Source organism: Physella acuta, unplaced genomic scaffold, assembly GCF_028476545.2.
Source record: "Physella acuta isolate Inbredline_101_S28 unplaced genomic scaffold, ASM2847654v3 ptg000616l, whole genome shotgun sequence".
Taxonomy (NCBI): Eukaryota; Metazoa; Mollusca; class Gastropoda; family Physidae; genus Physella; species Physella acuta.
Genome location: NW_026732135.1, coordinates 779,023 through 850,000, shown reverse-complemented (window position 1 = coordinate 850,000; position 70,978 = coordinate 779,023). Strand labels below are relative to the sequence as shown.

The 70,978-nt window shown below is 36.4% G+C and overlaps 3 protein-coding genes across 3 annotated transcripts; 1 reads left to right on the top strand and 2 right to left on the bottom strand.

The window, feature by feature from the left end:
* The first annotated feature begins 15,576 nt into the window (after nt 1–15,576).
* LOC131947935 (beta-1,3-galactosyl-O-glycosyl-glycoprotein beta-1,6-N-acetylglucosaminyltransferase-like) lies at nt 15,577–21,799 on the top strand. Its single transcript, XM_059309343.1, has 6 exons — nt 15,577–15,683; nt 17,261–18,075; nt 19,035–19,118; nt 20,260–20,399; nt 20,826–20,933; nt 21,612–21,799. Exons 2-6 carry the CDS (start codon nt 17,288–17,290, stop codon nt 21,692–21,694), a joined length of 1,203 nt encoding a protein of 400 aa, XP_059165326.1. The 5' UTR covers nt 15,577–15,683; nt 17,261–17,287; the 3' UTR covers nt 21,695–21,799.
* A 3,354-nt stretch (nt 21,800–25,153) lies between these two features.
* LOC131947923 (acetylcholine receptor subunit delta-like) lies at nt 25,154–42,699 on the bottom strand. Its single transcript, XM_059309324.1, has 4 exons — nt 42,636–42,699; nt 28,561–28,664; nt 27,677–27,907; nt 25,154–25,939 (listed from the first exon to the last, which is right to left on the bottom strand). The coding sequence occupies exons 1-4, from the start codon at nt 42,697–42,699 to the stop codon at nt 25,154–25,156; spliced, it is 1,185 nt and encodes a 394-aa protein (XP_059165307.1).
* Nucleotides 42,700–43,286: 587 nt separating this feature from the next.
* On the bottom strand, nt 43,287–69,614 carry LOC131947922 (serine/threonine-protein phosphatase 6 regulatory ankyrin repeat subunit B-like). The gene is made up of 8 exons (XM_059309323.1): nt 69,341–69,614; nt 67,807–67,910; nt 49,155–51,879; nt 48,848–49,005; nt 46,864–46,983; nt 45,456–45,591; nt 45,116–45,287; nt 43,287–44,935 (listed from the first exon to the last, which is right to left on the bottom strand). The coding sequence occupies exons 1-8, from the start codon at nt 69,612–69,614 to the stop codon at nt 44,716–44,718; spliced, it is 3,909 nt and encodes a 1,302-aa protein (XP_059165306.1). The 3' UTR covers nt 43,287–44,715.
* Between the last annotated feature and the right edge of the window lie 1,364 nt (nt 69,615–70,978).

Genomic DNA, 70,978 nt, shown 5'->3' with positions numbered 1-70,978 from the left:
GAAAGACCAATATCTAGACAGGCCAAGACGTTTACAGATCAAGCAAATGATCAACCGATTTACCAGCTACAAGAAAGACCAATATCTAGACAGGCCAAGACGTTGACAGATCAAGCAAATGATCAACCGATTTACCAGCTACAAGAAAGACCAATATCTAGACAGGCCAAGACGTTGACAGATCAAGCAAATGATCAACCGATTTACCAGCTACAAGAAAGACCAATATCTAGACAGGCCAAGACGTTGACAGATCAAGTAAATGATCAACCGATTTACCAGCTACAAGAAAGACCAATATCTAGACAGGCCAAGACGTGGACAGTTCCAGCAAATGATCAATCAGCTGACCAGCCACAAGAAAGACCAACATCTAGACAGGTCAAGACGTTGACAGTTCCAGCAAATGATCAACCAGTTGACCAGCCACAAGAAAGACCAACATCTAGACAGGTCAAGACGTGGACAGTTCCAGCAAATGATCAACCAGCTGACCAGCCACAAGAAAGACCAACATCTAGACAGGTCAAGACGTTGACAGTTCCAGCAAATGATCAACCAGTTGACCAGCCACAAGGAAGACCAACATCTAGACAGGTCAAGACGTGGACAGTTCCAGCAAATGATCAACCAGCTGACCAGCCACAAGGAAGACCAACATCTAGACAGGTCAAGACGTTGACAGTTCCAGCAAATGATCAACCATCTGACCAGCCACAAGTAAGACCATCATCTAGAAAGGTCAAGACGTTGACAGTTCCAGCAAATGATCAACCGATTCACAAGCTACAAGAAAGACCATTATCTAGGCAGGTCAAGACGTTGACAAATGCAGCAAATAACCAACCAGCTGACCAACCACAAGGAAGACCTATATTTAGACAGGCCATATCAAATATACAACCAACAGACAAGCTAGAATACTTTCTAGCAATAAATCCAGGAAAGGAAATTAAAAAGCAACCTAATTACCAATTATTTAAAAAGCTTAATGATCTACGAGTTAAGGATAAATCTAAATTAATGAACTTCGAGCATTCATCCCACATCAAACGACAACGACCCGCAATTACGGTATCGCAGCAGAGAATTAGACTCGATCATCATTTAAGACAACCACCCAGACAGGTAAATGATGTACTACATATAAAACCAAAACATCAGGTATCGGCCCATTCAAATCTTCAGTCGACAGACCAGTTGGAAGCTCTAGCAGAAATTAGACCAGCTCAACAGTCAACTGAACAATCAAACGTTAAAAAAACAGACTATTTAGAAGATTGACCACCGGATACGCACGAAAATCCACAATAACTGATAAAAAGTTTAACAAATTAGCAAAAAATAAATAGGCCAGCAATCTGACTTGTAAATCCCTTAAGAGTCAATCAATGCTCAACTCTCTTTTTTGGCTCAAGGTCGAACAGCACTGTAGTTACACGCTATTGAACAGTTGCTTCGTAAACAATGTGATCCATGAGTCGGGATATATATATGTGTGTGTGTGTGTGTGTGCGTTTATGGGTTTAAATGTCATTGCAAATAAAAGCCGTTGTCAAAACAAGCTTGGTTTCTATTGCCTACTAATCGTCCATGTGTTACGATCCGGGGGGTGGAATGGGGCGTAAAATAAAGACAATCTGGACAATTGTTCATGGCGTTGTCGGTCGATGATAGGCTCTGTTGACCTTCCTTGATTACGAAAATCAGAGTTATCGATTTATCGATTTCTCACAAAGCAATCAAAGGGCGCGTTTTGAAGGTGTACAATCGGGTCTTACTTACATATTACTTCTCGGAAAAAGAGTTTCAGTTGAAAAAAAATGACAAAAGAAAAAAATCACCTAAAGCTATTTTCCTTCCGGATGAAAATCTTACAGTATGGTTTTATTTTCCTACTTGTTTCAAAATTCAACAAAACGTTTTAATTTTAACTCTAACAAAGAAAAATTATGTAAAATATAAATTGAAACAGACACGATTTGTAAAATATCTTTTGCAAGTATCAAAACCGTATTCAAACATTTTCCTTGACATAACCATACAAATAAACTATTTTTTTCAAAAGACTAAAGCTTTTGTCTAATTTTTTTATGTTTGTTTATTTTTTTTATTTTTAGAAATAGTGACTATTAATAAATTGTCAAAAGCTATCAAGGGAATATGTGAAGAGTTCAATATAAAAACAACAGATAGAAAACAATTATTTATTAACGAAGTGTAACACCTGTCTTCTTTGATATCTTTCTACGTAGATTTAATACACCAGGCTGCTTGAGGTAGAACCTACGCTGAGTAGACTAATTCAAACATACAAAACAAACGTCTAAAGTTAACAATGATCTTTAACCGATAAATTATTTGCTAGAGATATCATATCAAACTATAAATGAAAGAAATGTGACTCGCCAAGCGCTTGAGTAGATCTCCGAGGGAAGGCGAAAGAGAGGGCACCCAAGAAAGACATAGAGATGGAACGTTCTTGAAGAACTGAAGACAGCACGGATGTCTTGTGAGACTGCAAAACCAACAACCGGGGACAGGAGAAAATGGAAGGATTTGGCTGATGCAGTGGCGTCGCTAGGTCGAGTGTCACCCGGTGCGGCATTTCGTGGTGTCATTCCCTCCCCCCCCCTAAGAAAAAAAGTATATATATATATATATATATATATATATATATATATATATATATATATATATATATATATATATATATATATATATATATATATATATATACCTACATAAGCATTTAATTTACACATACCCGTACATGTATGTTTATAAGCTTTAATTACTGCAGAGGTAATAGTAACAACGTTTATCTTTAGTATGTTAATAATAAAGTTGGATGTAGGATTGTTTTCTCTATATTTTGCACGTTTACGTCATGATGTCACCCCAACCTCTTGTAATAATTGTCGATTTGCACTTAAAAGACAATTAAACTTTAATAATTATTAATGGAACTGGCAAAAAACAACAACATGTCGTCTGTAAATTTTTCAATTTTTTTGCCATGGTGTCACCCCTCTAAATGCGGTCCGTACCCTCCGCCCCTCCCTCGCTACGCCTCTGAGGCCCTATGCTCCACAAGTAGTGAAGAGGGCTAAGTCAAGTAAGTAGTAAAAGAGATAATTATAGTTTAAACTTTTTCGACAATTCGTTACATTTAACTACTGCTATTGGATTAAAAAAACTTTTATTAAGTATTTTAATCTGCCGAAAAACTCACTGTAGTTGCACTACTGAATACATTTACAACATTGCATTTAATTCTGCTACTGAATGTTGTTCGCATGCTAATTATAGTTCCGTTGAAGAAATAGTTCCGCTCTAATTAAACTGATCGAGTTTTCGCAAAAAATTGTGTTAAAGACCCGGCATGGCCGAATGGTTAACGGTTCGATCTTTTTCTTCTTCGTTCTTAATTTTAGTGTTGGAAGGGATCCCCTCCAACACAATTAAGTATACGTATCAACTGGTTATGCGCCATTGAGGCCGTGGACTCCTTACGGTTCGATCAATAACCCTAAAGTCTCTAGTTCGGATTCCGGGCTCAAGTTCGTTAGACTACACAGAGTCTATGGTATTATGTTTTTGCAATCATGTACGATGAATTTTGTTAACAGTAATGCACAAATGAATGCGTATTCGCTGCCACGGAGGGTAAAGCTTATTGATGTTACGGTACTTCTGAGTACCCTGGTCGTGTTTTATACCCGGGCCAAACAACAACTTACTTTAGCTGACAACGTTTCTGATAAGTTAGTGTTAATGTATCTGTGTTATCATTTGTAATAAAGTTTACCAAATCAGGTTATATACTTTATTGTGACGTAGTATTTGTTTCAATAACTGTTTGGGCGAGTTTATTTTTAGAGATTTCTATAATTAACCAGCTAACATTTATACTAAAGTATAGTATAATTTCCACCCAGTGGATACGAACGAAATGACTGCAAAGGAAGTAAAGCTGTTCCGAAATGAAATTCTAATAGCATAATCAGAAACAGATTTGAATATTCTATTAAATGCATCAAAGGGAATTAACAAATGATTTATTGTATTGTGACTGAAATAACATTATTCCCCTTTTACTGTTTTATTTGTGTTAAGGAAGGTCTTTTTCTATAGTAACATTTTTTCAGCATGTACTTGCTTTAGCTTCTTGTTGCATAAACACAGACACGGAAGCATATAACGAGATGTATACAGTGGCGGAACTAGAAAAAAAGGGCCACCCCGCAAAAAATTTTTTTTAGGCCCCCCCCCCCATATATATATATATATATATATATATATATACATATATATATATATATATATATATATATATATATATATGCAATCACATAATACGAACATAGGATACTCATTGCTGAAAAACATCAATAAAAACAATTTTCAACATCATGTCATGTGTGTATGTCAGGGGTCGGCAACCTGCGGCTCGCATGCGGATCTTTTGATATCAAGATGCGGCTCTCCAGCTCCTTGAACAAATACTAATAATCTTAATAAAAAGAAAAAAATTATTTGAAATAAAACAAATGTTAGTGGCTCTTTAAAAACAGGGAAATTTTGAAAATTGTAACTTTTGGCTCTTCTGCTTCAAAAGGTTGCCGACCCCTGTTGTAAGTGCATTAGCGCAGGGGTCGGCAACCTTTTGAAGCGGAAGAGCTAAAAGTTACAATTTTCAAAATTTCCATGGTTTTAAAGAGCCACTAACATTTTTTTTTATTTCAAATATTTTATTTTTTACTAAGATTATTAGTATTTGTTCAAGGAGCTGGAGAGCCGCATCTTGATATCAAAAGAGCCGCATGCGGCTCGCGAGCCGCAGGTTGCCGACCCCTGCATTAGCGTGATTTGTTTTTTTTTTTTTTTTTTTTTTTTTTAAATATCTTTATTTTCAAATAGAAATCATTACATCAACATATACAAATGTGTGTGTGCTTGACATAGTGTGTATTTCACATAGTTCAAACATTAATAAAAATTGTCATTACATGAACAAAATGGTGAACATTATTAAAAAAAAGGATCAACAATTCAAATGAAGATAACCAGAATTAAAGAAATACAAACATGGTTTTTTTTTTCCATAATAGTCTTAAGTGTTTTTTCAGTTTTGTTGAGAATTTTTTGCAATATAAACAGCGTGAGGAATTAATAGAAAATATTAACAATATGTAAATAAAAGGTAGAAAGCGATAAACAGATGCATAGTAGATTCTAATTGGATACCAAATGGGTTGAGGGTGGTGTTATCTTTTTTTCTTTTTTTGGAAAGAAGATTATTCCCCTTTAGGCCAAACTTAGCGGAGGCGGCAAGCCGTGTTTTACTTACTACGTCATGAAAAGACATGTGACACTGCAGTGGGGAGAGAAGTGTAACAGTTGTTCGAGGCTGTATTTTGACACGTTCTATTTTGAAGCAAAGTATAAGAGGAACAGTTCAAGGCCAGTTTTGACACGTCTTAGATACGGCGCTATACGTGGGTCTGCTATAGAACTAGCAGAAACAAAATTGCAGATCAAGGTCAAATTTGACATACTTTAGGCCTAGTAGGGCAGTGGTCTCAAACCAAGGCCATATTTGACACTTTTTGATGAATTTTAAATGAGGGCAAAGACTATACCGGTGCTGTGGGAAAAAGAAGACCTGAAAATATCTGTCCATAATGTCACCTAAACATAATTATTTTAATAGTGCATTTTATATTGTCTGCTGTCCGTCGAAATTTTATGTGTATTGACTGAGTCTTGATCTAAGTCTCGATTTAAAGATTTCATTGATAGCTTTGTCTGTATATTTAAATCCGTCATACTTAATCTTATTTCGTAAATACCAGACTAGCGATCTAAAGACGGCCGTCGCAATCAGTTTGTCGTCGTCATATGTTGCGTCTCCAGTCTTGTTGATTTCGTTAAATGTAATAGCTTTGTTTACAGTGATTGTTTGCTTTGTTTTCAAAATGGTCATTAGTGTTTGTTTTGCTAATCGAATTGTACTGCATTCTAAAAAATGTGTTTTTCTGTCTCGTGTATGTTTTGTTTGCAGGTCTGGCATGTAATTTTAAAGTTGTTGCGTGGGATTGGGGTTGTGTTAAATATTAACCTATAGCTAATCTCTCTTTCTTTGGGTGTTATTTGCTTCTTATGTAAGTTTCTGAAGGTGTCGCTTATATCTATTGTATTGTACTCTCTAGCCCATTTAATCCTATGGTATAGAGGGGTTGCTTGTTTCTCGATTAGGATGTCGTATATTTTTTTGGACTTTTCTCCAATGATGTTGCTGTTTCCTTTAGATATTTTTAATATTTCTCTGTAGAAGTTCCCTATATCATTCCCTCCATAATGTGGTGTTGTGATATTAACTTTGAGGATATTCTTTATTTTAAGCCCTTATAGTATTGAGCCAATGGGTGGTTGTGTGGCTCTATCCTAATTCTGTCTAAGTGTTTTAACCTAAAGGCATTGATTTTTGTATGTATATCGTGTAGCCCTATGCCTCTATTTAGCTTGCTTTGTATCAAAGTTTTGTTGCTAATGTTTCTAATTGTGTTTTTAAAGATGAATTCCCTAATTTGCTTGTTCGTTGTTTTAATGAATCTGTTAGGTATCACAGAATTTGTTGCTATGAATATTATTTTAGGTATGACATATCTGTTCACTAAGGCGGCTCTGGCGAAGATCGTTGTGTTAATATTTTTGTATTTTTTAAGGCATGATTGGATTTTTTCGGTCACCTTTAGCCAGGTAGCATTGTCTTTAATATTGATATCGCCTGTATAAGTTATTCCGTAAATTTTTAGTTTGTCCACCACTGCGATGTCTGTATTGTAGTCGTCTTTGTCTACCCATTGTCCTGCCCCCATAACCTTCGATTTGTCCGTGTTGATTTTTCCGCCACTGGCTTTACCAAAGTCAATAAATCTTTCCGTTACTGTCTTTATGGCTTTCTCAGATTGAAGTAGAAAAGTCGTGTCATCGGCGTAGGCCAATATCTTTTTATCAGCCATGTTTGGTAGTTTTAGTCCTTTTATAGTGATGTCCTGTCTAAGATTTTCTAAGAGGGGTTCTAAACTAAGGATGTATAAAATAGGGGACAGTGGACAACCTTGTCTAACTGATTTTTGGATGTGTATGGCAGTAGAAATGTTATTGTTTATAAGTAAGTGGCTGTGTGCTTTGTTATAGAGTGTTTTTATCCACATGCTGAAGTAATTGCCTAGATTGTAGGCTTCTATTGTTTTGAATAGCCATGTATGTGCTACCCTATCAAATGCTTTCTGTTGGTCTATACTAAGTAACGCTAGCTTGGAGTTTTTTTGTGTGCTGTAATGTAGGATGTCTCGTATTAAGTGTGTGTGGTTCTGTATGTTTCTCCCCTGTACGCTACACTGCTGGTCTGAGTTAATTAGTTTGGGTATGACAGTTTCCAGCTTGATTACCAAGATTTTGGTCAGTATCTTATAGTCACTATTTAGTAATGATATTGGTCGGTAGCTGGTTATTATTGTTTTGTCTGTGTCGGGTTTTGGGATCAGAGTTATGTATGTTCTGTTGAAGTCGGTTCCGCAGTCTCACCTTTTATGCATGTCGCTGTAAGCTGCCTGTAAAATGGGGACGAGGTCGGTTACAAAAGTCCTATAAAACTCGTTTGTCAGGCCATCTGGGCCAGGGGCTTTGTTTAATTTTAGTCCATTGATTGCTTTGAGTATGTCTTCTTTAGTAATGGGAGTGTCTATTTTCTTTCGGTCTTCGTCGTCTGCCTTTATGATATGTTCTAAATATTTGTCTTGGGTGTCGGCGTTGACCTCTTCTGATTCAAAGAGTTGTTGATAAAATGTTGTAAAACTTTGTTTGATGGCTTCGGGGTCGGTTGTCACCGTGCCGTCGCTGGTTGTAATGCTGTGGATGTGTTTGTTGTTGGCATGTATTTGCTCGAGTATTATATTGTAGTGGGATGGTTCTTCACTCCCTAAAGTATCTATTCTACTGCGAATGAGGGCGCCTTTGTATTTATGTGCATGCAGTGTGTTTAGTTCTCTCTCTATTGCATCTATTTTATCTCGAGTGCTATTGCAACTAATTAGTGTGTCTAATTGGCTTTCTAGGTATTCTTCTTGTTGTTTCCTTGCAATGTTGATTTCCCTAGCTATTTTAATAGTGAGTTTTGTTATTACATGTTTAAATTCTTCCCAGTGTTCTAATGCGTATGCTTTTGGAATAGTTTGTGTGTAGTGTGCGGCCATGTCTTTTATCGCTGCAGTGTATCTGTCGTTTTCTAATAGAGTGTTGTTAAATTTCCAGTATGCCGATTTATTTTTTACATTGGGTGTGGTATTTATCTGTACTAATGTTGCTTTATGGTCGGTAAATCGAAGTGTTTGAGCTATGTGTTTTATCTTGGTCACCTGTGTGTCTTCATGCACGTATATCCTGTCTAGCCTTGATGAACTATGGTGTGTTGTACTAAAGTAGGTTGTTTCTGTATCATTGTTAGGTTTGTTGGTATGTGCGTCTTTTAAATTTTTGGTGTATATTATGTTCTCCAGTATTTCAATTTGTTCTTCGTCTGTCTTTATTCTGCGGATTTTATTTTCTTGTTGTCCCGTCATGTCGGCCATATTAAGAACCATGTTAAAATCTCCTGCTAGCATTATTTTATCATCTTTGTATTCTGTGGTTATTGTTTTCTGTAAGTTTCTGTAGAAGTGTTTCTGCTCTTGTTTTCATATTTTCTAGTTTGTATTTGTTGTTTGTGCAAAGTATGCTGGTTCCCCTACTGTGCTGCCCTGTACTATGTATTGATTGTTTAATTCCCAGTTTATTGCAAAATGTCTTTGCTTGTTCTAATGTGTTAAAATTTGTCTCTTGCAATAGCAAGATGTCGATATTATGTTTATGAATGAAATGAATGAGAGCCGGGGTTTTACCGCCGGTTCCCCTAATGTTTAAAGTTACAATTGTGTGTAGACCCATGGTTGGTTCTGATCATTTTATTTGGCCTGTAGTTGTTGATCTTGCTGTATGTCGAGTCCTTCAAATTGTTCATTGTCACTTTCCATCTCATTTTCATTATCTGACATATCCGTTGAACTGTGTGTTGTGTTGAAAATATCCGGTTCTTATGTTGGGAGGGGAACATCCATTATTGCAGAATGTAAGCTGTCCTTGCTGTCAGCGTCGTACTCTAGCCTTACTAGCTCTTCTCTGTCGCTGTCTGGGAGTTCTCTATCCTCTGGTGATTTAACTTTTTCTATTGTGGCCTTCAGTTGCCTAGCTTGATCTGTTCCTCTTTTGACTAGGTCGCTGTAAGATGGTTGGGATAGTGGTGTATTATTAAATATTGAAGGCGATTCTTCACCATCCACCATTTGTATGGAACCCATGTGTTTACTTCCTGTGTCTCTTGGTGTACTCCTCTCTTCCTTATCACCAACACCATCTTCTCTTTTCCTCTTCAGACGCTGATCTCTTCGTGCCGTGTTAGCGCTGATCTCCTTGCCCTTTCTTTCTCTAAGTTCTGTGATGTCGTCTTCGTCCCAACTTTCCAAACTTCTCTTGTCGTTTTGTAGTCGTTGTCTTTGAGCTGCCTTTTCTTGTTCTCCCCAAGGCTGTATTACTTTATACCTCCCGTCTTTCTTTTGGATCCCGTCCATGAACCGAGCGTAGAGTTGGTTACACATGGTGGGATAGTGCCTATCTGTTTTACAGTTGGGGCACAACATCCTCCTTTCAGAGAGGTGGATTACTGCCACCTGTGCCGCCCCTTCAGCATCTTTAAACCTTATAAAGTGTGGTATTTTTTCTTTGTCCATTTTGGGTTTAATTATGAATTTATAGTTGTTCCCTCGGTCCTCAGTCTTGATGTTTGGGGTGGTCCCCTCTTCACATAGGCCCTGAAGGGCTGTTTCCAGTTCAGCCTTACTAATGTGAGGGGGAACTCATCTCAGTGTACCTTTAACACAGTTCTTTTTGTCGACGTGAGTGACGCTCACTCTAATTAGCCTCTGCGTCCTTTCATTGGCCAATGTCTTGGGCTCGTAAAATTCGGTTAACATAAGACTCTCATAAATTTTCCTAGAACTCAGAGTGGCGTACCAGACATTTACCTCTCCATAATTATATACTCTTTTGAATTCGGTCTCCTGGCAGCCTATTATTTTGGAAAATTGAGTTAGAAACTCGGCATTTCTAATTGTGGTCAGCCATCGGCCTTGAAGGATTGTAATTTCTACCGTATTGGGTTCATGGAAGAAGGCTTTGAATCCCGGTATGCATACGTCAAAGAATAAGCCATCTTCATCCATTCTTTGTTTTTGTGTTTTGGCCCCACCAGGACCAAAATACACTCAACAAGTTTCAATTGTTTTTATTTAGTATGAAATTTTACTTACAAATGAAGTCCACAGGCAGAAATAAAAACACGCAGACTAAATTAAGATAACAAGGGTATCTCGATTCAATCAATGTCATTAAAATCCAAATTTTGATAATAAGAAAACACAAAATTGTCACAAATAACACATTAAAAATGGAAATATACGGAGCACTATTTTCAAACACATGCCACGGCGGATTTGCTTTAAAATCATAACTCCGCAAATTTGCCAGTATTTTGTGAAAATCAGTTTTAATTATTTTTGATAGTAGCCCTTTTATCATCCGGTCGGTCAAAATAATATAAAATATGAAAGCTTTGTATAAGTAATGGTGTCTCGTGTTATGTTTATTTTTATGTTTTTTCTTGTAGTTATATTATTAATGTTTAAAATATTATTGATTTAATACATTTCAATACATTTCCCCTTTTATAAAATATCATTCTTTAGTAATTACTTATAAAAAATAATAATATAAGAAATGTTATTGCTTTTTAATTTGTTTAGTACAAATCTATTAAAAGGAGCTTATGATCACCCCTATTTGACTATTTTTTTAAAAAGGGAAATAAGTCATGGAAGTTGTTTGAACATTTGCTTATCTTTGATAAGTTTAATTGTAGGAGAAAGACTCGGCTTGCAAAGTTGTTTAAAAACAAAGGGAAAAAGAAGAAACAAGAGCGTGGGGTGGTGTCTATAGAATAAAGATAATCCAACCGCAGCTACGGTTATTTTTTACAAAACAACCATCAAGTCAAAAATGAAAGAAAATTTACTTTTTTTAACTATAAAAAATTTATTATGGTCGGCTCTGGGCCCCTAAATGGCGTGCCCCCCCCCCCCGCGTTGCGGGGTCTGGCGGCACTGTAGTTCCGCCCCTGGATGTATAAACTTCATGTAGAAGTAGTCATTACCAAGGCACAATGGAAAAAAAGACCAGTTACACATACATACATTCATACGGTCAAACGTTCATACGTTCATACACACATTTGCATACATCCATTTATAATGTTGATCTACAAAATTATGTTCTTGTATATAAACACATAGTCTGTGTTATAATTAGCTGTCCTCTTTCGATATGAACTACTGTATTTCATCTCTCAAGTCATAAAAGCCAAAGTGAGATCCATGAATGGATTTGGTTCCGTTACCTCAAGATTAGACTATCACTGACATGTGATTTGATACCATTTTCCTCGTATTCCATTATCACACAAACACTATTAACTTTGCTCTTTCTAGTAAAACTCAAAAGGATGATACGTACACACGATTCAATAAACCAACAAAAAAGGTATGATAAAGAGTGAAATGTGAGTCGATTAAGAACATATATATATATATATATATATATATATATATATATATATATATATATATATATATATATATGTGTGTGTGTGTGTATGTGTGTGTGTGTGTTGGTGTCTGCATGAAAAGCCATACGCATAGAATATTATATATGTATATTTTTTTATATAATACACACACACACGCACGCACTCACAAACACACATATATATGTATATATATATATATATATATATATATATATATATATATATATATATATATATATATATATATATATACGCAATACACAGGACAGTAGGCATAACGAATACATTAGTCAAATCAGACACTTTTATTGAAACATGAAACGTCAAGCTTAGCATACACACGGCGAAGTATCGGGCACGGCTACCAAACAACGAACCATATGTTTCCCTTTACTCTTTATAAAACACGTTTAATCAATATTGCTCTAACAACTTTACTAATATCTAGGTGATTATTATTGCCTTTAAAGCTTTATACCTCACACCAGGGGCGTAGCGAGGGGGGGGGGCGGTGGTGCGGACCGCACCGGGTGACACCATTTAGGGGGGTGACACCAAGGCAAAAAATAGCAAAATATATAGAGAAAAACTGGAGGGGGGGGGGGGTGCAAATCGAAAGTTTGAGGGGGGGGGTGCAAATCGAAAACTTGAGGGGGGTGGGGTGCAAATCAAAAGTTTGAGGGGGGAGGGGTGCAAATCGAAAGCTTGAGGGGGGGGGGGGGTGCAAATCGAAAACTTGAGGGGGGTGCAAATCGAAAGCTTGAGGGGGGGGGGTGCAAATCGAAAGCTTGAGGGGGGGGTGCAAATCGAAAATTTGAAAGTTTGTCCCTGGGAAGGGTCTCTATGCCTCTTGGGGGGTGACACCATTAAGTGCCGCACCGGGTGACACCCGACCTCGCTACGCCACTGCCTCACACACATTTTTTCCCCATGAAATTCACTAAACATTTTAGTTACCCATAGTCTCCTGGTACTTGTGACAAGCTGTCTCTTCTATCAGATTTTATTGTCTCACAAACTATTGTATCACGTCGGTAAAAGCTAGCTACTTCCCTTGATTTCACTCTGTAGCAAGGCGGATAACTCTTGATTTATAGAGTGCTAGGTTGGTTGTCCCTATATTTGAAAGTGTTGTAAAATAATCTAGCGGACAGACAGACGGACAGTCGGACAGACGGACGGACGGGGGGGGGGGGGGGGGACGGGGGACAGACGGACAGATGGACGGACGTACAGACCGAGAGACGGACAGACCGACAGATGGACAGACGGACAGAGCGACAGACGGACAGACCGACAGAAGGACAAACCGACAGACAGACAGAGGGACAGACGGACAGATGGACGGACGTACAGACCGAGAGACGGACAGACCGACAGATGGATAGACGGACAGAGCGACAGACGGACAGACGGACAGACGGATAGACGTACAGAGAACAGAGGAACAGAAGGACAGACGGACTGACGGACAAACAGACAGACCGACAGACCGACAGACCGAAAAACCGACAGACCGACAGAAGGATAGACCGACAAATGGACAGTCGGACGGACAGAACGACAGACGGACAGTCGGATAGAAGTACGGACAAATAGAGGAACAGAAGGACAGACGGACTGACGGACAGACGGACAGACGGACAGACGGACAGACGGACAGACGGACAGACGGACAGACGGACAGACAGACATTCAGACAACCTGATTTTGGTTTAGTCATCGAATGCCGTGTGCCATCCTGTCCCTTTTGCAGGGTGCTCTTTACAAATGAGTTATGTAAAAAAAAACTATATAAAACATAAAACAGATTTATTTTAAACGGTAATTAAATGTTCAGAGCAATGTTTATATTTGCTTGTAGAACCTCAGAGCAGTTTAGTGAACTCATGGACGGTGTCTCTAGGCCCAGGTAAAAGGAACATACAGGTGAGTAATCGTAGTCACTTCACCACATCGTACCGTGTGGTGATATGGTTTTAGCTTAGTTAGAGCTATAGAAGAACCAAACATACTATTGAGAGGGCGTTAGGCAGTTTGAAGAAGCTGATGTCTACTGGGGGGGGGGGGGGGAGTTAGACAATGCTTGACGATGGAAGGGGTGGTAAAATTAAGAACAAGCTTAAAGTTATCAATGGGCTACCTCTAACTAATGATTAAATAACATTCTTTGAAACCAGTCTTTCCTTATTTCGTATTGCATGTTAAAAAACAACCCTACTATATATATATATATATATATATATATATATATATATATATATATATATATATATATATATGAATATATATATATATATATATATATATATATATATATATATATATATATATATAAAAAATAAATAAATATATATATATATATATATATATATATATATATATATATATATATATATATCTATATATATATATCTATCTATATATATATCTATCTATATATATATATGGACCCTATCTATATAGGCCCTATATATACATATATTATGATAGCGAGAGAGAGAGAGAGAGAGAGAGAGAGAGATAGGGAGGGGGGGCAGTGATAGGAAAATGGAGATATTTCACATAGTCTATTACGACTATCTTTACTGTTAAAAAATCAAACGCATGTTCAGGAGATTAGCTTAATCGTCTAGATAACAATGTCAAACATGGAGCTAACTAAAGATAACACTATATCTACTCCCCCCACCCGCCCCCAATTTTTAATTGTTATTCACTTTTAATTTGAAAAAAAAATCAACTGTTGAATTTAATGTACAGCCATTCCGAAATCTCTAAGGTAAGGGAGGTAAGCCACACATGTTTATGTCACCCAACTCTTCGAGTTATGTGCACTTGAATGTCATTCAAGCTGTCAATATATAGAAAGGGCAATAACACATCAGTGGAATTTTATGACTTTTTTGTGTCGAGTTACACTGTATAAAGTTAAACATGTTATCTTAAGATTAAGGCGATATCTAAGTTTAGCCAGGTATATTGGACAATTTACCGACCAAATTAAACGGTTAGGTTTTAAATAATCTATCCAAAAAATGTTGACTATACAGATCAAGATCTGAGAAAAAAGATGAACTCTACTTCATCTACTTTATGGGCTAAAAAGGTAATTTTTAAAGCCCGTATATAATGGAATTGTTTTTTTTTTAAAGGAATCAGCTTCTCATGATAATGGTAATTTCTTAAATGCTATTAATTTAAACGCTTCTGTCTAAAGGGTTTTTAATTTTTTTTTAAAACGTCAACTTAATCTACAAATCTACATTTTAATCGTAATCTTAACGTTGATAATCGCAAGCTGCGTCAGTTTATGGTCTATCAAAGTTTAATTAATTTTTTTTAACACAATTCTAAAATATTGAATGAGATCGGTTTACGTTAGGTAGGCCCCTATTTTATCAACTTTCAATTTATTAAAAAAAAAGTTTTTTTTTTCAAAACGTAAAAGAACGACTCCAATTCAGTTTCTAACATTACTTTAAAAAAAATATGCATACGTGTGACGTCACACTATCTGAACAGTACCTTCCTCTCCTCCTCGCCCCCCCCCCCTTCTCCCCCCTGTGAGTGACGTCATTTATGATATAAAAGTACCTCTAAATATTTTAACAAAAAGAATTCAGAGGAATGGCTAATAATCTTTATTATTTACATGCTTATTATAAATGGCTTAATGCGATAATTGATTAATTAAGCTTAATAATACGATAACATTACCTAATCAAGGGAGCGAAATCGTGTTGGTGTTTTTTTCTTTTATTTCTTTACGAGAGCTGTGTTACACAAGAGTTAAGGAACTTGATTGAAGTGGTGTGACATTGGGCCTGTAGCTTTTGGGCCGATCATATTAGCACTTACATGATCTTCACCCGTAGTCATTTAATCATTACATTAACTGTCTCAGCGCAGCATGTCTATTTAAGTTTCGTCAACTCTGGTAAGTATTTGGCTTTACCTTGAATAGGCTACTACGTGAATTTCCGTTTACGTATTTTCTAATACATGCGTATTTATCATGAATGACGCTTAAAATGGATTTTAACAAAAAGAGATTTTTATAATAAAAGTGAAGTTTCCCTTTTAAACCTGACGGTATTCGGGGCAAGTGAAGTAGAGTTCACTTGTTTCTGTGACCTCGGCATATGAAGAGATAGTGTGGTCAACACTATGCCCAGCCGCCTTTACTTTCCCTAACGTGAGTTAGGTACCCATTAGAGTTGGGTAGACTCAGGAACGGTCTATTGACTTGAACCCGGATTCGAACACGAGACTTACGGGTTAGCAGTACAGCTCTCTAGGCCACTCCGTCCCTGATTTTTAGAATGTTGATGAGACATTATTCAACATAAAACCAACCCCTAAGTCGACCCCAAACCAGAATTTTTAGCGCAATTTCCATACGGACAATTGCGATTATTAACTCGTCAAGGATGGATGTGTGTCCGATGTGTGTCCGCAGCTTTAAGTCTCCTCCTCAACGAAGCATTATCGAGGACTAGTTCCAAAGCAAATATGTTAAGCAAGTTCCGAGGATGATTGTGGGTCAAAAAAATTCCCGGAATTCCTTCCTGGATTTCCCGGAAAAGCCAAAAAACCTCGAAAAAATGCAGTTTTTGGCACATATCTCGGCAACCAGACCACTTAGCGACTTGAAACATTTACCAATCGATTTCTGCTATAATTTAGAACAATATTGCCGAAGAAAGTTTTCAAAAATATTTTTTCATTCGGTCACAAAAATTAATTAAGGAAATTGCGCTTAAATTGTCACTAGACTTTTTATTAACTTGTTTTTTCATATTTGTCTGGCAACAGGTGGGATATGTTAAGGGTTAAGTTGTGTTTAGTATTGTGAAAATAGTATTAGCGCTACGGCTTGTGTTAGGTTTATGTCGATAGAAGGGTTCGTTGAAGTTTTGGGTTAGGGATAGGGCTTGCGTCAGTTTTAGCAAGTATTGTTTGTTGGTAATTTACTATTAGCATAATTACCAACCCTTTTAAAAAAAATAAGCTTCCATTATTCAATTATTTACGAAAAAATACGTTAAAAGAAAAACAAAAACAACATTGAAAATTACTTTTATAATCTCACGACTTTCTAATCTATTTACTACAGGAGTAGTTAGCATTTTTTAAATTCCATAGCTGCAGCGACTAATTCCGGCGCCCGCGGGAACTATCAAATTCGCACCACCCCAATATTCTTATGTAGTTATTCACGTTGTTGAAAAAGCGCCCCACCCCACACTATTTGAAAAGGTTAGTGTTCCTTGAAAATTTTTATTTTAACATCACAAAATTAACGTGGAAAATAGGTAAATAAGTCCATAAAGCCAAGTATATTATTTAACTTCAACTGTGTATGATTCAGTAATATAGCCATTACTGAGTTTTTAAATTTTTTTTTCTACACCGTTAGCCTACCCCGAGAGTCAGCCCACCCGAAACTCCGTAGCTACGCCTGTTTATAATGTTCAACATTTGAAAACCTTAGTATTTTTCTTTTTACCACAGGGGAATTTAGAAGAAGATTGTAAAAAAATGCACTTGATTTGCTCCAAGAATTCCATCACCAAGTGTCTAGTAGCATGTTGTATTGTGACACTATCCCTCTTGTGCACGTACAATTGGCTCATGCCACTAATAAAAAATCCCCCAAGAAACGCATCCTTCGAGGAGGTTCTGTTTACATCTGACCGTAGATCGTGGTCACGGCAACACGTCACCCAACTTCTCCAACAATCAGCAAACACAGTCAAAGTCTCATCCTTCGACTGCTCGAGATTACTCAACAACGACACAGAATATCTGAACCAAGTTGCGCAAACGAAAGTCAACACAACTTCGGGAATTACCGATGAGTCTTATTTAAACATAACAACAAACTGTGAACATTTTTATCGTCGCCGTGGTTTTATAACGTCTTCGCTGACTTCGGAAGAAGAAGAGTTCCCAATAGCGTACGCGTTGATTGTATACAAAGATACTGAAATGGTGGAGCGGCTTCTTAGAGCTATATACAGACCACAGAACTATTACTGTATACACGTGGATGCTAATTCACCAAGAATGTTTTATTTGGCTGTCTCAGCAATTGCCAAGTGCTTTACTAATGTTTTTCTAACGACAAAGAGACTCTCAGTCAAATGGGGGACCTTCTCAGTGCTGGAACCCGAGTTAGTTTGTATGAGAGAGCTCTTCAGCTACAAGAAATGGAAATATTTTATTAATCTGACAGGGCAGGAGTTTCCTTTGAAAACAAATTATGAGTTAGTCAAGATTTTGAAGTCGTTCAACGGAGCGAATAGCATTAACGGAACAGTAAAATAGTAAGTTTTAAGATTTTTGTTAGTCATGGTCATCATTATCATCAGAACAATAGTAAAATAGTAGATACAAAAATTTAAAACTCGAAAGGGTGCTTACAGGATTAATGTTACAGTAAAACAGTCTTCTTCGTTCTTAATTATATTTATGACGAAGGATTTAAACAAGTCCAACTTCGTGTATGAACTCGACTGTGGTCTCCAGATCAGCGGGTGCCCCATATAGTTTTTTCTAGAGTGGGGTGTATAGGGGCCAGTAATTGGATCGCGTCTGGTTGTACAAGGAGCATTCCTGAAGGACATGCTCTGTATTCTCCGGGGCCATGCCACAAGGGCAAGTTTCGCCAAACCCAACTTTATGTTGTCTTTAACATATCTTTAACATATCTTAATTAAAATATAGCCGGGTCTCAATAGTCGCTGTACAGTGTATATCATTTTAGTTGTGGACTAATTACTTTTATTCTTTTTAAATTTATGTTGGCATATATGTACGATGGTATACACTAAGCTAGGTGTCGGCCTTTGACAACTGTGTGTATTAAACATGGTGATCGGAAACATGCGCAACGGCACAAAAATCCGCAACAGAAAGCCTAGCAAAAAAGTGCTTAAGGGCATTTTTGTTTTCTTAAATCTAGCAATTATAGAGATTAATTAAAAGTGGCCACACACATTGAAGCATAATAAAACATATTTCCACGAAATTCGACAATATTAAATTATATTAGTATCATTAGTTTCAATTTGCGCATTTTTCTGTTTGCGCACTTTTCCGATTGCGCATTTTTCCGATTGCGCATTAAACATAAGCTGGCTTACATGTCCAGTGGTATTTCAGTAGATATGTAATAGGCTGACCTGTATATGGATGATGGTTTGACTAGTAAACATCCAATTTACTACTTCTCGGTAATTATGAATGATAATGTTAATTAATTATGCATATGAATCGATGACAGTGCACGGCCAAGGCGTTGGAGAAAGAAATTGCCGCCTTTAGGGTTGCGGGTTGTAAAGGGATCAGTTCACATAGTCGCTAACAGGTTAGTGGAGTGGTGGAGTGGTGGAGGGGCGGAGGGGTTGAGTGGTGGAGTGGTGGAGTGGTGGAGTGGTTAAATGGTTAAATGGTTCAATGGTTAGTGGAGTGGTGGAGTGGTGGATTGGTGGAGTAGTGGAGTGGTGGAGTGGTGGAGTGGTTAAATGGTTAAATGGTTCAATGGTTAGTGGAGTGGTGGAGTGGTGGATTGGTGGAGTAGTGGAGTGGTGGAGTGCTTAAATGATTATTCTTAGTGTATGAGTGGCTAACAGGAGTGGAGTGGTAAAATGGTTAGTAGAGTGGAGAAGTGTTTGAATGGTCAGTGAAGTGGTGGAGTGGTTAAATGGTTAGAGAAGTGGTGGAGTAGTTAAATGGTTAGTGGAGTGGTGGAGTGGTTAAATGGTTAGTGGAGGTGTGGAGTGGTTAAATGGTTAGTGGAGTGGTGGAGTGGTTAAATGGTTAGTGGAGTGGTGGAGTGGTTAAATGGTTAGTGGAGTGGTGGAGTGGTTAAATGGTTAGTGGAGTGGTGGAGTGGTTAAATGGTTAGTGGAAGTGGTGGAGTGGTTAAATGGTTAGTGGAGTGGTGGAGTGGTTAAATGGTTAGTGGAGTGGTGTGTGTGTGTGTGGGGGGGGGGGGTTAAATGGTTAGTGGAGTGGTGGAGTGTTTAAATGGTTAGTCGAGAGGTGGACTGGTGGAGTGATATAGTGGTTTAGTGGTGGAGTGGTTAAGTGGTTAAGTGGTTAAGTGGTTAAGTGGTTAAGTGGTTAGTGGTTAGTGGTTAAGTGGTTAGTGGAATGGTAGAGTAATGGAGTGGTAGAGTGGTGGAGTGGTGAAGTTTTTTAAACATTTGGTATAATTAAATTGATATTAATTAAGATAACTACAATTTAAAAAAGTCTTTTCAAAATGATAGGCTATCACAAAAAATCAATATACACACGATGTTTAAAAATCATTTAAAAAATTGTGACTTCGCTCATATTGACCTTCTTACACTCTCCCCTAGTTTCTCATCGTCAATCGTCATATAGCCCTCAGGAGTGGGAAAAGTCATTTATGGATCCCCCCCCCCCCTACCCCATCCCCTGCTATACCGTTACTATTGTCAAACCGATTAATAAGCTATTACCATTCCTTATGGTTGCAGGGATTATGTAGACTTTGTACTTCACAACGAGACTGCTCAAATATTTCTCTACTGGACAAAAGGCACGGAAATTCCTGACGAGACTTTCTTTTCTTCACTCAATTACAATCCACAGCTTGGGTTACAGGGCACGTACAAAGGTACGTAATCCAGGAAAATAAAAGTCACCTTATTCTGTCAGAGTTATCTGTTTTAAGTTTTTTTAGAAACATGTACACATCATTTAAAAAAAAAAAAACAACTACATAATATCTTTAAATCTTTTACAAATTAAAAAAAATGTATTGATACATAAATTCATAGGAGGCCAGTATTAGCTCCTAATTTACAAAAATGCTTTGACGTGCATTTATAAAGTCCCGTAATCCAGTAAAATAAAAATTCAACTTTTTAAAGCAGAGTTACCTACCTTTTTATAAAGAAAAACATAACACTAAACACCACTAACCTTCTTTCTAAGAAATAAAAATCTGTTTGGCAAATAAACTCATCAGGGGATTGGATGCCAGGATTATTATGTCTAAACGTGCTAAAAAATCTGAGATTTTGTTTTTTGTTTGCTGAAGGTGACCCCGATGACGTTCATGAGTTTGTGGCCAGGTACAAGATCTGGGACAACACACCGGAACTGTGTGCAGGGAGATTTACACGGGACATTTGTATCCTGTCTACAGGTAGTTCAACCTTATGTCCCGCTGGTATTATAGGCCTACATGGGTGGGATAAGTTCCAGGGGGTCTCACAGGAACGGTGCGGTTCTAGGCCTTTTAGTAAGTAGAGTTCCCTTTCAAACCTGACGGTCTATGGTGCAAGTGAAGTATAGTTCACTTGTTTCTGTGACCTCGGCATATGAAGAGATACTGTGGTCAGCACTATACCCTAACGTGAGTTAGGTACCCATCGTAAGTGTATGTTGGGATGACTCAGGGACGGTATACTGACTTGAACCCGGATTCGAACTAGGCCACTCCATCCCATTAGTGCTTTGATTTAAAAAAAAATGTCGCGTGAATTTCCATCAAGCTAAGGATGATCATCTGATATCGAAGGAATAAAATGCACCGTGAAAATTTTAATCTGGGATTTGGGGCTGCAAGAATTAAAACAAATAACACCTCACTGCATGTATTGATAGAAATAGTTATATACATAGGCCTACATGTACATTTGAAGGTAGATGTACACGCTCATGTACATGCTCATATTAAATATTCATATTCATACTGTTGTCTATACACATGTATATATGCATGCCAATGCAATTACAAAATTCCAATACAGATACACGTACGAAATACACACACATATACACAAACGTAGACCATCTAACCTGTTTTTTCAACAATGTACAGGTGATCTACCGAGACTGGCTCAAGCCAAAGAACTTTTCGCCAACAAGACTTGCCATTGGCTGCTTGGAGGAGAAGATTTATAACGATACGCGTGACGAATACCTGGGTGTCAAAGTTTTTGAAACGCAGTTTTACAGTAATTTGAATTTTGTGAGGGATCAGATCAATCCAAGTTCTACAGTAACTTGAATTTTCCGAATGGTCAAATCACTCTCGGTTTTACAGTAACTTGAATTTTGTGAGGGTTAAAATCACTCAGTTTTACAGTAACTTACATTTTTTGAGGGGTCAAAATAGTCTCCGTTTTACAGTAACTTACATTTTGTGAAGGATCAAATTACTCTCAGTTTTATAGTAGCTTACATTTTGTGCAGGATGAAATCACTCCTGGTTTTAGAGTAAAACAACATATGTGAGGAATCAGATAATTCCATGGAAGTGATGTAGAAGTTGTTCGATTGCAATAGCAAATATGCGTTGTAAAATCATGGGCAGGTAACTCCATCACATGAAATATGGAGTCTCTTCCCCTGCAGGAAACCACGTAAACAGTTCATCACTACACGGTATACGGCATTACCGTATACGTGTTGGTAAATCTTTATTGACTAGTAACAGCAATACAAGACTGGTAAAGTATACAGTGTTTCTTTCAATTTTTTTTCTCGCAGGTGGGTGAAGGGGGGGGGGGGGCGGACTAAATATTACGGGAACGGGAGGTCACTGATAAAAGTATATATTTCCTAGATACGTTCTATTCCATTCAGGGGATTGGCGGTGCTAAATGTGTCTCGGGGGAGGGGGGGGTGAGGTCACAGATATGCCTGAAAGAAACAGTGCCGGTATAGTATGGCTAATTTTGCCTCGGGTGTAGGAAAATTATGACGTGTACCAGGACATTGCGTTTGGCTGCTACCCCGAAGGTCACGAGTTCGGATCTCGGTTCAGACTTGTGACTGTACGACGTCCCTGAGTCAACTCAGCTCCGACGGATACCTGACTTACGTTGGGGGACAGTAAAACGGCTTGGCATAGTGTTCACCCCACTATCCCTTCATAGGTCGAGGTCAAGAAACATATGAACTATACTTCATCTGCCCTTAGTCTAAAGAGGAACTTTACTATCAAGACATGAGACGAAGAGATCACGGAGAACCTCTTTTTGTAGTTCTATCCAAGCTAGTGTCAGTAATACTTGATTGACGTAAGCTCAAGCTATTTTAGTGCCTCTCCTAATTATAATACCCAATTACTTCACCTACTTGAACCTCTTTGTTGTTGGTGCCTTGTACACTGTCACTGTGCAATCCTCGCGCAGTGAGTTATGTCAGTCACATGATCATATCCCAGTTTGTACATGTTTGTCTACGTGGATATAAGGTGTGTGAGAACGTGTTCAGTCCAAATTTTCTACAAGGTTAGTGTAGGTTAGTACTTTAGATCCATAGCCACTTTATCTTAGTTTCGTTTTCTAGTTCATGGTGGTATTTAGTGTAACACTCACTCAATGGATATGCTTATTACCCACTGAGGTGCTGTGTTTAAAAGGGCTGACCCTGAGAAAAAGCACACAGTGAAACGACGCTGGTGTTGTCAAGTACTGGCTTTATTGACATTAACATCAAGCCATAAACGGCGATGTAGAACAGTAGAGAACAGTAGAACACAGAAAAACAGTGTAGAACACAGCAAAAAAAAACTGTAGCCCTAAAACAAAAGTAAACAATAGGTTACATCACTGGAAATACCACGTGTAGGCTACACAATTACACGAATGTAATAAAATATGTTACGGCCAATACACAATACTGCCAACAAGTACCAATAAGTAGTACAATAATAAATACATAAATAAATACTTAACCTAACTATGTGCAACATGCAGTACCAGCAGGAATACACAAATAAGTATTCTAATAATAAAAATAATTTATATTACCACATTACCTTCATTAGGTCTACATTGTCATGATCTACTTATAGGCAACATCACCCTCCGTGTCCACAGCAGCCTTGGGTCTGTCATACACGGCTACAGGCACGAACTACCCATAATCCCATGTCACATGACATGGGACACAGGTAAAAATCTCTCACCGAAGAGCATGCAAAAAAATGACATCAACAGTTGCGGTCCCACAGGGGACGCAACCCAATAAATTACAACTTATTATTTACCCCCTTGGCTGGTAACAATGATATGTGTTTGTGTAGACAGTTACAAACTCTTTAAAGTATTAACGAGCCTTTGTTTTATTTAGACTTGTAATTTGTAACCCGTTTGTGGTTGTTCGTCTTATGTGTTGTGCGACGCGCTGGATTACCAGTAAAGGGGTGGTAACACTGAATGTTCAATACAATAGCAGTTGCTATGGATACGCGAAAAATATAAATGAAAACAAATGATTGATTATTTAAAATGTGAAAAAAAACGACTCTTGCTAATCAATATCAAAATAGTTAAACAGTGAGGCCATTAAGATTGTAATTAAATAATGAACACATTAGTACCAGCTAAACATGGCTATAGAGCAGTAGTTCTTTACCTACGCATCATCGAACCCCAGGGGTTCGGTGAGTAAGTCTCAAAGGTTCAGTGGAGGTCAAGACACACAACCGAATCATATTCACGATAAGATTTTGTCAGTGCTGACGATAGAACTTCAGGAAGGGGTCGGTGAATGCTTATATGAATCTGGAGGGGTTCGGTACCTCAAAAAAAGTTAAGAACCACTGCTATTGAATAATGGGTTAAAATGGATTTTGTTGACGCTAAATTAAGATAAAGAGCTTTAGTTACGTGTGTGTGTAAGTGATAGTAGATGGGCGTATTGAGGAGGGGAGGCGTTTGTGGTTTGTGGATGTGGTTGTGTGGGAAATGTATTTATTTCTTTTGTGTTTGTAATTGTTTTTATCTTATACATGATGTGTATGTGCTTATATGTGTTTGTGTGGGTAGAGGTGAAGTAATATGTGGTGAAGTAGTATGTTGGTGTGTGCGTGAGTTTGTATGCTGATGTGTGTTTGTGTGTGTCTATGTGTGTCTAAGCTTGTATGTTGTATGTATGCTTGTATATGTATGTGTGAATGCTTATGAGTGTTTGTGTCATTATGTTTATGTGAATAGGGGTGAAGGAGTGTGTGTGTGTGTTTGTGTATGTGCTTGTATGTTGTGTGTGAGCTTGTATGCTGTTGTGTGCTATGTGTGTTTGTGTTTATGTTTATGTATGTGGTTGAGAATAGGTGTGTGTGTGTGCTTGTGTGTGTGGGCTTTTCTGTTACCTTTGTGTGTATTTTAAGTGAGAAAGTAGGTGCGTGTGCTTGTGTTTGTTCATCTGTTTGTGTGTTTGTGAGTGTGAGTGAAATTTGGTGCATGTCATTGTGCGTGTGTTGTGTGCTTCTGTATCTATGGTTTTTGTGTTTATGTGTATTTAAAACAGACAGAAAGAAAAGATAGAATAATAGTGCCTGTATTGTATTAGTTTGAATTTATGTATGTATGTGATACCAAACCTTCGACAAAAACGTCGCCTAAATCTCACTCACACCAGTACAAACGTGTATATAGCAACATCAACCAAAACAAACACCACGAAAAAGTACACATCCAAAGTCTCATGAGGCTCTCGAGCACCACAATTTAAAACCGCCGTCTGCTTCCCACATCGTTTGGAACTTGATCCACTTTTATAAGACGCCTCTGACATTTTCTCCAAGCTATTCACAGATCTAGACAACAATGGATTCGCTTCATTCATCACTGAATTCGTATACTGTTTCCTATTAATTTGTTTATTTCTCTTCTTTTTATACACGTTTAAAACGAATATCGTTGCCATGGCGATTAGAGCTATTTTCACCATAACAGCCGTGATAAGCTGCATGATGCGGGGTAGTTTCCCCATGCTTCGGGGTACGAACTCGACTAGGAAGTTGACGAAGACGGTCATGGAGAGGAAGATGGAGATGACGTAAGAGATTTTCTCGCCCGACTCAGCAGGGATGCAGAAGACGAGGTCGGTCATGGTGGAGATGAGGATGACGGGGACGAGGAGGGAGGCGACGTAGAAGATGCTGCGGCGCTCCATGGAGAACCAGCACTCAGTGTAGTTGTAGTTGGGGGTCTGGAATATAGGGGGGTCGGTGTAGTTGGGGGTCTGGAATATAGGGGGGTCGGTGTAGTTGTAGTTGGGGGTCTGGAATATAGGGGGGTCAGTGTAGTTGGGGGTCTGGAATATAGGGGGGTCGGTGTAGTTGGGGGTCTTGAATATAGGGGGGTCGGTGTAGTTGGGCGTGTGGAATATAGGGGGGTCGGTGTAGTTGGGGGTCTGGAATATAGGGGGAGGGGTCAGCGTAGTTGGGGGTCTGGAATATAGGGGGGCGGTCAGTGTAGTTGGGGGTCTGGAATATAGGGGGGTTGATGTATGGGGATCTGGAATATAGGGGGGTCGGTGTAGTTGGGGGTCTGGAATATAAGGGGGTCGGTGTAGTTGTAGTTGGGGGTCTGGAATATAGGGGGGTCGGTGTAGTTGGGGGTCTGGAATATAGGGGGGGGGGGGGGTAGATGTGTGGGGGTCTGGAATATTAAGGCGGTCGGTGTATGGGGGTCTGGAATATAGGGGGGTCGGTGTAGTTGTAGTTGGGGGTTTGGAATATAGGGGGGTCGGTGTAGTTGTAGTTGGGGGTCTGTAATATAGGGGGGTCGGTGTAGTTGGGGGTCTGGAATATAGGGGGGTCGGTGTAGTTGGGGGTCTGGAATATAGGGGGGTCGGTGTAGTTGGGGGTCTGGAATATAGTGGGGTTGATGTAGTTGTAGCAGGGGTCTAGAATATTGGGGGGTCGGTGTAGTTGTAGTTGGGGGTCTGAAATATAGTTGTTAGGTGTATAGAGGTCTGAAATATAGGGGTTAGGTGTAGTTGTAGTGGGGGTCTGGAATATAGGGGAGTTGATGTATGGGGTCTGGAATATAGGGGGTTGGATTTATGGGGGTCTGGAATTTAGAGGGGTCGATGTAGTTGTAGTTGGGGGTCTTGAATAAAGGGGGGGGGTAGGTTATGGGGGTCTGGAATATAGGGGGTTAGATGAAGTTGGGGATCTGAAATAAAGGGGGTTCATGTAGTTGGGGGTCTGGAAAATAGGGGGGGGGGTTGATGTATGGGGATCTGGAATATAGGGGGTGGATGTAGTTGTAGTTGGGGGTCTAGAATATAGGGGGGTGGATGTATGAGGGTCTGAAATATGGGGGGGGGGTATTTGTAGTTGGGGGTCTGGAATATAGGGGCGTTGATGTATTGGGGTCTGGAATATAGGGGGCGGATTATGGTGGTCTGGACAATAGGGGGTAGATGTATGTGGGTCTGGAATATAGGGAGGGGGTAGGTGTATGTGAGGTCTGGAATATAGGGAGGGGGTAGGTGTATGTGAGGTCTGGAATATAGGGAGGGGGTAGGTGTATGTGGGGTCTGGAATATAGTGGTAGGCGGGATCGATGTAGTTGTATTTGGGGGTCTGGAATATAAGGGGGTAGCTTATGGGAGTCTGGAATATAGGGGTGAGGGGATCAGTGTAATTGTAATTGGGGGTCTGGGATATAGGGGGTAGATGTAGTGGGGGGTCTGGAATATAGGGGGGAGGTGTAGTTGTGGGTCTGGAATTTGGAGAGGGGTAGTTGTAGGAATATAGAGGTAGATGTATGGATGGTCTGGAATATACGGTGGTAGATGTAGGGGAGTATGGAATAAAGAGATGCATATTTATTTGGGGATGTATAATATAGTGGTGTAGTTGTAGTTAGGGGTCTGCAATATAGGGGTAGATGTATGGGGGTCTGGAGTATAGAGGTGTGGTTATAGTGGGGTGTGCAATATAGGTGCACACCTTACTCAACCATCAGAACCAACAAACACTGCACACCTTACCTCAACCATCAGAACCAACAAACACTGCACACCTTACCTCAACCATCAGAACCATCAAACACTGCACCCCTTACCTCAACAACTTAGTCAACAAACACTGCACAACTTACCTCCACCATCAGAACCAACAAACACTGCACCACTTACCTCAACCACCAAACAACCAAACCCCAGGAGCCGCCATTCCGCGCTGGTGTGGAAGAACTTTTCAAGCTGGTGGTAGACATCTTCGCCGACCAGCGGGTTGATGCCGTAGTCCATCAAGACGAAGGGTATGGTGCAGTTGTGGACATCGAAAGGATAACGGTCCAGGTTCAAATAACAGCTGGTCGACATTTTGTCCGGATTGTTGATCAAAAACTGCCCGGATGATTTCACCTTAAGGATAATTACGTTTAGTTTTCAATGGGTTTGTAAATATTTAATTCTACATTTTGAATTGCAATACAGGCGAATTCAAAGAAATAAAAATGTTGAGATTATGTGTTGAGTAGATTTAATCAAATCACGGTTAGGCTAATTGTTGACAAATGAGACAAGGATGTGCTATACACTTGCATCGACATTCTATCAAACATTCTATCGAACATTCTAAAATATAAAACATTTATTTTCGACAGATATATTTTGACTCGTATTATTTTCTGGAAGGCACTAAATTTAATAATTGACAAACCTACTACAAAATTCTAATTTTTACTTAATAAATGGATTAACACTATATGTACATGTATATATATATATATATATATATATATATATATATATATATATATATATATATATATATATATATATATATATATATATATATATATATATGTATATATATATATATATATATATATATATATATATATATATATATATATATATATATATATATATATATATACATATATATATACATATATATATATATATATATATACATATATATATACATATATATATATATATATATATATATATATATATATATATATATATATATATATAATGTAAATTAAATAACTAATATATGTACTCACAAAAGCCTTATTTGGGAAACTTAAAAGGCCATTCTCTGAACCTTTAGGTGTAATGATTGATGGCACCCATATACTGGATATATCCAGCTCAAACGTGCTCAAACCTAAAGATAAAAACAATAATTGTTGCTATAAAACTAATTAAATACAGCTAAATTCATTGCTAACATATTTAATAAATAAACCGGGAGTGATCTCCCCTAAACTTTCTTGAATAGCCTAATATATAATAGCCCATGTGCGCACTTCTCTCTCTCTCTCTGTCCGCAAAATATTTTCGCCGGATATCACGTCAGAATCTGCAGCGATATATGAAAAACTTGATTCGGACTTTTATTGAAAATAATATGGTAGATGTTTTAAATGTATAACCAAAATTTTATTTAAAGAAGAAAAAAAAATTAAGGCGTATTCGAATGTAGAAAAACAGTTATAATTATGCAACAGGAAAAGCGTTTATAGTTGTGAAAAAGAAAGCATAAAACTGTGACGTCACTAATGTCTATACACTAACTAATGACGTCATCTGCCGTGTTTAGAATAAAAAAAATGAACTATTTCATTCAAAATATTATTTAGATCTACGTACTCTATAAAATTTATAACATACAATTTTGCTCGGGCTAAACTTAAAAAAAAAATTCTATTAGGATTCTAGATCTAAATATTCTAGATCTAGATATTCTAGATCATCTAGATCTAGAGATTCTAGAGCATCTAGATCTAGAGATTCTAGATCTAAATCTAGATGATCTAGATATACGGAAAAACCAGACTTACATACATGTAGACCTTACCTAGATCTAGAATGTATTCAAATAATACATTTCTATACTAAAGTATTTCAGGCCTTAATTACTTTATTGAAATCTTTGTTTATCTATGCAATTCGATAATCTCTATAATATATAAAGCAAAGTTGTCGGGTGCACTTCCCGGCGCCGCAGGCGCTTCAAATTTGGCAGGATATTGCCTTGGGGCGACAGAACACGGGGGCCGGTTGGCCGAAAAGTCTACGATGAGGGGGTCAAAACTGACCTCGACTGACCGGCACCTTATATGAGCTATAAATCGAAAAAATATGTCCACGTAGGAACCTCTTTATAACTCCTGAGGTCGTAGACCGACCTTCGGGCGAATTAATTAAGCATTCAAATTCTCAATGTTTTCGAAAGCATAAGCGAAGCTGGGCAGCATGTATAGTTCTTATATAAAACAACAGGGGATGGGAGCTCCTTTTTAAATACTTAAAGTTTTTAAAATAGAATAAAATCTCGTAGAAAAAGAATTGCACACCAAGTGAACGCCAAATAAAGATGTTCATTTATACATTTACATGCGTTTTTTTTTTAGAAATCGGAAATAGCGTAAATTAGTACTTCCGGTCAACGGAAATTACTCAAAATATGACAGAATGTAGAGAATTAGATCTTTTACTTACATGTAAAATTTCATTTATCTATCTGAAATAGTACTCAAGTTATAGGCTTTTAAAAATTTCTAAGTAGAAAAAGTACCATACCCGGTTATCGGAAATCGCTCAAAAGTTGATAAGGATCTACGATTTTGATAAAATGCTTATATTATGAAATTTAATCAACCTAGCTGTAACGGTACTCAAGTTATCGTGTTTACACACACACAGACACACACACAGACACACACACAGACACACGGACAAGATTGCAAAATTATGTTTTTCCGTATCAGTGAGGTGTAAAAACGTCGAGATTTGTAAAAATATCGATTTTTTTTGCACGATTACAAGACTTTCTCTATACTTCGCATAAACGAGAAAGTAAAAACATGGTGGCTATTTGTTTCTATGTATTGCTTCAAGAGCGCTTTTATTTTTAGTTTTTTTTTAATAGAAGTTCATTGTTATATTTAGAGAAAATCGTTTATTTTATACACATTTTGTATTATATTGCACTTTTATCACTTCTAATCAATTATTAAAACGCATTTTTCAACAACACTAATCTTATTATCCAGCATCCAGTGTTTCTTCCAGACTTTTTTTTTCTCCGGGAGGAGGAGGGTGGGGGACGTTAAATTTTCTGGGGGGGGGGGGCGGACTAAAATTTCCGGAGGGAGGGGAGGGGACACTGTATAAAGTATATATTTTCTATATAAATTCCATTTCGCTCGGTGTGTGTGTGTGGGGGGGGGGGGGGACGGTAGACTCGGTGTCCCCCCGAAGAGATGCATGGAAGAATCACTGCCAGCATCTAAATAAATAATAAAGACGTGGTTACCGTTATAGTTCGAGGCGTTCCATCTACATTCTTGTGAGTCCCAGCGCAGGGTTATAAGAAACGAAATGACCACCACCTGATTTAGCTCGTTCACCGAAATGATCTGCACCGGTTCAAAGGTCATGTACACACTCCTATCACTGACCGGTGGAATCTTGAACTGGACGGATGGACAGCTGTAGACCAGTTGCGACAGCTGGAGGTAGGCATCTACCCCGGCTGCGGCTGTTTGGGATGAGGTTGCTTGGACGGAGAGCAGGGTCAGAATCATCAGTGATGGAAGAAACGTTGTATGGCCCATTGCATCAACTCCAACTGCTTTGTTAGATATGTATATATATATATATATATATATATATATATATATATATATATATATATATATATATATATATATATATATATATATATATATATATATATATATAATATATATATATATATATATATATATATATATATAAATATAAATTGACCTATATATGTATATACATACATACATACATATAAATAAATGTATATATATATATATATATATATATACATATATTTATATTTATATAAATATTCATTTTTATATTTAAATTATATATATATATATATATATATATATATATATATATATATATATATATATATATATATATATATATATATATATATTATACAAATGCAGAAATGTAATGAGAATAGACGTTGAAGACTGACGAAATTCTAGCACACAGTACTACTCCAAATCTGCAGCGGTATATCCGTGGTCGGTATGTTTTACTGCATTTAATGGTGTGATAAAGTGTGATTCGTGTTAAAAGGTTTGTAGTTGAATCATTTGTCAACACATTAGGAAACGGGACTGTCTTGTAAAGTGGTTTGTCGATGTGGGGTAAAGTGCTGTTTTGTTCAACCAGCATTTGATAAAATCAATAATGTGAGAATTAATGGCTTGCGTGTGAGCGATTTAAATGATAATGTAGTCCATTTAATATTTAAAATGTTAGCTGAGCGACTATAACAAGGATTACATGGACACATCAAGACCAGAAATAAGAATAAACACATTTAATAACGTGACGGTACATTATAATGTATAAACATATTTAAAAATATAGTTTATCATATATTGTGTGAGTTATAGATTAGATCAGCGGCTTAGCGAGGTCGGGTGTTACCCGGTGCGGCACTTAATGGTGTCACCCCTTCCCGGGGACAAACTTTCAATTTTCGATGTGCACCCTTAAAGTTTCCATTTGCACCCCCCTCCCTGAAATTTTTCTCCATATATTTTGCTATTTTTTGCCTTGGTGTTACCCCCCCACCCCCAAATGGTGTCATCCGGTGCGGTCCACACCCACGCCCCCCTCTCGCTACGCATCTTGATTAGATTATGGTGGTTACTGATACATTACTTACACATTTAATTTATAAATTAATGTCGTGACTATACTGAATTAATCGCATAGAAACCCTGCGGAACTGATTGATACAACTACTTTGTCCCACAACAAACCTTGGGCAGCAGTGTTTCTTTCAGACTTTTTTCTCAGGGGTGGGGGTGGGGGAGGAGGGGTTGGGGTATTCTAATTTTTTTTTGGGGGGGGGGGCGGACAAAAATGTTCCGGGAGATAGGGGGGGGGGAAGGATACATGTAAATAAATATATATTCTCTATATAAATTATATTTCGTTGGGCGGGAAAGGGGGGGGGGGGAGGGGGGGCGTTGAGGGCGGGGGGGGGGGGGGGGGGGGGTAGGGGCGGTAGAAAGTTTGCCAGCCTGGCAACACTTGTGTGCAGGAGATAACGACACGACGACATAGAAATAAATCATGTATAGTCGATCACAAATAAGATATATGTTATATACTTGTCGTTGTCGAAGAACGAGAAGTTACATATCGCATTTTTCATGATCTTTTTGCCTATTTATATTCAATTGTTTAAAGCGACTCCCATAAATAACTTGAATAAAGCCATTGTATAAAAAATGTATTTAAACACGTCGTATTTTAGTGTTTTTAGATGACCAGTTTTGATCACATGTTTTTTTTCGAAAATAGACATCGACAGTTTTTAGACAACTCCATCATTTTTACTTTCTCGTATATACGAAGTATAGAGAAAGTCTTGTAATCGTGCAAAAAAAAAAATAAAAAAAATCGAGATTTTTGCAAATCTCGACGTTTTACACCTCACAGATACAGACAAACATAATTTTACAATCTTGTCCGTATGTCTGTGTGTGTGTCTGTGTGTGTGTGTGTGTGTGTAAACACGATAACTTGAGTACCGTTACAGCTTGGTTGATGAAATTTAATATTTAAGTATTTTATCAAAATTGTAGATCCGTATCAACTTTTGAGCGATTTCCGATAACCGGAAGTGGTACTTTTTCTACTTTGAATTTTTCAAAAGCCTATAACTTGAGTACTATTTCAGATAGAGAAATGAAATTTCACATGTAATATTAAAAGATCTAATTCTTTACCTTCTGTTAAATTTTGAGTAATTTCCGTTGACCGGAAGTACTAATTTACACTACTTCCGATGTCTCAAAACAATAAAGTACTAATAATATTGCGCACTATTATGAACAACTTTATTCGGCGTTCGCTTGGTGCGCAATTCTTTTTTCTATGAGATTCTATTCTATTTTAAAAAGTTTAAGTATTGAAAATGGATTAAAAATTATAACTATATCCAGAGTTCTCATCCTCTGTTGTTTTATATAAGAATATTCGAGAAAGTTTAGGGAAGATCACTCCCGGTTTGTTTGTGTTCAAAATGTGTTGAGATATATTACATTAATAACATCGGTATCTTTGTTTTAGATATGTAGACAATGTTAACTATCTTATCTTGAATAAAAATAAAATAAGAGGCGGTCCTGGGAAAGGACAATTAATGTGATGTTGCAATAAAAAAAAATACAGCGGTGAAGCTTCAGCCAGTGACTTGATAGCGCATGAGCACCGATATACACACAAAGCACTTGAATTCTATTTTAACGTCATCGTCACTCAAATTTTCCATATTTAAACTGCAATTGCTTCAGCAGATTATTGAGAAGTTTTCTTGAAATTTACACGGGGAGTTTATTTAAACTACTAATCTCTGTGTTTATAACACATAAAGAAGATTCATACGATTTGTTACAATAAGCTTGTAAAGCTGGTTCCAAATAGTTGTTGCCAAAAAGCATATTTTTCAACCAAAGTTGAATATTTATAACATTTGTGTAATAAGTACAAAATTGCTTCCAGTTTCATTAAGGCTAGAAATAGTCAAACAAATAATTGCTCTTAATGTAAAAGTAATTTGGTAAACACTTATATTTTTATAATTTATTTTTATTGTGTACTCTATCATGGAAAACAATCGTTCTGACTTTCATTATTGTACTCTCCCTAGCCATTCCGTTTTTTTTTTAAACAAGTGAATCGATAACCTAACTCTAAACAGTGTTTTAACGGCTTTTATTTAATTAAAAATATGAAAATGAGAGTAATCGACGGTCCCCAAACAGCTTTAAATTTTAAGAAATGTGACTATTATTTTATCGCTCGCCATATTTTTAAAAAGTTTTTTTTTTCAAATATTTAGTATGATTAAATATACTTTTCATGCCTATTACAGCCTGAATAGGGTTTGCAAGTAGGTCACCAGTTTCTCGTTCGTACTTGTAAGCTTGCTGAATTTTTTTTCTGTGCTGTTGTTTGTCTTATATGTCTAAACATATTTAAAAATACAAACAGAGAAGAAAACATAAAAAAACAACAACTTTGATTTGGTGATATTTATTTTTTCTGCAGTAAAGACATATAATAGCACCAGAAAATTTTGAACTCATCTTTACATAAATAACAAAATTAATAGAAGCCGTTAGCTGATTGAGGATTGAAAGCAAAAGCAATATTTTACCATTGATGTGACGTGTAATTATAATCTTCAACGTATAAATAGCGCCATGAATATCCAACGCAACAAAAGCTACACACACCACAGGTAACTTATTAATCACGTTCAGCTCTTTAATTGTTTTATTTACATTATTACTCGGTATAATTGATTTCCCAGAATTCTGTTTGAGTTTTATTATGATAAGTGAAGTGCATATACAAATAACTATAAGAGGGACTATTGTTACTGAAAAACGTAGGTAGGCCATAAATACAAGCCAAAAATGTAAAATATTAACCAGCGAACGAAACGTTAAACGGTTATTAGAATGGAATTTGTTCAAATATAACAAAACGTACTGATCTTTACACAGGTTTGTCACTAAGGCATATAGGGATAGAACATCAATAATATATTTAATCCGTAGAGGTGTGAATAGTTTAAAAACGTGAAAAGGTAAAGACACCGCAAACGGCCTCTCGACAGATATCAGAGCTACGATGTGATAGCTTATCGTTACAGATAAGCTGTGGACGAAATCAACGTTAAGCAGAATTTCCGAATGGTTGGAATAAAATAAATCTTCAGAGTAATCTTTAAACTGAAGAAAGCAATGCTTGACCATTCCGGTGAGAGAGAACACCAAGTCTGACACAGCCAGAAAAAACACAAACAGGTTGGTCGAAGACTTCAAACTCTGGCGGTAGACTATCACCATGGTAACCACGTTACCGAAAATCCCGAAACATATAGCTACAAAAAAGACAAGGAGTTCCAGTACGTAAGCGATATCCGTCGTCTGATTGTGGTCAAGTTTTTCGATATTTTCTTTATAGAAATTTGAATGATTACTTGAAAAATTATTTTCTGCCATTGTGTCACTGATGTAAAGTGTAGCTTTCCGCTGTAGAAAATGTTACTTGTAGCTTTTGTGTAGCTTTTTAATGTAGAAAATGATAGGTGCAACTTATTTTTACATATGTCAATATCCTGGAAAAAAAATAACGATGGAAAGTTTTTGCTATAAAGAATTGCTTAAAATTGAGTATTAAATAGCACTGTTGTTTTAATATCGAGCTATATTCTTTCTTTAAATGTTACATGTTATTCGCAGTAAATTAGATTACAATAAAAAAATAGGTCGGTACTATAATATAGTACCTTTTCATTCTTTGTTAAAATCAAAATGACACGACACATATAAAAAATAGTTTTAGTTTTTGTATATCTACAATACGACACATATACAATTCATTTAGAAGCTCTAAAATTTGTAACATAAATAAAAAGATTAACACAGGTTTCAAGTTGATAGATAATTGACGTAAATATACAGATGCAAATTTCAAATTGGTTCAATCGGTACGACCTAAAATAGAATCTTTGTATGGTTTTCGTTGGAGCTGCAATCATAAAAAAGATCAGACAAACTGTGATCACCATTCGAACGACAATCAAATCTTTTAATTTCGTAGATGCTATAGCAATGGTTGTACTTTTATGAGATTTTCTAGCTGTCAAACGTAATTTCAATACAATCGTTATAGAACACAACACTAAAATACCAAACGGGAACATTAATGTGTATATAAATACATTTAAGTTAAAAGAATAAGTTGAACTTTCAAATACATTAAGACGTGAGATTTTTAGTACGTCCGCGTTGAATAGAAACCGTCTGATATAATAAGAAATGAAGCTATTTTCAAAAGAACTGGTAATTGCCGAGAAAATATAAACTACAACCACAATATATTTTATTCGGCTTGTTGTTAATCTTCCCGACCAACTGATTGGCATGCAGTAGACTATAAGTCTCTATCGTGATCTAAGCAACTTGATAAAAACTTGCCAGAATTGCGAATCTGTTGATGAAAATTGTAACGTTGTAATAGACAACACGCTCCCTGAAGACGGCCGTGTAACAGTATCTAACGCAGACCACAAGTAGAACAATTTGCAGGCCGTTGATAGAAAACAACAGACGAGTCACTGCAAGCGACGCTGTGATGATGCTGACAGAGTCCTTCAGTTTTTTTGACGAAACACTCCGGATCGTCAATATGTTACCCACAACTCCCAGAACAACTAAAACGATCATCGTCGTGATGGTTAGAAAGTAATACACCTCTTGTGACATTACGAACACCCCAAGAGTGTCTGGGTATGGGAAATATTCGCTTGAATTTATTGAATTAGAAGGTAGTGATTCAAAGAAACCCATTTTAGTTTCGTGAATGGTAAACCAATGTGATATTTTAATTATTAAATAAACACAATGGCATATATCTCAGATTTATACGACATAGAAAACTAGAGAGAATCTGCAATTAATGTTAGGAAATAGTTTTATTGTAATAATTTAAACGTTAAAGATAGTTAATTTTAATATATATATAAATATATATATATATATATATATATATATATATATATATATATATATATATATATATATAAATATAATATATATATATATATATATATATATATATATATATATATATATATATATATATATATATATATATATATATATATCTTACTAAGCTTTAGAGCGATTGAAAAAAACCAGTTTATTCTTCGAATATGATGGAATAACTTACGTGAAAAAACTTTGAATATTGAGGAAAGTAAAAATCGCGGTGCGCTGACAAACACGTTATCGGACCAAGAATAACACGAATTTCATTGCATCTTCACTGTTATATATATATATATATATATATATATATATATATATATATATATATATATATATATAGTCTTACTTTGCTTTTAGAACGATAGAAAAAGTCTAGATTGCTCTTAGAATATGACGATTGAAACGTTTGTTAAATAATTTATTAGTTGTTTTTTTCTACTTTTCAGTAATTCATAATTTGTGAATTCGACAGTACCAACGCTGACACTGAAAATATTTCTTTAAAACACTGTAAGTAGCTCGTGTAACGGACACCAATCTATCAGCCAGATAGATGGCGAACGCTCCCGGATTCGTTTAACTGATTACACACAGATGGCGATAAGCCTAAATAAAAGAAAATTGACTCACTAGTTCGCTAGGACTCGTAATTGATGTCTAGGGGAAACACTAGAGAAACTAATGATGCCTTAAAAACCTTTAATCTGCATATAACTTGTAATGAGTGTACAAAGTCGTGGCAGAAAACTAGATTTATACAAGAATAAAATGGATATACAGAATGAACAAAACCCAACTTACAATTCGTGGGAATAAATAGTATGATACACTATCACAGCTTTAAACACTTCAGAAAAATCACCACTGTATACATAACACTGCTATAAGCATAAATAATTACTTATTCACAAGTAATATAACAACTTAATACTGCACGGCAACACACAGGGCTTATCAACTCTCGACGACGTCTGACCAAAGACTGCCTCGAGACACCTGTGGGCGATCTATTTATAGACTTAGGTAACATGGAAGGTCACCTTCAAATCATAAGACCATTGGTTGGGGTGGTCATCTGGTCTGAAACAAACAATCAGATCTTGATGGAAAATTTCTGAGTCTTAGTAAGACAGCGGAAAAAAACCGGTTATTGCACCACAGACCATATATGGTATTATAACAAATGTCAAACTAAAAATAAAACACTACTAGACCTAAGTAGGTCACACTCGTTAAGGACCATAACCCCCCCCCCTTCCTCCCCCCCCCCCCAACGTTTAAATCGTTTCAAACTAAATTATCTGCCCCTAACAGCCGTCACTAAACCCGACTCCACGAAGGTAAACATAGCGTGAACCACAGCTCACTAAGACCATGTAGGGGTGGGGATGGTAGGGAGCGCGTTTACAGCTTGTTTTCTAGCGTCTCCCAGAAGAGAATTATATATATAGATTTATATTGTCGTCTACCCTGTTGATGCAACTGTTTACAAAATACTTACTACAATTATATCTAACTATATGCAATGCATTTTTCAGATCTTGATTTAATACAAATGTTATGGTTAAGCGGTATTGTAGTTTGTTTTCGCTTATAATGATCGCTAACCCTGTTTTAAGCCAGTAAGACATGCGTGAGTCAACTCAGCCCTTTATTGGCACCTAATAGTTTATTAAAAATAAACGCTGCTGAATAAAGTGCTTGTCACACTTTCCCTTTATATGCCGATGTCACAGAAACACGTGGACCCGTGAGGTTTGAAAAGGGAAGTTTTGTTTGTCAGTAGAAAAGAATCGTTTTCGTAAGCTGGCATAGAAGGAAAGGCGTCGCGAGGGGAGATTGGTGAGTTTGATAACACCAAGGTTGAACATTGCAAAATTTACAGAAGAATAGTGCTTTAGACCGCTTCAATTAATGGTTAAATTAATGATAAATTGCGTTCTTATAAATTGACAATCCCGATAAAAAATGTCCAGGTTAGAATGCGTCTGGATTAAAAGGTTGAGTTAGGAATAAAAATCAATAAGGACGCTTTAGAGTTGGTTCGTATCGACAGTACACAATTTCGCTGGAGAGTATGTGCTGTTGTTTTATATATTTGTTGTAATTAGTTTAATCTGATGATGAGGACGCGATGGTGATACAGATGGCATAGGAGGCCATAATTGGGAGACAATTTAGGGATATAATAGTAGCAAGAAAGAGCTTAGTAGTCGGGGAGTGGATGTTGAGAAAATTTTAATTAGCCTGTAGTATTCATTTTCTTGAACGTCTGGTATTCTTTATTTCGCACGGAAATTTAAAAAAAAAAACTGTCCTCGTCACTAAAGAAAACATCGTAAAGATACAAAGTTAAAGTTCAAAGATGTAGTATATTTACATAGAGACTCAATTACAGTGTGTAGGTTAATAAATGACATCACATTCCGACTTTGCGGAGGTGTGCGGAGGAGATGATTTTGTTTTTTACTTTCTCGTATATACGAAGTATAGAGAAAGTATTGTAATCGTGCAAAAAAAAAATCGAGATTTTTACTAATCTCGACGTTTTACATCTCACTGATACGGAAAAACATAATTTTGCAATCTTGTCCGTATGTCTGTGTATCTGTGTGTATCTGTGTGTCTGTGTGTAAACACGATTACTTGAGTACCGTTACAGCTAGGTTGATGAATATTCATATATAAGTATTTTATCAAAATCGTAGATCCGTATTAACTTTTGAGCGATTTCCGATAACCGGAAGTGGTACTTTTTCTACTTTGAATTTTTAAAAAGCCTATAACTTGAGTACTATTTCAGATAGATAAATGAAATTTAACATGTAAATAAAAGATCTAATTCTCTACCTTCTGTTAAAATTTGAGTAATTTCCTATGACCGGAAGTACTAATTTATGCTATTTCCGATTTCTCAAAAAACGCATGTAAATTTATAAAGTACTCATAATATTGCGCACTATTATGCACATTTTATTAGGCGTTCACTTGGTGTGCAATTCTCTTTTTTACAAGATTCCATTCTATTATAAAAAGTTTAAGTAATTAAAAATGGATTACAAATATTGTGTATGTCCTGAGTTGCCATGCCTCGTAGTTTCATATTAGAATATTTGAGAAAGTTTAGGGGAGATCACTCCCGGTTTATTAAATAGTGCTTTCATGTGTTTTCTGTTGAAAAAAGTTTGATCATTAAAATGAAAATGAACGCATTTCTGAGCCATGTTATTCGTACTTTTGATTCGGAAAACAATTTTAAAGTTATCTGCAGGGCGTGTACAATTATGTTTTTATTTTTCTGTAATTTTATTTTGGCTTAAGTTTCACGTCTATTGTAACTTTTATAAGTTTTTTTTTAAAACGCTCAAAATATCAACCACGAATTGAGAATTGGAATTAATGATTTTTATAAAATCATGTCACTGGCTCTTGTCTTCTGTAAATAAAAAAAAAATTTGTTTCAGGAATGAAATCATTCAAAGCCACTCCGTGTAAACTGAAATCCCCACAGTTCGGCAATTCCCCAACGCCTTGCCTTTAGTCTATGTCCATACGCTCTAGATCTCGAACTAAACCAAATCCACTTACAAAAACAGGACACAAACAGGTGAAATTATTTTTCAATTTATTTTTCTTTGTACATTGTTTAACATTAAAATGTATCAAACATAAGAAACTATCTGGTTGGCGTTGTAGTTTTGTCACATTTTTGTTTTAAAATCTTAAGATTAGGTTGAAATACGCTACTTATCAAAATATTATTAAAATAGCTTTGAGGAACCAAATTTTACATCCATATTAGAGAAGATAAAAGTGAGCATAAAATATATTTGTCGGTAGAAAATATGTCGGTAGTCATATTTTGTTTGCGTAGTCGTTTTGTAGGGAGCATACATACGTTGGTAAAGCAAATGCTGGGAGCATATGTATTTATTTGAGCTACGGATCGCTGTAGCAATTGATATCCGTATAACTAACAAAAACATTCTGTATTACAGCTTGCATCATTTTGTGTAAATATTTTCTAATTACTTGTAACCAAGAGGTGTGTGGAACTGCTGGTTTTAATTAAAATCATGACAATGGTTACTGTATTGTTTTATTATTGTTTGCATTCGAAACCAGAAACAAAGTAAAGGACCACTTCCAGTTAGCCGAGGTCATTCAAAAATTGCAAGTAATCCTGGTGTAATATCTATATTTATGAATTAAATTTTTTCCACCCTAATTAAAACTGTATTGAAGTTATGGTCATGACATGGTATTAGAGTGAAGTACCACTTCCGGATACCAAAACATCATGCAAAATGAGATACAAACAAGCGCATACAATCGTATAACTATACCCAAAAAATGTCATCTTAACTTAAACGTTGAGCAAGGGTTTGGCTTTTGAAAAACCGGAAGTAGAGTAAGTACTACTTCCGTTACCAGAAATAGTTTAAAAGTTAATACAAGACTACACATTTTAATATAAAACTTATACATGCTATTTCGTCAATATAAATTAAACGGTACTCAATTAACCATGTTCACAGACAGACAAACAGACAAATAAGCAGACAAACAAAGTTGCAAAACTAAGTTTTTCCGACTTAGGGAGGCGTTGAACGCCGAAATTTGTGAAAATCTCGATTTCGAATTTTTGCACGATTACAATACTTCCTGGATGTTTCGTATAGAAAAAAAAGTGAATATAATTTTTTAAACAATATTAAGAAAAAACATGTACAAAGTGAGAATGTGCAGTCTTCCTTGCTAAGCACGAGGAAGCAAGTAAAATAAAAGCTTGTAAAACACTAAAGCAGCAACTAAAACTGCGTCAATGGAATACAGTTTAGAAATGTTAAACAAAATATAGGCCTACTCATTGTCCTTTAGTTGGGTGAAATATTTTAAAATTTAAAACCTTTTTGTAATTTCATCACAATACCAGTCCTTTAATTACGGCAATAGATAATTTTAATTAAACTTTGTATGCGAATAAGAAAAATGTACACGTACAATTCAAAATTTTAAAAAATGTAGTAAAAATATTTTTTTTTTTTGCATTATAAATAGAACGTTAATTATGTTAATTTTGCATTATAGATAGGCCGTTAATTATATGTTGATTTATAGTTGATTTATAGTTGATAATATTATTCAATGAATATATTACACTTCTATATCTGATATTACATTATCATATTTTTTCTTTAAATTCATGAAACAAAAATATTTTAAACGTATCTTTAAAAACACGAAAACACTACATAATTTATATTTAAAATATCCACATGATTAACTCCTACAGAAAATTATGATTAAATGTAAAAAACGTATTTTATTTGTAAAGAAAAATAAAAAAAATCAATACATTAAAAACATTTAAAAAAAAAAAAACAATTCATGTGCCTAGTCTTCTGTTGTTCATTTTTTAGGATTCGTGATCAACATTTTATCCAATACAAGTGTTCGTAGAATTGGATGTATTGTCTGGATGTTGATGTACTGACCCTTTTCTTCTTTCATATCTTGTGGGTCCAAAATTCCTGGAAAAGTTGGTTTTCCTGTAGCCATTTCAACATCTCTACAGCCAACACTCATATAAAATATCATTACATTTGAGCAACATGATCTATAACTTAAATATTTTTAAGGGATCACATATATTTATGTTTAAATGAATAATTAATACATAATATAATTTCACAATTTAAAATACAATAATTTAAAACATTTTTTGTGGCCCTGCAGAATGCAGAGCATGTCCTTCAGGACTGCTACTTGTACAATCATGAGCGATCCCCTATACACCCCACTCAAGGAAAAATTATATGGGGCACCCACAGATCTGGAGACCCAGCTAGATTTGTTGTTTAAATCATCCAACATACACTAAATTAAGAACGCAGAAGAGAAAAAAAAAGAAACATGTTTGCAAGCATCAATTGATTGTTGTAAAGCATCAATAAAGTTAAAGCGCATGTTTTAATTTTAAATGCATAAAAAACATATTCACAAAGGAAAAAAAGTAAGATGTATCTCAGCAAGAAAAAAATAAATAAAAGAAATGATAATTTTAAAATCGACGATTAAACATTACAGTTTATATTTAAATTATTTATAGTAGGCTAATCTTCATAAAAAAATAAAAATTACATCTTTAAAAAACTTAGTAAAATAGTTAAAATTCTCTTCCTTAGTTAAAAACATAATTATTCAAAATATATTGAAATTTAAACACAAAAAATGTGATGTGAACATTATAGAAAATCAGAGAAAGAATTTAAATTATATATTTTTCTTTACAAGCAATGTGAAGCAAATTGATTGACGAACTCTAAACATTTATGTGCAGCCAACTGTAAGACAGGCACAATACATGCATCTCTTTGCCGTTTACACACAAAGAATAAAGGGGAATAATGCACTTTATTTAAAAAATTTAACTATTATCCTGCTTTAAACGCTGCAGGTATATTACAAGGCGTCTATTTACAAAACATCAATCAATAATACTTAGGTTCAATTCAAAAATACTTGAAGATTTTTCTCAACTTCTTGCATATCATTTAATGCAGGTGTGCTCGTAAATATATATTTATAAATATTGGTAATGCTTGCTAATTACACCAGCTACACCTTTTGTTTTGTCCTAGGGTCAGAATCTGTTCTCTCATAGTATCAGATTCTGCAATTAGCATACTTTGACATTGTTCTCCCGTAAAAAAATCATTTATTTTATTCATCAAGTTTTACATTACATAACGTAAAATTCTAGAGTTCTGAGTCAATTTCTGACAACATCTAAAAAAGTGCATACTCCAAAAAAAGTTTAGCTGTTTTCACTGACTATTATGTTTTCTAATGTATTTTATGAAGTTAATATCAATATTTACAAGCCGGTGAGGAAATTAGGTATAAAGTTGATAATCATTTTGGAATTTATGATTTGTTTGTAATTCCTGAAAAAAAACAATCTGTAATTTATACCATAACGGTATGTACATTTACTAACCAAAAACAAAATTGTGTGCAAAATTCAACACGATTTTAACAAAATCAATGGCAGCTTGTTGTTTCGATGCCTTGCTTCACGAATTCTAAAATAGTCATAAGTTTGGTCTTTTTTTATTGTCCTGATTTTACACTTAACACACCTCATTTAATGAATTTTCTGATTTGATTTCGAAGCTTGAAAATTGAATTGAGTTTTTATTAACTCGAAACTTATTACTTTGAATTATTGATTAGCAAATTATTGATTAGAATGTTTTAAACCCCATTTTGTCATATAACTTATGTTAACAAATGACATTTCTTTACAACGCATCTCAAATTTTATATCCCAATCCAACGATTTAAAACGCGCACATAAGTATCTTTACATACACTAACCAAGCAAAAATGCAGCAGCCACTAAAAACGATTCTTATACATATTGATTTAAAACAAAAAATAGTAATGATACGATTATTGCATTTATTTAAATACAAAAAATGTAGTAAAATATAGTAGTTAAATATGAAACAAAAGTATATAATTGCTTATTAAGTGATTCTAACGCAGCAATATAATTATTTCAAACACATTTTAAAACAACATTTCAAGAGCCTCATCTGCAGTTGGTCGGTTTTTAGGTTTAATGTCAAACGCTTTCTTTAAAAATTGTATCAAAGGTTTTGAAGTATTTTCTGGAATTTCATAAACTGGTCCTTCTTTTCTTCCATATCTAAATATAACTTGGAAAACCTCATATTCCGGACAAGGTGGTTTCCCCGTAGCAATTTCAACAACTGTGCAGCCAACACTCCTTTAAAATGATTTTTTTTATTACAAAATTTAAGAAGCTATTACATAAATAATGTTATTGGTGGCATTTAAAATAAATCCATTTTATTTAATGCTTTGAAATACGATTTTACTTTTCAAGTATCCTTTAAATTAAAAAGGAAAATAAATTTTCATAAGTAAACTTAGATTATTAAATTACCAAATGTCTGCTTTTATGGTGTATGAAGTTCCCTTGTCACGACGAATGATTTCCGGTGCCATGAAGTGGGGGGTACCAACTGTTGTATTTGGTGAAGTTTCTTCAAGAAATTTAGAAATACCAAAGTCTGCAAGCTTTAAATTATTTTCATCCTTTAACAATATGTTGGCACCTGCATTATACAAATGGCATCACTGTTATACAAAATAATAAAGGCATTTAATGTTTTCATATATATATATATATATATATATATATATATATATATATATATATATATATATATATATATATATATTACATATGTCAAATTTGATGAAATTGAAGATTGTAACATCACCTTTGATATCTCTATGTATAATCTGTGGTTTAAAATTGTGAAGATACGAGACTCCTTCTAATATTTGCTTAGTAAAGTGTAATGTTTTTGTTGAATCAAAAGGGCCATTTTTTGCTATGCATCCAGATAAGGATCCCTAATAAATATATTTAGATAAAAATGATGTATAGTTAACTTTTTTTTTAATTTAAAAAAATTATAAACGTAAATTGCAAATGTGAATTACAAAAGACAATTATAAATATAGATTATAAATGTAATTATAAATGTAAATTTAATGTAAATTACAAACGTAAATTAAAAATGAAAATTATATGTGTAATTCAATAAAGTCAATTAAAATATAAATTTAAAGTGTGAATTAAACACTTAAATTTAAAATGGAAATTACAAATTTATTTTGAAAGATTTTAAAAATGTTGTGAGAAAATATGTATATGTACGTGTGCGTGTGCATATACGTATGCATGTGCGTGTGCTTGTACGTGTAAGTGTGTGTGTATATTTATGTGTATGTATATGTCCCCTGGGATCTTTACCTGCTTAGGCCCTATCAAAGATGAAGCAACCTGAAACCTATAAATTAAGTGGATGCGTGAACTGCGCATAGCTGCCGACATTGTTTTGTAGAGGCAATTTAAAAGAAATGCTGAAGCTTGCTCGTAAACTGACAATACATTATCGGGAGATGACCAGAGCGTCGATTTTTGGTTTACGGCTGTGGAATATTCCAGATGGTCACGCCCACCTTGTGAGATGTGACACGGACTGGTGCAGCTGTTCAGAGATTGGTAATAACATTCAGGATAGGTTGTAGCTTTTGTCGGGAACAACCCTGGCCGGAGCGGGGGGGGGGGGGGGAAGTGGGGGGCTAGCTTCCATGGTGGGCTATGTCGACTACATCAGGTGAGTGGGGACGAACGGAACAACATAGTGCAGAACTAGTAGACTAACAGGGAGGTCTCTCGTGAGCTGGTATAGCCCACGAGATGTCTGTATACGTGGACTAGAATTGACAGCGATACGAAAAGTAGTCATATTAAGGAATTCTTATTTTAGTATTTTTCTTATTGTGTTAGATGTTGTGACGGTTTTTGTTAATTGTTGTATTTGTATCGTGTAATTAAATTGTAGGATTATATGCGAAATGTGTTTTCTCATCATCGGTTCTTGTTTACAAATTCCTCCTCTAGTTCGAAAGGACTTGTGAAGAGACGTAACAACGTGTATGTGTATGTGATTGGTAGAAAAATATTTCTTATATTAAAAAGGAAAGGTGTTGACTTTAACGTATTACAATTTAATATGTGTTACTAATGCAGATTTATATGTGATTATTTCCACAAGAAATTACAGATAATATGGTGATCTAACGTGTACATAAAAATAATAAAACACAACAAAATACCTGTGGCATATAGTCAAAAAATAAATAAATAACATTTTCTTTGATCTCAAAGCCGTAAAAATCTGTAATTCTTTCATCACGTAACTTCTTTAAAATATTCACCTCACTTAAATAATTTGACTGTAACGAAAGAAATAAAATGATTATTAAAAACAAAACCACGGCATTGAAGTGTTCGGCTAAACCCAGAAGTCCTGAGTTCAACATCCCTGGCACATGAGGCTCGGTACCTGAGTGAAGACATCCAGAGCGTAGAGAAAACTCCAGAACCAAACAAGATTTCTAGTCTTAAAGATGTGATGTTTAAAGAAATGAAAAAAAAATCAATTGGTCGACTTTTTACTTTCTCGTATACAGAGTATAGAGGAAGTATTGTATTCGAGCACAAAGATCACATGAAATTTTGAGTTTTCATCGTTTTACACGAGAGTACCTCATCATATACGGAATATAGGGGACTTATTTTTAACGGGGAAAAATAATAAATGCAGATTGATTAAAATTTTGACGTTCTACCTATAATCAAGTCGGGAAAACTTGGCTTTGCAATTTTGTCCGTATTTCTCTGTGTGTTTGTGTGTGTGAATGTGAATATGTAAACACGATAACTTGAGTAACGTTACAGCTAGGTTTGATGCACATTTTTATACTTGTATTATATTAAATGTGTAGTCCTGTATCAACTTGTCATCGATTTCCGACAACCGGAAGTAGTACTTTTTTACTTTGAGTTTTTCAAAAGCCTATAACTTGAGTACTATTTCAGGTAGATAAATGTAATTTCACATGTAAGTAAGAGATATAATTCTCTACCTGCTATCAAATTGAGAGTAATTTCCGTTGACCGATAGTATTAATTTACGCTATTTTCGATTTCTCAAAAAACGAATGAAAATTTATAAAGTACTAATAATATCCCGCACTATTATGCACATTTTATTTGGCGTTCACTGGTGTGCAATTCTTTTTTCTACGAGATTTTATTCTATTTTAAAAAGTTTAATTATTTAAAATGGATTAAAATTCATGTCTATATCCCGAGTTCCCATCCCCTGATTTTTATATAAGAATATTCGAGCAAGTTTAGAGGACACCCCTCCCGGTTTATTTTAGCTTTTAAAAATAAAAACACCCTACATTGAATTTGCGGTAGGAAGAATTTACATCAATTTGTTGGGCCACGAACTTTAATCCAGAAGCCCTTCGTGGCTTTTCCGAATGATCATGGCTATTGCCTGGCTTCTCTGCCTATATTATGGAAAATATGAACTTGAGCCAAAGCTGTGTAATTCGACATTATTTAAAGCAATGGAGGTCATACTTTCACGCGACAACTGTATTTATAGAACAAAATATTTTGTGGTGTATTAAATCCAGCCCGAAATTAAAATTGTTTTAAAGTTTTAATTTAAAAACTACCGATAAATAAACAACGTTTTTCAAAAAAAATAATTCCCTGACCAAAACCACCGTTTGGCAATTTTTGTTAAAGTGACTTTAAAAACACCACTGTGAATAGAGTAAACCCACTACCCAGTATTATGAATTGCATATGATTAGAAAACTAGACGTGTGATTTAATAATAAAATGTATTAAAAAAGACTTAAAAGATCAAACAAATGTGAGGGGACGGCGTGGTCGGGCATTAGTGCGCATACTTGCTAACACCAATATTCCCTCCCTCCAACCCTTGATTTGAGGCTGCTTATTTGGGGATGGCAGTTCTTTTAGTAGAGAAAACTCTAAAAGTAAAAAAAATTCTATTTTGCGACATGTTCTTGGGCAAGAAGATGCTATTTAATCTAACCCTGAAAAAAAATCAGCCTGAAATGGGAGTAATTGTTTATTTTTTGCCGCATAACAAGTTGACAGGTAATAGGTAATTTTGCTGGAAGAAATTACCTACATTATTACATTTAAGAATAAAGAAGAAGAAAAGTTTTTGTTTATAATAATGTTACGCTAAATATTGAAATTACATACGATGTTTGTGCTTGTAAAATAAATTTCTTTGACAGCGAGTCTTTTATCAGTAAAATGACTTTTACTGTCTACTAGAAAAACTTTTCCACTGGCCCCATGTCCAATTTGTGTTTTGCTTTTCTTCCAATCATTTGGAACATATGGTGCAAGATACAAATCTGAAAAATAAAAAAATGCGATAATATGAATGCTGTCGTGTACATATTTAAAAAGTCTTTATAAAAGTAAATGGTAAACGATTTTCGTAGTATATTACAATATAACTTAGAGAATATTTATAGATTTTGAAGATGGAAAGAAAACGTACCTGAATCTGAATCCAAACAAAGAGAAGATTTATTGACATGCCACATTATGCATGAAATCTTTGTTTGTAATATTTCATCAGTATGTTGTTTTAATATTTCAAGTTTTTTCAGTACAGTAATTTCTTTTTCAAGTAACTTGGAGTCATTTTCAGCAAATTTTAGAAGAAAATCAACAGTGCTTTCTTGTGTGTCCTTGTCACTATCATTCAGAATTTGTGAGCACATTTTAAAAAAATTAAATGGAATTGCATTAAAGCGTTCAGAATAACACGATTTTCTTACTAGCAATTTAAAGATATTTAGATGCTCTTTCATCGAGGCAATCATTAATGCATTGAATCCATCATTGTCAAAATAATTTACATCGCTTCCGTTCTTAACTAACACTTCAACAGCGTTGTAACGCCCGTTTTGTGACGCCAACATTAATGCACTTTTGCTATAAATATCAACTGCATTTACATCACTTCCAGCTGAAATCAGAAGCTGAATAATTTTCTCATGTCCTCTAGCAGAAGCCAGCATTAAAGCGTTTCGTCCAAATTTATTAATAGCATTTACATTTTCACCCTGATATATTATCTGCTCTACTACATTTTTATATCCTTGTTCAGATGCGAACCTTAATACATTTGAGTCATCATCATACACGTCATTAAAATCACATCCACTGTTTAGTAACAGCTGGACAACGTTGTGATGCCCGTTTAGAAAGGAATGTTTTAATGCATTCCTTCCATCATTGTCGACTGTATTAAGATTACAGCCGCTCTTAATTAATAATTGTACAACTTTGTCATGCCCATTTGTAGCTGCAAGAATTAATGCATTCCTTCCATCATTGTCGACAGTATTAAGATTACAGCAGCTCTTAATTAATAATGGTACAACTTTATCATGCCCATTTGTAGCTGCAAAAATTAATGCATTCCTTCCATCATTGTCGACAGTATTTACATCACAACCGCTATCAATTAACTGTTTTACAGCTTTGTTATGTCCATTTTTAGAGGCCAACATTAATGCACTTTCTTTATCATGTACTTCACATCCACTTTCAATTAACAGTCCTGCAACATTATCATGTCCCCTCTCAGCAGCAAACATATAAGCATTCCGTCTATTGTTATCGACAGCATTTACATTAATTCCAGTATTGATTAACAGTTGAACGATTTTTTCATGCCCATTTGTTGCAGCAAAAATTAATGCATTACATCCATCATTGTCGGCAGCATTTACATCACATCCACTGTTAATTAACAGTTGTACCACTTCGTTCTGCCCTTCACGTGATGAAAACATTAAAGAGGTCTTCTTATTTTTGTCAATAGCATTAACATCTGCGCCTGCTGTAATCAACAGTTTTACCGTCTCCTCATATCCTCTTCTTGAGGCCAGCATTAGAGCATTGGTTCCATTCTTATTAGCAGCATTTACATCACATCCATTAATTATTAAATGCTTAACAACATCAGTGTGACCATTATGAGACGCTAGCATTAACGCATTTCTTCCATTTTTATTACAATCATGTACATTAAATCCAATTTTAATCATTTCTATCGTATTGTTATGCCCACAATTCGACGCATCCATTAATGAATTACGTCCGTTTTTGTTAAAAATGTTTACATCACATCCACTTTCAATTAATAATCCTACAATCTTGTCATGGCCGTTTTGACAGGCCAGATTTAATGCATTCCATCCATTATAATTGACAGCATTTACATCACAGCCGCAATTAATTAACAGCTGTACAACTTCGTCATGTCCTTTATTGGCAGCAGAGATTAATGCATTTAATCCATTATAACTGACAGCATTAACTTTACAGCCGCTATTAATTAACAGCTTTACAACATTTTCATGTCCATTTGCAGCAGCAAAGATTAAAGCGTTCCATCCATCTTTGTCGACAGCATTAACATTACTACCCGCTGTAATCAAAAGTTTTACTGTCCCCTCATGTCCTCTTCTTGAGGCCAGCATTAGAGCATTATTTCCTTTCTTATTAGCAGCATTTACAGCACAGCCGCTCTTTATTAAAAGTAGTACAACAGTTTCATGTCCCTTTTTAGAGGCTAGAATTAATGCACAGTTTCCATCCTTATCAGCAGCATTTACATGACCTCCACTTTTGATTAACTGTTGTACAACTTTGTCGTGCCCATTTATGGCAGCCCAGACTATTGCATTCCACCCATAACTGTTAACAGCATTAATATAGCTACCTTCTATAAGCAACAGCTTTACTATTTCCTCATGTCCTCTATCTGAGGCCAGCATTAGAGCATTGTTTCCTTTGTTATTAGAAGCATTTACATCACATCCATTGTCTATTAAAAGCTCAACAACATCGGTGTGACCATTCTGAGAAGCCAACATTAACGCATTCAATCCATTATTGTCCTCAGCATTAAGATCATAGCCGATTTTTTTTAAAAGTTGTGCAATGTTGACATGAACCATATCAGGAGGTAACAGTAATGCATTCCCTCTAGCTTTTATAACAACATAATTTAAACTAAGCCTTGTATCAATTATCTCTTTTATAGTTGAACAATGCCCATGTTTAGCAGCGAACATTAGGGCATTAATATGTAGATTTATTTTTGTAATGATCTTTCTGTTTTCTTTTCCATCTTGAAACGCAATTTTTTTCTGAATCTGTTTTGTTTCTATTGTATAAGAAAAATACAAGAATGATTTATTGATGCACTAGAATATAAAACAAGATGTAAATATTAGGCAATTAGAAAATTAATTTCTAGCAACATATTATAACTATAATTAATTTTTAACTGTTTTAATGAGGATTAACAACAAATCTCATTTTATTCGAAACCTCAAAAAAAAAAAAAAAAAAAAAAAAAAACAGCTTAAATATACAATCTTAAATGAGGTTAATAAAATTATATTAATAACCCTTATCCTTATCATTCTGTACATTCTTTTAGTTATTTCAATGTTTATTGTAATGTCCGAATTTACGTTACTAAAATATAAATTGACAAACTATTAAAGTAAAATTAATTAATTACAGTCGTGTGCGCCTGATTAAACTTTAACCGGTTTTCTTTCAAAACCTTTGCTAACTTTATCTCATTAATACATTTTCCGAAGATGTAGTGGCAGTTTTTGATGAAAAAAAAACAATACGCATTAATTTAAGTGTCACGAATTTCTTGTAGGTAATATCTTACATATTCCGCCACCAAGCCTAAGATGCAAATGTCTAAGATACCTTCAAATTAGGAAGTTATTTTAAAAACATGACTATTTGAAATCACTGTTTGCAAAATGCTATAGATACTTTGTCTTTCCAACAAAAAATATTTTTTACCTTACAGAATATCAACATTTATTACATTAAAACAGAGCTATACTAATCGGTAGCAACGAATTCACTTTTATTTGTTTATAAAGTCATAAGTTATAAGCCTGCACCACAAAAACTCCAACAGGAATGGTAAGTAAGTAAAGTTCCCTTTACAAACCTGACGGTCTATGGGGCAAGTGAAGTAGAGCTCACTTGTTTCTGTGACCTCGGCATATGAAGAGATAGTGTGGTCAGCACTATGCCCAGCCGCCTTAACTTTACTAACGTGAGTTAGGTAGCCATCAGAGTTGGGTGGACTCAGGGAACGGTCTACTGATTTGAACTCGGATTCGATGTCAAGACTGACGGGTTAGTAGTCCAGCTCTCTACCGCTAGACCACTGCGTCCCGCAGGAATAGTAAAGGACTGTATATAATCTCTACTGAAAACCGGATATATATCCAGTATTCTCGTATTTTATAAAATCAGCTTCGTGTTTCTTGTGTCTGCTGTGTGTGTCTGACATCGATTTATAGTGCTTGGTTTTCCCAAAATGAAATCCCCCTGTGAAGTTGAATGTGTAAGGTGTGCATGTAGAACCAAGTGGTGCAATTAGTCTGTTTACTGTAGCATGAACGTACGACGTCTGTGTACTGTAAGCATGAACGTACGACGTCTGTGTACTGTAAGCATGAACGTACGACGTCTGTGTGTGTTAATGTTTATGACGTAAACGAGTGTAATTAGAGAAGCGACTGGGTTGAGGAGCTTTATATATGAAAATGACAAATAAAAGGACACGGGGAGGAAGCGGCGGACCGTGAACCACAGGCGTAGCGAGGGGGGGACATATGTCCCCGCCGGACGCCGACCTTAATATGAGGGGGGTGCGAATCGAAAGTTTGTGGTGGGGGGGGGGGTGTAAATGAAAAGTTCGAGGGGGGGGGGTGCAAATCGAAAGTTTGAGGGGGGTGCAAATGAAGAGTTCGAGGGGGGGGGTGCAAAAATCGAAAGTTTGTCCCCGGGCGCCGGAAGGGTCGCTACGCCTCTGCAGTGAACACGGATTGTGGTGGCAGGAGAGGCGGAAGACAAATGTGGTCTGAGAAGACGGGTCATATTCAAGAGAACAGCTATTTGAGTTGATTAAAGAGACATTTTGTGTTGTCAATTCAGCTTCTGTTGAGATCCCAGCAACAATAAACCAGACCCCCACCGCTCCTTTACTTACGACAGAATGGATAAGTAAACTCTAATTTTCAGACGAAGTACATTCTACATAAAACTGCAATAGAGGTTCACAAAATCAGTTGATATCTACATTAAGTAGCATACAAAATATGCATATAACATGTTATAAATCTACTAAAAATAAATATGGAATTAAATCCTACTAGCTTGCTTGTAAAATACAAGACTGTGTTTTTCTTGTGAGTCGATTCAAATATAGCGTGAAATCTATACTATAAAGATGAAAAAGACTGTAAATGTTTAATGTGTAAATGAGTAGTGTACGCAGGGGGAGCAGGGGGAGCAACCATTTTTGCTACACGGAACAATTCAATTCAAGCGTAAAAAATTTTCAAATGAGCTTACAAGAAATCAATATCACGTTTAAATCAATACCTATCATTCAAATAGCTACATCCAGCTATATTAATAATCGACTATCTTGACTATTAACTGTGGAACCGTTTCAAGCTATCGTATATATATATATATATATATATATATATATATATATATATATATATATATATATATATATATATATATATAATCATCAAATACATTTTTTTTTCCTTTGGTGGGGGTAACGCAATAAGTTACCGCACTGGGTAACATCCGACCTAGCGACGCCACTGCGTGCTATTAATACATTTTTAATTGATTTTAGAAAAAATATTGATTTTTTTTTCTTAACAGTTATATCCCAAGCTGACACAATAATAATATAAATCACCCTTATGTAGCCTGTAAATAACGTAGGTGTGTGTTTGAGGTGTGTATAATTATGTGTGTCGGGATTAGTTAGAAGATTGGGTGTTGTAAACTCAACCGCCACCTTGGTTCCATATAATGAGATGTCTCTCTTTAACTTATAGCTATTGTCGTTCTAGAACTCGTTTCGTGTTATGTTTACTAATTTTGTAAAACGGGAGTGATCTCCCAGAAACTTTCTCGAATATTCTTACGAAACACAACGGGCGCATGCCAACTCGGGATATAGACATTATTGCTCATTCATTTTTAAGTACTTAAAGTTTTGAAAATAGAACAGAATCTAGTAGAAAAAAGATTGCGCACCAAATAAACAGCAAACAATGTGTGAATATTGATAGAGTGGAACATTGTTTTTTTATTATATAAATTGATATGATTTTAAAAAAAATGGGAAATAGCGTAAATTGTGACTGACTGACATAATAAGATTAGTTTCCTCTATCGCCACGTCCACATATCGCCAATGTAAAACCCGTGGCTTACAAGCCAAATCAGTCGCCATGGAACCTTCTTTGCAACTTACTGTGGTTTTACATAATCTTTTGCGCCTTTTCGGCACATTGTCGATTATAAAATTTCTACTCAAAGCATGACTAGATACATATTTGCATACTTAGTGAGTGAAAACCAATTTTCTCCTTATGCAGTTGTCAGATCACAATACTACATAGCCGGTTATTCCAACGGTCGTTGACTTATGAAGTGTAAGTACTGTACTCAGCAGCTTGCTGTGGTTCCATACCCCAACCCTTCCCTGGTCACTTTGCAGAGAGCTTGCTATTTAAATTAGCCCACCCCTCCCTCCTCCCTTACGGTACCTGTCTGAAGGGTGGGGGAAGAGGAGCATCCAAACATTGCTTTGTAAAATGAGAGTACAATTGTGACAATTATGCGTCAACCCCTCCCCCCTTCCCCCAACATTCCTCCTAAAAGAAACACCCATCTAACAGCATGAATAGCCAAGCCGACCTTTAAGCTTACATCAATTTGACAGTGTCGCTGTAACTGGCGCCATACTCACCGACTTTTTTGTTTATAGGATTAGTACATAAATGGTCACATAACTCAGGCAAATCATGCGTGGGCGGCTTTACCATTTATTGTACGTTAATCAACCGACCAGCCTACCTCATGCCAGTCTTCTCCCCCCCCCCCCCCATCCCCCCCCCCATTTCCCCACGCCAATTTGCCAATCTACGTCAAACTATTTTATAGGGTGTCGAGATCCTTATTCGAAGTATTGCTACCTTTGAAATGCTAGCCCACAGTTAGTACTCTACCAAAGTTCTTAACTACGAGAAAAATTGCCCATTGAGGAAGGATACATCGGGCGCTAGTTTGTTTGTGATGTCTATTTTCTCTAAACAAAAACCAAAACCAAAATCACCACATATACTTCAAATTTAAACAGAAACGACAAATGACATTGAAAACGTATTTTTATACATAATCGGCATTTTAATCGAATTTAAGCATGATCTACTAAATATAGTCGTGGCCATTCCTCTAAACCAGGGGTCTCCAAACTTTTCAGCCCGAGGGCCGCATTAACTATCAAATATCAGTTCGGGGGCCAGAGTTTCTTTAAGGCATCTCTTTAGGGTCGTGCCCCCCCCCCCCCCGAATAACGTCAACCGCCCCCCCCTCACAACGAAATATAATTTATATTGAAATATACACACATTTCAAGTCAAGACTTTGAATCCAAGTCAGAAAACTGCTACTGAAACAGCTGGAGGTCTTTAATGATCTCGTATGTAAATGACGCGGGGAACTCAGTTGTTGCTTCAGCCGTAAAGACCTTGCACTGCTGAAAGTGTGTCAAGTTGTTAGCCTGTACTTGTTCCAAAAACATGACACGTTTGTATCTAAAGGTCTTTAGATGGGTGTATAGATCAGAAACTAGATTTCACTCTGTTGCCGTTTTAGGTTCAGAAAATGTAAATGACTAGTTAAATCTGCAGCAGAGGCCAATTTCTATACCCACTCTTCATCAGACAATAATAGCTGTGACTGGCCTTTACTATCAGGGAGTCACCAATTTTTTTACTTTGATACTCTGCTCAGAATTTTCTCGCAAAATTAGCAATCTTATTGATGTGAAATATGGTAATCTTGCGATTTTGTATTTGTCTCTGAACTATCTATGGTTAGATATCCTCTTCGGTAACAGTGTCATACGCTATATGTTGGTAAGCCTGCTCTTGTGTTATGTTCTTGTATTCATCCATACCTCTAATGAACACAAGAAATTGAGAGGTGGAACAGCTGTCCAGCGACTCATCCATTGCAATTGAAAAATGGCGGAACTTGCTTGAATTTTTTGCTATTTGAGTCGCAATGTTTTCACCAATGTCTGCAACACGGCGAGTAATTGTATTTGCACACAAAGCTACATTTCAAATAGTTTGAATTTTCTGTGCAGAGCTCCTCAGCCACCTCCAACAAACATTTATTCAGTGGACAAAAAGATCGTCGCGGGCCGGATAAAATGATCTCGCGGGCCGCATCCGGCCCGCGGGCCGTAGTTTGGAGACCCCTGCTCTAAACCATGCACCTTATCTTAATCATGACAACAGTCGCATTTAGAGTGTTTTTCAGGCAACTCTACTTGGGAGTATAAGGGATCCGCCCCCATCCCCCACACACACCACAAAACATGTCTACCGTCCCATTCAACGAAATATAATTATATACTTTTTCCCCTCCCAGAAAATTCCACCCCCGCCCCCGAAAATTTCAAGTACCCCCACCCCTCTCGGGGGAGAAAAATGTCTTAAAGAAACACTGGTCGCATTTGTTGATCATACTAACTAAAGGTGGAGCCTGGAAGAGCTGCATGAAAGAAACTGCACGCTAAACACTTTTTAGATTAGAAAATTTCAAGTTCCCCGCTCAGGAGAGGAAAAAGTCTGAAAGAAACACTGGTTTTGCGCATAGCCAATACTCGAAGAATTGCATGAAATATACTCTACACGCAAAATCCTAAGCCCCACCCGAAAAATTGCATGAAAGAAACTCTGCACGCAAACCACTTTTTAGCCTAGGCACATTAATTAGGCTGTAATTTTATTATAGAGTATCAATGACGACATTTATTTTGAGATGGGGGGGGGGGGGTCGGCTTAGACGTTCTTACGCGAGGGGATGGGCTGCGCCCCTTACCGAAGAATCGCATGAAAGAAACTCTTAACGCAAACCACTTTTAAGATTAGACAACATTGGCTTTTTATCTCAATGTTTACCCTAGAATCAATGACGTCATATTATTCCAGTGCCCGCCCCCTCCCAGAAAATTCTACCCCCGCCCCCGAAAATTTCAAGTACCCCCACCCCTCTCCGGAGAGGAAAAAGTCTGAAAGAAGCAATGGTCGCATTTGTAGATCATACAAACTAAAGGAAGCACCTGGACGGGGATCCACCCCTACCGGAAGAGATGCATGAAAAAAACTGTGTACGCAAAACTCTTTTTTAGATTAGAAACAATGCTCCCCTCCGGAGAGGAAAAAGTCTGAAAGAAACACTGGTGTCGCGCTTAGCCATTACCCGAAGAATTGCATGAAAGAAACTCTGCACGCAAACCACTGTTTTAGATTAGACACATAAATTAGGCTGTAATTTTATTATAGAGTATCGATGACGACATTTCTTTTGAGTTAAGGGGGAGGAGAGGAGTCGGCTTAGACGTTCTTACGCAAGGGGATGGGCTTCGCTTCTACCAGAAGAATTGCATGACAGAAACTCTTCACGCAAGCCACTTTTAAGATTAGACAACATTGCCTTTTTATCTCAATGTTTACTTGAGAATCAATGACGTCATATTACTGTGTGCACTCTTTGGCTGTAAACTAATTTCTACTATATGCTCCAATGTGACGTCATATTTCGTTTCCGTTTTACTATGAAAGTTTTTAATTTGCTTGTGTTTTCTCTAGAGTGCTCTTGTCAGATAGATAGATAGATACATAGATAGACAGACAGCGAAACTATTAGTATAGAATCGTTGGTAACACGAAGGTCCACTGGGTCATGGGGGTGAACTGATGGTTTAGTGAACAGACATCCTGATCTGCGATGATAGTTTGTAAATATGTACAGCAGTTCTATGTTGTACGATCAGCTCATTATAATTCTCTTGTAAACAGATTGTTAAGTTATTGGAGTACATGTGTCTAAAGAGGTTTTTTTGTGGTTGAAAACAAACTGGTTTCATAGGAAATAAAAAACAAGATCAGAAATTCTCTACCATTTCCACCCTCGCGTACGCTCCATGAAATGCCCAAGCCCAAATAACACTTAATCCCCTCCCCCAACCAATTCATTACGCATTAATGAACCTTCAACATTAGCTTGCTATATTATATGTTGGTGAGAGGACTGGAAAGGGCGAGTAGTCCAAGTCTATATCCCGACTTCAAAGAGCCACTGATATGTAACGGTGTGAGGTTGTCACAAACACGATTTAGTCTAAATGCCATGTAACGGTGTGTGGTTGCTTTGGAATAAACATAATTGTCGGTTGGAACCGCGAGGAAGCGAAGAGTGGAAAAAAAGTAGAGGTCACAAACACGACTACTAATTTGTTAGCCTAAATGCCGTGTAGGCTTACAATTACAATAACAAATATTTGATGCCGTAAACCAAATGTGTAGCACACAAGTTCGGGTTTAGGTTTCTCCCCTCCCTCAGCAAGGTTCTATATTTTAATCTAACTACGGCTCTTAACCTCCGATAGTATAAAAAGCCATAGGCGTAGCGAGGGGGGGAGGTGTGTGTGGACCGCACCGGGTGACACCATTTAGGGGGGTGACACCAAGGCAAAAAATAGCAAAATATATAGAGAAAAATGATAATTCCACTTAATTAAGTGATTAATCGAGTGTTAAATAGTGTTTTAAGAGGTGCAAATCGAAAGTTTGAGAGGAGGTGGTGCAAATCGAAAATTGAAAGTTTGTACCCGGGAAGGATCGCTACGCCTCTGGGGGAGGTGACACCATTAAGTGCCGCACCGAGTGACACCCGACCACGCTAAGCCACTGCTCAGCCCAACATATATATTCAATATGGCGACGTTTTTTGGGGCAGTTATCCCACTGCTGCTGAAGACTGATTTCTTCTTTGTATTGTCTCTAAAGCGAACCTAAATTTAAATGACAAAAATCCATTATACAGTTTAATTTTGAATTTTCGTAATGTAAAATGTATTGATAACTGTAATAAGATTGGAATAAAATGATATAATAAGTGTTAAATCCCACATATATTTTCTTACTGGAAAATATTTATACATATATAACAGCCAAAGCCCGAATTCGGAAACAAGTGTGCGCCCCGACTGGTAAGATCCAAAAATAGTGCCGACATTGCCTTCGTTTAAATGCCCGAGAAAGATAAATTTAGTATCTAGGAATAGCACAAATTAAAACCCCGGGCTGGAATTTGAACATAATATTAACAATGTTCATTAAAAGTTTATCGAAACGCTCGTCAGATGCATTATATTGTAGTTGAACACACTTTATTGAATCAAAACGACACTTTAAAATGTTGCCATATTCAAATGAATATTTAGTTTAATTTCTTCTTAGATCGCTGCAAAGTGTGACGGGGACGGGTAAACTAGTCTAAAATTGCCTATTTTGAAATTCCATCGAATATTATGGGATATCGTGGATTAAAATATTCTTTAAATAAAACAACTTACCTAATCTACTCATCCTACAAGTTTCAACAGCTTGTAATACGCCGTAACAACCTCACGATGATATATTCTATTACTCTGAAGAAATTTAAGTTTGCTCTATGCCTTGTCCTACATAGCCATATAGAATCGAATGACGTTTGTTACGACACTACACACTTATTTAACGGAACGCCTACACGGGTAGTTAACGACGTCTATTGTTTTATCGATTAAGAATAACTATATTTAAAGTTTGTTTTTGTTTGAGCGACTGCCAAATTCAAATGAAAAGAACTGGTAAACGCCAATTAAGCGATTTTCAACTGAGCGATTGTCAACTGGGCTTTTTAAGAAAACATATTTTGTTTTAATGAAACATCAAAGTTGTTTTTTTTAAATAGATACATTTACAGAATTACAGATCCCCAAGCTTCAAACCTTGTTAGGATCTCTCGATAACCCACAACAGACAATACAAGTGTTTGTCATTGATTAATTAGTTTTTATTAAAGAATATTTTTTTCAAAAACAATATGGTATTTTTACAAGCTTTTATTTAACTTCCTTTGTCTGTCGTGCTTCGTCCGTCATACACCGAACCAGCCGTGCAAAACTTTGAGAACTTCTAACACACCGATTTAACATTTGAACATTTGAAACTTAAAAGTTTAAGAAAATCAATTCAAACACCTTTTATGAGTTAAAAAAAATTAGATTTTGTTTCAAACAATTATCCTACTAATCAATGCTTAATTAAAATCAATACGCTAAAACGTTTCGGCTAAGCCTATCATATTATATGTATTTAAAAATCAATATAATTCATTAAGGGTCTCACGTCATTAAATCAAGATGAATAGGCCTACTTATTTGAAAAGAAAACGGCTACACGAGTAGTCTAAAATAAGTGGCGTAGACAGGGGGATGACAGGAAAGGCTATACCCCCCTCCACATACAATTTTTGATATATATATATATATATATCTTAATATACGCCTATACGTATATACATACATACTTTTATATATATATACTTTTAATATATATACTTATGTATATTCTTTATATATATTCTTTATATATATATATATACATATATTTATATATATATATATATATATATATATATATATATATATATATATACATATATATATATATATATATATATATATATATATATATATATATATATATATAAACTTGAATTAAGAACTTGATCAGACCAATCCAAGTTGTACCATAGCATTTAGCTGCCAGTGTTTCTTTCAGAGTTTTTTCTCCTGGGGGGGGGGGGGCACTTGTAATTTCCGGGGGAGGGGGGCGGAAAACATTTTCATTTTCCGGGGTTGGGGGTGAACACTGGTAAAAGTATATGTTAACTATATACATTTCATTTAGTTTGGGGCTGGGGGGGGGGGAGGTTAGACTTTCTTCGGGGGAGAAAGGGTAGGTGGGGAGTGAGGCCCAACCCCCCCCCCCCCCCCCCCCCATGAACAGATGCTTGGAAAAAAATCTTGGTTGCTGTAGCTGCAATGAATCTTCGAAAAAATCAGCGGCAAGTAACTCATTAATAATAAGTCATTCAGAGAAAAGCTGGTGTTGTTCCCCCTGAAGTAAACTAATTTAACTTTGACTTACAAGCAATAATATGAAGACATGATGCATGTAAATAATACAACTTTACAAGTCTGCGAGATACAGTATTCTTGTCTGTAATACATGAGTGTTGTAATATGGCAACTGTTTCCTCAGGACATAACGAACTAAGAGCACGTACTAGTCACCTAGTGCATTTAATGACTGGTATAATTCCAACCTAATTGAGGTCAGTTGATGACATAAGTACAATATAATGTCAGTAATACTTGACAAAGCACAACAATAACTTATGAAAACATAAAATACTTCAATTTTTATTTCATGTTTAATTTGGACCGATACATTTAACAATTGCGAAAATTTATAAAAATGTTGCTTGCTTGTCAAATTTTTTTCTTACAAATTTTTACGCGAGCACTAGTTATTTTTATAATTGTATGTATACAGATAGAGACTTCGTACCCGACTCACGTTAAGGAAAGTAAAAGCGCCTGGGCAGAATACTGAACGTCGTATACCGAGGTCAAGAAACATATGAACTCTATTTCATCTTCCCAATGGATTGCTAGGTCTAAAGAGGAATATTTAGGTATTCAGAAGTGCCAGTGTTTATCACTAGTCAGAATCACATATCACACGTACGCACCTTTCTAAATATATACAAATAGGACTATTAAAAAAAAAAAATTTAAAAATCTCATTTGTGCAAATTTAATTTTGTATTTAACATAATTAAAAAACAAAAATGCTGCATATACCTGACATCCCTAACAAAAATTAACTGTTTGGGTCTGCTATAAATGGCATGACATTTGTTCAGAATTTTTTTTTTTTCATTTTTAATTTTCAAATCAATATTCTACATGATTGGATTTTTCTACAAATCAGAATTAAGTGCATTTTTTTTAAACAGATGTATGACGGGTAACACTGAACATGTATGACGGGTAACACTGAACAATCAATAAAAGAGCAGTTTCTATGGTAACATTAATAAATTTAAAATGCAAACGAATGACTGTAATAATAAAAATAATTACACAAGTCTTGTACATCAATAGGAGTTTACTAAGAATAATTGGTCATTTAGAGGGATTTATGATAACAAAATAATGTTATTTAAACATGGCTAAAAAGTGCCTAAACCTAAAGATTTCGCATACACGGATATACAATAGATTTTGTTAATGTTTAATCTAACTGTGGCTTGTGTTTGGACAAAATCGATCGCTGGTTAACAAATTGTTTGAATGAGTGACAACAGTGCTCATAGCGCTTTGTGTGTCTGTATGTTTGACAAATACGGGGTGGGGAGAAAATAGATCTATGTGAATATGTGTCTACAGTATCCTTGTGTGGTAGTATGTTAACTGTGTGAATATGTTTAATTGTGGTTGTGTGTGAGTTGTGTTGAATTGTGTATATCGGTGTGCTTGTATATTAAAGAATGTGATTGTGTGTTTGTGGGGGAGAGAAATTGAGAGATAGTAGGTGTGTGTGTACATGTGCGTGTGGGTTTGTGAAAGAGATAGTACACGCGTACCTGTGTGTGTGTGTGTGTGGTTGAGCTTGTGTGTGTACTTGTGTATGAGTGTGTGTGTGTGTTTGTGTATATGCTTTATCATGTGTGTGTGATAGACAGCGTTGATTTGTATGCTTGTGTTTGTTTGTGTGTGTGTACGTGTGTGTATTTGTGTGTGTGAGACCACGCCTCTGACCTCTGTCGCCCAAACCTCACTCACACCAGCACAAATGTGTATATAGCAACATCAACCAAAACAAACACCACGAAAAAGTACACATCCAAAGTCTCATGAGGCTCTCGAGCACCACAATTTAGAACCGCCGTCTGCTTCCCACATCGTTTTGAACTTGATCCACTTTTATAAGACGCCTCTGACATTTTTTCCAAGCTATTCACAGATCTAGATAACAATGGATTCGCTTCATTCATCACTGAATTCGTATACCGTTTCCTATTGATTTGTTTATTTCTCTTCTTTTTATACACGTTTAAAACGAATATCGTTGCCATGGCGATTAGAGCTATTTTCACCATAACAGCCGTTATAAGCTGCATGATGCGGGGTAGTTTCCCCATGCTTCGGGGTACGAACTCGACTAGGAAGTTGACGAAGACGGTCATGGAGAGGAAGATGGAGATGACGTAAGAGATTTTCTCGCCCGACTCGGCAGGGATGCAGAAGACGAGGTCGGTCATGGTGGAGATGAGGATGACGGGGACGAGGAGGGAGGCGACGTAAAAGATGCTGCGGCGCTCCATGGAGAACCAGCATTCAGTGTAGTTGTAGTTGGGGGTCTGGAATATAGGGGGGGGGGGGGTCGGTGTAGTTGTAGTTGGGGGTCTGGAATATAGGGGGGTCGGTGTATGGGGGTCTGGAATATTGGGGGGGGGGGTCGGTGTATGGGGGTCTGGAATATTGGGGGGGGGGGGGTCGGTGTAGTTGTAGTTGGGGGTCTGGAATATAGGGGGGTCGGTGTATGGGGGTCTGGAATATTGGGGGGGGGGTCGGTGTATGGGGGTCTGGAATATTGGGGGGGGGGTCGGTGTAGTTGTAGTTGGGGGTCTGGAATATAGGGGGTAGATGTATGGGGATCTGGAATATAGGGGTAAGTGTAGTTGTAGTTGGGGGTGTGGAATATAGGGGGTTGATGTATGGGGATCTGGAATATAGGGATTAGGTGTAGTTGTAGAAGGGGGTCTGGAATATAGGGGGGTAGGTTATGAGGGGTCTGGAATATAAGGTGGTAGGTTATGAGGGGTCTGGAATATAGGGGGTGGATGTATGCGGGGGTCTGGAATATAGAGGGTATATGTATGGGGGGTTTGGAATATACGGGTGGATGTAGTTGTAGTTGGGGGTCTGGAGTATAGGGGGTAGACGTATGGGGGTCTCGAATATAGAGGTTGGATATATGGGGGTCTGGAATATAGGGGGTGGATGTATGCGTGGGTCTGAAATATTGGGGAGGTAGATGTAGTTGTAGTTGGGGGTCTGGAATATAGGGGGGTAGATGTATGGGGGTCTGGAATATAGATGTGTAGTTGTGGTTGGGGGTCTTCAATATTGGGGGTTGATGTATGGGTGTCTGGAGTATAGAGGTAGAGCTATATGGGGCGGGTCTGGAATATAGGTGGGGGTAGTTTTAGGAATATAGAGGTGTAGACGTAGGGGGGGTCTGCTATATAGTGTGTGTGTGTGGGGGTTGTTGTAGGAATATAGGGTGTAGATGTATGGGGTATAGAATATAAAGGTATAGATGTAAAGGGCCCTGGAAGAGGTGTAGTTGTAGTTGAGGGTCTGAAATATAGGGGATGTGGGTTAGTTGTATCTAGAAGGTCTGAAAATAGGGGGTGTATTTGTTGGTCTAAAATATAGAAGTGTAGATGTGGAAGGGTCTGGAAAGGGTGTACATTTAGTTGGGATCTGGATTATAGGGAGTAGATGTAGGGGTGGGGTAGGTCTAGAATATAGGGGTGAAGTTGTATTTGGGGTGTAAATTATTGAGGTGTAGATGTAGGAAGGTCTGGAAGAGGTGTGGTTGTAGTGGTGGGGGTTTGTAATATAGAGGTGTGTAACGGAGTGGAATATGTAACATACATGTATGTGAAGGGGGGAGGGTTCTATAATAATGAAGTGGATTAGGCATGGAATCTGGAGCAAACTGGTGTTTGTAGGGAAGGAGCTATGGAATAAATATTGTGCGTTAAGATGAGCGGCTGTTACATACAGTGGCGTGTGAGTGTGCGTGTATGCGTACATTTTGTGTGTGTGAGTATGCTGGGCACATGCGTGTGTGTGTGCTTGTATATATGCTTGTGTGTGTTGGATATGAGACAACAAACACTACACCCCTTACCTCAACGATAAGAACAATCAAACACAGCACCCCTTACCTCAACCATCAGAACCAACAAACACGGCACCCCTTACCTCAACGATAAGAACAATAAAACACAGCACCCCTTACCTCAACCATCAAAACCAACAAACACTGCACCCTTTACCTTAAACATCCCCCTTACCTCAACAACTTTAGTCAACAAACACTGCACCCCTTACCTCAACAACTTTAGTCAACAAACACTGCACCCCTTACCTCAACAATCAGAACCAACAAACACTGCATCCCTTACCTCAACCACTTTAGTCAACAAACACTGCACCCCCTACATCTACCATCAGAACCAACAAAAACTGCACACCTTACCTCAACCATCAAAACCAACAAACACTGCATCCTTTACCTTAAACACCCCCCTTACCTCAACAACTTTAGTCAACAAACACTGCACCCCTTACCTCAACCATCAGAACCAACAAACACTGCATCCCTTACCTCAACCACTTTAGTCAACAAACACTGCACCCCTTACATCTACCATCAGAACCAACAAAAACTGCACACCTTACCTCAACCATCAAAACCAACAAACACTGCACCCCTTACCTCAACCATCAGAACCAACAAACACTGCACCCCTTACCTCAACCATCAGAACCAACAAACACTGCACCCCTTACCTCAACAACTTTAGTCAACAAACACTGCACCCCTTACCTCAACCATCAGAACCAACAAACACTGCACCCCTTACCTCAACCATCAAAATAAAAAAACACTGCACCCCTTACCTCAACCATCAGAACCAACAAACACTGCACCCCTTATCTCAACCTTCAGAACCAACAAACACTGCACCCCTTACCTCAACCATCAGAACCATCAAACACTGCACACCTTACCTCAACCATCAAAACCAACAAACACTGCATTCTTTACCTTAAACATCCCCCTTACCTCAACAACTTTAGTCAACAAACACTGCACCCCTTACCTCAACAATCAGAACCAACAAACACTGCATCCCTTACCTCAACCACTTTAGTCAACAAACACTGCACCCCTTACATCTACCATCAGAACCAACAAAAACTGCACACCTTACCTCAACCATCAAAACCAACAAACACTGCATCCTTTACCTTAAACACCCCCCTTACCTCAACAACTTTAGTCAACAAACACTGCACCCCTTACCTCAACCATCAGAACCAACAAACACTGCACCCCTTACCTCAACCATCAAACCAACAAACACTGCACCCCTTACCTCAACCATCAGAACCAACAAACACTGCACCCCATATCTCAACCATCAGAACCAACAAACACTGCACCCCTTACCTCAACCATCAAACCAACAAACACTGCACCCCTTACCTCAACCATCAGAACCAACAAACACTGCACCCCTTACCTCAACCATCAAACCAACAAACACTGCACCCCTTACCTCAACCATCAGAACCAACAAACACTGCACCCCTTACCTTAACCACCGAACAACTAAACCCCAGGAGCCGCCACTCCGCGCTGGTGTGGAAGAACTGGTCAAGCTGGTGGTAGACATCTTCGCCGACCAGCGGGTTGATGCCGTAGTCCATCAAGACGAACGGTATGGTGCAGTTGTGGACATCGAAAGGATAACGGTCCAGGTTCAAATAACAGCTGGTCGACATTTTGTCCGGATTGTTGATCAAAAACTGCCCGGATGCGCTTACCTTAAAGATAGGCCTAATTACTACGGTTTTCTTTTCAAGTGGTTTTCGAATATATTATTCTGCATTTTGACTTGAAGTACGGGAGAATTCAAAGAAATAAAAATGTTGATCTAGATTATGTGTTGACTAGATTTAGTGAAATTACGGTTCGGCTAATTGTGGACAAATGAGACAAGGCTGTGTGATATACACTTGCATCGACATTCTAACGAACATTCTAAAATAAAAGAAATTTTATTTTTGACTGATTTATTTTGACTCGTATTATTTTTTGGAAGGTACTAATTTTAATAATTGACAAACCTACTACAAAATTATAATTTATACTTAATAAATAGATTAACACTATATATATATATATATATATATATATATATATATATATATATATATATATATATATATATATATATGTATATATACTGTTTAAAAAACTATTACATGTACTCACAAAAGCCTTATTTGGGAAACTTAAAAGGCCATTCTCTGAACTTTTAGGTGTAATGATAGATGGCACCCATATACTGGATATATCCAGCTCAAACATGCTCAAACCTAAAGATAAAAACAACAAAAGTTGCTGTAGAACTGATTAGAGACTGCAAAATTCATTATGAACATAATTTAATAAAAAGATCTAAAAGACAGCGAAAAATAGATTATTTTGACACATCCCTTCCCCATACATCTATATCTATATATTGCTATATAGTACTGTAGTGTATTATGTATAATGTAATTTTTAAAAAAAAAATTTGTGACCGAACGAAAGGATATTTTTGAAAACTTTCTTCGGCAATATTGTTCTAAATTATGGCAGGAATCGATTGGTAAATGTTTCAAATCGCTAAATGGTCTGGTTGCAGAGATATGGGCCAAAAACTGCATTTTTTCGAGGATTTTTGGCTTTTCCGGGAAATCCAGGAAGGAATTCCGGGAATTTTTTTGGCCCACAATCATCCTCGGAACTTGCTTAACATATTTGCTTTGGAACTAGTCCTCGATATTGCTTCGTTGAGGAGGAGATACGACTTAAAGCTGCGGACACACATTAATCCATCACCAGAAATGACGAGTTAATAATCGCAATTGTCCAGTATGGAAATTGCGCTAAAAACATGGTGGCTTTTATTTTTAGTTATTTTAATAGCATTTCATTGTTGTTTTTAGAGAAAATCTTTTATTCTTCTAATTTTTAGTTCTTAATTATACAAAAGCTTGTTATTAACACGTTTTTATGCACCTTTTAAAAATATTATACAATTTTTAATACAATTAAAAATTGCAAGACAAAAACTAATTCATTCAAAATTTAATCAGACTTTACTATCAACATTGTTTCTTGACCTCGGCGTATGAAGGTTTTGTGTGGTCAGTACGATACCCAGCTGCCTTTACTTTCCCCAACTTATGTCAGGTACCCATCAAACCTGGGTGGACTCAGGGACGTCCTACAATTATAATAGAGATTCCTTAGGCTATCAGGCAAACGCCCTACCGTTCGACCATTCCGTCACAACATTAAAAATAACCCGTTTTAATTTTTTTTTCGTTTATTTTAACTTATTTTCTTTTCTTAAATCTGCATTAAAATAATACAACACTGTTATTGTTTACAAACATTTGTATTATATTGCACTTATATCACTTGTAATCCATTATAAACACGCATTTGCAATGAGCTTTCAAATCTTATTATTCAGCATCCAGTGGGGAGGGGGGAGGGGAGGGGGAGAAAGAGGGGGTAATTGAAAATTTCTAGGGAAAGGGGGGGGGCGGACTAACATTTTCGTGTGGGGGGGGGGGACACTGTTAAAAAATATATATTTTCTAAATAAATTCCATTTCGTTCGGTGGGGGCGAGGCGGTAGACTCGGAATCTCCCCCCCCCCCACCCTCGAAGAGATGAATGGAAGAAACACTGCAAGTATCTAAATAAATAATAAAGACGTGGTTACCGTTATAGTTCGAGGCGTTCCATCTACATTCTTGTGAGTCCCAGCGCAGGGTTATAAGAAACGAAATGACCACCACTTGATTTAGCTCGTTCACCGAAATGATCTGGACCGGTTCAAAGGTCATGTACACACTCCTATCACTGACCGGTGGAATCTTGAACTGGACGGATGGACAGCTGTAGACCAGCTGCGACAGCTGGAGGTAGGCATCTACCCCGGCTGCGGCTGTTTGGGATGAGGTCGTTTGGATGGAGAGCAGGGTCAGAAGCATCAGTGATGGAAGAAACGTTGTATGACCCATGGCGTCAACTCCAACTGCTTTGTTATATATATATATATATATATATATATATATATATATATATATATATATATATATATATATATATATATATATATATATATATATATATATATATATAATATAAAAATGCAGAAATGTAATGAGAATAAACGTTAAAGACTGACGAAATTCTAGCACACAGTACTGCACCAAACCTGCAGAGTTATATCCGTGGTCGGTATGTTTTATTGCATTTAATGGTGTGATAAAGTGTGATTCGTGTTAAAAGGTTTGTAGTTGAATCATTTGTCAACACATTAGGAAACGGAGCTGCTTAGTAAAGTGGTTAGTCGATGTAAAGTGCGGTTTCGTTTAACAAGCATTTGATGAAATCAATAGTGTTAGAATTAATGGATCGATTGTGAGCGAATCTGTGGATACTGTAGTTTATGCAACAGAATATTTAAAATGTTATAGTTGTGAGACTATATTAAAGTTTATAAGGACAAATCAAGAACAGAAATGAGAATAAAAACATTTAATAACGTGACTGTAGATTATACATATATAAACATTTTGTTAAAACAGTATTTCATATTATGTGAAGTATAGATTAGAGTATGGTAGTTATTGATATATTACTGACATGTGTAAGTTATAAATTAATGCCATAAGTATACTGTATTAATCACATAGAAGCTTTGGGGAAGTAAACTTTGCAACAACCTTTTCCCAACGGAGTTTCCTTTTGTAGGACTCTTCTTACTAAAGAACTGCACCTACTGTTTCACATCCTAGCAAAACGACATACGTTTATGTGAGTTTAAACTATTTTTTTTTATTAAACAACCCGGAGATATTTCAACATTGTTGTCCGAATACGTGCTATGGGAGCTGAGATCTAACTTGGATTTTCTCCCTTTTCGCTTAGGGTTGTCACCCCACCCAGGATACCTTGGCCTATCCCTGAACAACAAACCTTGGGCAGCAGTGTTTCTTTCAGACTTTTTTCTCAGGGGGTGGAGGCGCTTCTAATTTTCGGGAGGTGGGGGCAAAATTTTCCGAGAGGGAGGGGGCGAAAACTTGTAAATGTATATATTTTCTATGCAAATTAAATTTCATTTGGAGGGGGTGGGGGGCGGTAGAAACTCTGCCAGCCGGGCAACACAAGTGTGTTGGAGATAATGACACGACGACATAGATCTAGAAATAAATCATTTACAGTTGATCACAAATAAGATTTATGTTATAGACTTGTCATTATCGTGGAACGAGTAGTTACAAATCGAATTTTTCATGATATTGCCTCGTTATATTTTCCCATTACTAACTTGAATTAATCCAATGAATTAAAAAATGTGTTTAAACACGTATTTAAGTGT

Excerpts from the sequence above, each read along its gene's own strand:
- LOC131947935 (XM_059309343.1), top strand. The coding sequence starts at position 17,288 with ATGCACTTGATTTGCTCCAAGAATTCCATCACCAAGTGTCTAGTAGCA. Across the intron at positions 18,076-19,034 it reads ATTAACGGAACAGTAAAATA|TGCACGGCCAAGGCGTTGGA; the intron begins GTAAGTTTTAAG and ends AATCGATGACAG. Across the intron at positions 20,400-20,825 it reads GTTACAGGGCACGTACAAAG|GTGACCCCGATGACGTTCAT; the intron begins GTACGTAATCCA and ends TGTTTGCTGAAG.
- LOC131947923 (XM_059309324.1), bottom strand. The coding sequence starts at position 42,699 with ATGGCTACAGGAAAACCAACTTTTCCAGGAATTTTGGACCCACAAGAT. Across the intron at positions 28,665-42,635 it reads AGATATGAAAGAAGAAAAGG|GTTTGAGCACGTTTGAGCTG; the intron begins GTCAGTACATCA and ends TTTTATCTTTAG. Across the intron at positions 25,940-27,676 it reads TTGGTTGTTTGGTGGTTGAG|ACCCCCAACTACACCGACCC; the intron begins GTAAGTGGTGCA and ends CCTATATTCCAG.
- LOC131947922 (XM_059309323.1), bottom strand. The coding sequence starts at position 69,614 with ATGGGTCATACAACGTTTCTTCCATCACTGATGCTTCTGACCCTGCTC. Across the intron at positions 67,911-69,340 it reads GCGCTGGGACTCACAAGAAT|GTTTGAGCATGTTTGAGCTG; the intron begins GTAGATGGAACG and ends TTTTATCTTTAG. Across the intron at positions 46,984-48,847 it reads ATTTTACAAGCACAAACATC|TCAAATTATTTAAGTGAGGT; the intron begins GTATGTAATTTC and ends CTTTCGTTACAG.